Source organism: Esox lucius, chromosome 1 (genome assembly GCF_011004845.1).
Source record: "Esox lucius isolate fEsoLuc1 chromosome 1, fEsoLuc1.pri, whole genome shotgun sequence".
In the NCBI taxonomy this organism is placed as follows: Eukaryota; Metazoa; Chordata; class Actinopteri; order Esociformes; family Esocidae; genus Esox; species Esox lucius.
This window is the reverse complement of record NC_047569.1, coordinates 28270930-28343018: the sequence shown is the minus strand read 5'-3', so window position 1 is coordinate 28343018 and position 72089 is coordinate 28270930. Positions and strand designations below refer to the sequence as shown.

Here is a 72089-nt window from a genome sequence, read left to right as displayed (position 1 = left end):
TTTTCCTTTTTCTGAGGTTTTATAAGTTGCAGAATAGTGACATTATCTTAGACCATTTTCCCACACAGAATCCTTCCAGATATCCATGATACCTTTTCCTGTGATTATTCACTGTCCTCTTCAATTCAAATCACAAGCCTGCAACTGGTATTAAGTTGAGATACAGATGGCCAACTTCTTCTTTTTAATGTATTTTGATGTGCACAAATGCCCTGCTGTTAGAACTCTGTGGCCAAGTGTAAATATCCTGAAAGAGGAAACCAGGTTCTTGGCAATATAATCATTGTATAGCTGTTAAGTGCATGATGGCATAAAACCACAAGATGGGTAAATGGCATTATGAATGTTATCCAGTAACAGGACGTTTTCATTTGGAAGGATTTTGTATGGAAGGATGGTATAATGCCGGTCCCAATTTGTTTGCAAATTCATAAACCATTCAAGAAGCCTCAGCACCTTTATTCTCACATGATTGAACCCTAACATCTTAAAGTTAATAAAACACTTATTTGAACAACTGTATTGGTATAAGTATGCAATTGTATAATTACTATTTATCACTATCAATATTTTCTCATGCCACTGTATGCAGAAACGATTGCTAGTATAACAACTAGTTTTGATATAGGAGGATTTTACACAATGCACTGTTTTAAAAGAAATCTGGCATTGTGTAGTCATACAACATTTAAGGTATAGAGGGTAACTAAAATAACATTTAAGGCTTTATTTTCAAGGGTTATCAGGGAGGACAGGCCATAAATCTACCCTTACAGGAGTTTGCCGTTACCCCAGCTAAACAGATGAGAACATGGACTCAACACAGCATGCTAGACCCATATAAATAATTAAACAATTATATTTCTATGGCTAGACCCATTTAGAGCATGAGTTTGCAACCTGCATTTAAAAAAAGAACTGGACTGAATCCCAGTTCTCCTTTCTAGGTAGTACAGAGAATACACAGTGTTATGGAGCATTTGTAACCAGGTGGGAAGTCAGAATTTTCCACCTGACAAGGAAAAGTCCACTGGCAGTCACGCACAACCTCAGACTTCCACAACATGCTGACCTCTAAGGAAATTAACCCGATAACAGTATTTTCAACAGTTAAATGTAACAAAATATAATTTACAAAAAGCTATGTTTTTAACTGTAATGTTCTTACAAAAAGGATAGCTGTACCTACAGTTAATGGACAGCTTGTTGGCCAACTGGAGGTTCTCAAGGACAGTCAAACCATACTGTTAATCACAACGTGAAATAGTAAATTCCCACCTCCGACATGGTTACAAATGCAGCATTGGGCTAGCTAATGAAAAATCAGCTTACCACAACTGACACATACAGGCAAATACCCACGAGGAATGTATTCACTTGTTTACAGTAGTATAGTGGTGAAACCAGTGTCTTATGAGAAGAAAATAGCCTTTATTCCTCCTCAGGTATGTTCAGCTGTACTTGTCCCCTTGCAAGTGATCAACTCGGTCATTGCACATTAAGACCGTTCCTTTTAAGGTCAGGGGATTGATTCTATTTCACATAGTTAGACATGTAATGTTTTTCCAAAAAAAGTGATTTGTAAATGTTTAGCATACGATTTAGATTTTTTTTGTTCTCAAAATGAAAACCTCACCAGTAAAATTCAAGTAGTGATCATTAAATTAACAAATTACACCAGGCATTTAAAACAAAATCGCACTTCCAGAGCAGTGACTCGGAAGGTATTACCACACCGATGAGAGGACAGGACAAATGGCTGTATCATTCATTACCTTATTGTATATGGGGAAAGACTGAAGTAACAATATACTCAGTCCAAGATGAGGACATGATTCCTATTACCATACAAAAATACCCCTTCAGCAAATCAACAGTCTCATTGGATGTATTGACAACGGGGGGGACGCGTCTACAGTACATGGAATTCTTAGATGCATAATTGTAAATGTAAACATTGGAAAGGAAAGATGACCCCACGTTCAGCCGCAGCATGTGCAGTATTGGGTCAGTAATGTTGCTAAGATGGTTGGTCACAACTAGGGCAAAATTATGGCGCTTATCATCATCAGGACAGGAAGTAGTCCTACTGGGTTCTATACCTAGATCACAAGTGTATCACAGAAAATACTACAAGCAGCAGATCCCCACGTGGTGGTATGAGAAAGTATTACTCATCAATGGAATACAATCTACCTCTGGTCATCTGGCACAAAGGTTTAACATATACCTTTCTTAGGCATCGACAACCCTTTTCAAAACACAGATAAGTCAGCGATTGAACATTCAGAGCAGGAGCCAATAACTGAAGAACATTCAAATGATCCCTTGCCAGGTTTCTTAACACAGGGACACCTGAATGTAACCTTGAATAATTTACCAACCATAACAACTGATGAGGTTAGGACTTGTTTGCTATCTATATCCTAGGTGGTGGGCGTGGATATTTCTACCATTGCCTAGCTCTGGGCCCTGGGCCGGAGCTCTGCCCATGGGGGGTCTGTGCATCTTCCCCATGGCTCCGGGGTTCTGCTGGAATGCCTGGAACTCCCCAGCTAGGTAATCAGACACGTTCTGCTGCATCGGGTTGGTCGGACCCTGACCGGGAGCCCCGGGTCTGGCCCCCGGTCGGTACTGTGCTCCAGGGGCGCTGCAGTCTAGCGAGGCCCCTGACGGGCCCCCCTGGAAAGTCATGGGCAGGTCCTGAGGCCCGACACTGTCACTGTTGGCCCCTGGTAGGACGCTGCCCCACGGAGCCTGTAAGTAGCGCCCGTTGGTGTAGCCAGACATGTTGTTGGCCAGAGGGCCGTTGACCGGGGGTGAGGGGGTCGTCTTGTCTGACAGGTGTTTAAGGGGGAAGGGTTGCGCCTGGGACGCCAGTAGCTCATGGGAGTAGCTGAGGTTCTTGGCAGGAAAGCCAGGCCCAGAGGGGGCTTCTCTCCTGGGGTTCTTGCAGGGGTGGGCTCCTTCTGGCATGCTATGCATGTGAGCCAGCTGGTGCTGGTTCCAGGAGTGCTGCTGCTGAAGCTGCTGGAGCTGATGTTGCTGCTGTAACTGATGTTGCTGCTGTTGAACCTGTTGTAACTGCTGCTGCAGTTGTTGCTGCTTCATGTCAGTATGGAAAGCAGGCGGCATCCTGTTCGCGGCAGCCATGTTGGGCTGTAGGCCACCAGCGCCGGCATGGCCCTGGCCCCCCCCCGGGGCCTTCTCTGCAGGGCCCAGCAGGCAGGAGGGAAGGGGGCCGAGGTTGTGCGGCGTGTTAACCCTGGAGCTGGCATTGATGAGGAGGTTACGGCTGATGGGGCTGGGGTTGGCGATCTGGCCCTCGCACACCGAGGTGGAGCCCATGCCGGCCCGAGCCTGGCAGAACTGGTTGATTTGGTGCACAATGCTGCTCAGGTCGGTGCCTGGCCGGTTATGATGCAGGCCTGCTGCCATGGACAGTGGGATGGTGGAGGTAGATACGGTTACGTTTGGGGGCGCGTCTGCATCAGGCAGCTTCCGGGGGCCATATGGGGGTCCTTGGCCCGGCTGGGGCTGCTGCAGGGCACCGGGGGCAGGGGGAGGGACCGGGCCTGCACCGGAGGGGAGGGGCTGAGACGAGGGAAGGCCCTGGGAGTGCTGCAGGCTAGGGGGCTGAAAGTGTTGCAAACTGGGCGGCTGGGCCTGGGCGACGTCAGGCAGGGGTCGAACGCCCCGGGGTTGAGGCTGCGATATGGGCGCCTGCAGACACTGCGGGTGTTGCAGGGCCTGGGAACGTTGCAGACTAGGTGGAGGATGGGCCTGGGCAACCTCAGCCAGGCGGCGGAGACCTTGGGCCTGTTGCTGCTGCAGTAAGGCTTGTTGGTGGGGAACAGCCTGGTGCTGTAGCGTCGGAGGATGAAGAATGTGCTGCTGTACAGTTTGTGGCCGAGTTTGATTCTGCTGCTGCTGTAAAGTCTGCGTGTGAGGCAAACTCTGCTGACGCTGCAAAATCTGCGGGTGCACCAGATTCTGCTGTTGCCGCTGTAAAATTTGAGTGTGGGCCATGTTCCGTTGTGGTAAAGTTTGAGGGTGAGGCATGCTCAAAGTCAAGGGATGAGCCATGTTTGGCTGCTGCTGTAGAGCCTGCTGCTGTAGAGCCTGCTGTGGGTGTGAGTGGACCTGCTTCTGGGCCAAGGCCTGGGACTGGGTTTGAGATATGCCCTGGAGGTGGGTGACGGGCTGGGGGAGGTTTAAAGTGCTCTGAGCGACATAAGGCCCACTGTGGGGGTTCATGGCTGCTTTGGGGAGCAGACGGGCTCGGCTGCCGTCTGCGTCTTTGAGGACACCTTTACCGGGTGCTGTACGGAGTACGGCCAGAAGGCCTGCTCTGGCGCTGCTGACCTGAGATGGGTACGGGCTGTGGCGCTGGCTAGAAATGGACGTGTCAAGCCCGTTCACTGTGCGGCGGATGTGCTTCCTCTGAGGAACTTTGACGCTGTTAGGAAAGATCTTGATGGTTAGTGGTTTGTTGGCAACTTTTTTAGCATAGGCATCCAATTCCGCTGGGGTTGGATAGTTGGCAGATTTCATCTTCTGTGTAGTTTCCCCTAGGATGCCGACAAGGACATTTAGGAAAGATTTTAGCCAAAGATTTAGCAGACACTTCTCCAGATTGACTAGAGCATACAGTTTCATACTGGCCCTGTGGCAATCAATACCACAACCCTGGTAGTGCAAGTGCCAAACTCTACCAACTGAGGTATACAGAACCTTCTGAAGGTTAAATCGGTTCATTAAAGTGACAGAGCAGGAAATAATTACCCCACCGTGGGAACAGGAAATTTGTGATTTCTACAATTAAATGAGAGATAAATACTTACATTTCTGAAGTCCAGTGTTCATCTGCCTGTGGGAGAGAAGTCGGGTGGTAGGGTCACCTGATGATGCTGGCAGACAGGCCAGCATGTCACTCTTCCACTAATGCAACATGGGAAATGCTCTCCTCACCATGCTGAGACACATACACACACCAATTTGAACATGTAGCCATTAAGCTTACTTTCTTTACATTATTTTGTGACCTTTCTAAAACTTAAAGTCATTAGTCTGTAATCAGCTGTCATCTGTTCCTCCGCCTTCTACTCTAGCACACACCCTGCCCTGCAGCTAGAGACAGCAAGCAGCAGGGTTAAGATGGATACGCCTTTAGTCTTTTTCCAGGGCACAGCAGGACAGACTGCATGGTGGCTAAGTGCTACAGAGCCTCCAGCTGGCTCCTCCAATATCTTTGTGTTCCAAATGACACCATTTTCAAGTGTCCCACAGTTGCACATTGCTGAAGGAAAAACGGTATGATTCAGGATAGAACGTCTGTTCTCCAAGGGGTTTGTGTCATTGTCACTCATTTTCAATACAGAGTATTGCAAAACGGTGTCTTGTTATGTAATGGTTTGACTGTAACCAAAGTAAGCTATATCTGTTAGAATCAAGAATTACCAATGATTTGAGCCTGCCATTTAATATACTACATCAGGTTAGTGTATTCAGCTGACTGGTCCTTCAGCATGGCTGAGATGTAATTGCAAAAATATTATCAGTCTGATGACCAAAACTAATTGCATCATCACTCGGTGAATGTCAGTAACATTACTCATTAATTGAACGTGGCTCTGGCCTGGGTAGGGCTTCACTGATTTCTTTATCTGATATGGCAGAATAAAAAATAAAAAAAGAATGACAAAGAGTATTCTTAAATACAACTAGTATTCGATATTCTTAAATACAGCTAGTGTCATCAAAGAGCAGGAATATTTGTTAATGGTCAACATACTACAAATAAGGACTACTGCTAGGTAGCTAATTGCTACTTTCATATAAACTAGTTTCTGAAAAAGTACAGTATAGACTTAAACACTGTTATTGTAGCTGTAAATTACAAGTACATGACAAGATAATCAGGTAGCTAGCCGGTTAAAATGAAAGTAAGCTAGCCGGTTAAAATGAAAGTAAGTAAACTAGCTACTGGCGAGGATGAATGCTAACCAGCTAGCGGTATACCTCGAGTATAGCACCACAAAGCATTCAAACAGTGATTGAACACTTCTTTGTGCTGCTAACGAGTAATGTTAGCTATCAGCTAGGCTAACCAATCTAAGCTAGTCTTAGCTAGCTACTGTAACAATCACAATTGTCTTCTGGTAGTTTACAAAAAAAATGCAACATGAAACACTGAAAAATTATAATAAGCATAATACTTACTGCAAGTCAAAAGAAATCAAGAGAGGGGCATTTGCGAAAACATCGTTTTTGCGAGATGATCTTACATTGATATTTTGGTTACGTTGGTAGCTCGCTCTTACTGCTATTTGTTCAGTACTGCTTGCTTTCTGCGGCAGCAACTTTGAAAACGCATGCGCAGTAGGATCTCAATAGGACCTCTAATTCTGCATATTTTAGAGGTGCCTACTCAATGCCAGACTAATAATCCAATGATAAAAGATGACAGTGAAGGGACTCCACGTGCAAAGAAAAAAATGTTGCATTGTAATTTTGTACCAGGTAAATTATTCAGTATTTATTGTGTAAATTTCTCATGTACATATCCCATGAGTTATTACATTTCTATCTTTTTTATTAGTCTATTCCCATTTCTTTCTCCATTTTAATCATCGCTGGAGAAGAAAGAAAGCATGTCACTGTGAAAAAAATTGTCAAATTACATATGACTGCAATGTACTTGGATTTTACATGTCATAAATGTTACAACTAGTTTTGATCCTACCATCCCCAGATTGTATTTCAATATATATTCTACATACGGTTACGTCAATTACATATTATTGCAATTAGACAAAAAACACAGATACTTTTTATAATTTAATGTTTAGTAAAGATTACATGCAAAAATTTAACAAAAAATAACCCATTTACATTGACACAAAACTGGCAGCATTTAAGTAAATGCCAGCAGTATCTGACAACAAAATTAATTTCACACAAAATTACAAAAAAATTACAAAAACATTTTCGCATTTTCTCAAGGCTACAGAATCCTTAGTGGTTTGTCTACAAGTGTGCATTTGGTCATGAAGCCACAATATAACATATCTAAATTACTGCTGCTACACAACAACATTTTCACAGTATTTGCAAAGTCTTACAATGACTGTAATGAAGCAAGTGAAGTCTAATGAGGAATAGAACAAAAACAAAACAACTTTAACAGTCCTTCATAGTAGTTGTATTCATTTTTCATTTGATATATAAATAAAACAAACATTATTGTCTACGAAAAGGAAATGATCAAGGATCAATAAAATGCAAACACAATTAAAGTCAACAATGCCAAAAATGTTTTCAATGTAATTTTTTGCTTTCAAAAGCAGCTTAAAAATGAACTTCTTAGACAATTATGCTGTGTTATAGGGATTATAATGCACGGTCAAGAATATTTTATAAGCCAATCACAATTGAGTATAAAAAAAATATATTATGCAAATACGGACAACGGAAATGCTATGGAAACAAGTTACTGTTTTCCAATGAGACTCCCATCCCCCATTTCTACATTCCACTGACCTCTTTAGTGCATCTATGCCATGGTATAAGCACTGATAACTTATTTGTTCTATGATAAAGTCATTGAGCAAATACTAAAACTGTAAATTTTGGTTAAAATCAGTGATATTATGGCATCCACATACTTTAAAATGAACAATCTGCCATTTCTTAGTACCAAGGGCTACTTGTCACCTTTAAGATTACAACCTACCTTTGATACTAAACAAGAAGCAGGCAATTTGTCTATTATCTATACTATGGCCAACAACAATACCAAAAAAAAAAAGCAATATACAATGATTGTAATTATACTTCTTGGAATGAGATCAACAAACATAAACATGGAGGTAATGTGTAACGACAATAGTGTAAAATAATACACCCTTCACAATTATATATCATTAAAAGCAACATAAATTACAAAAGAAAATCAACAGCATTGTTTTCATAGGAGTGATGTCGATCTTTGACACAAGCATATGATAGTCTTCTGTATTGATTTGTGGACCCACCCTGAAGAGCTCTTGTAACATGGCTTAAAATAGACGTATACATCTCCCTCTATATGTATTTGTACAGTGAAGCTAAGACTTTATTTGGCTCTGTACTCCAGCATTTTGGATTAGTAATGAAACCCTCAATTGATGCAACATTACAGAATGTCACCTTTAGATGCATGGTATATTCAGATATCCATGCTTCACTATTTAGAAATCAAATGCACAAAATATATGATCACTGGAGTTAAGGTAAGACTTTTCTGAACACTTCTAAATTATTCCTGAGAATGCCTTAATTAAGAACAAATCATGAATGCATCATGAATAATAATGACTGAGGATCCCTGTCGAAGTCCTCATGGTGACCTCGTACCGCAATCAGGAACAGGAGAGGTTAATATTCCTGGGTATGATCATAATTATTCATTATCCATTCATGATTATCCATAATCATGGTATCTACATCAATGAAACTTGCGTGTTCAGAAAGAGGGGAGTGTATAGTTACTATACATAAATACAAAAATAATAAGAACCAATATTGCGATAAGCCAAACTGATTAAATAACATGAAACAGCATTTAACAGAATAAACAAAACCACTTTAAACCCTATACATATCTTTAAATATAAGTTCCTGTATAATAACAAAAATTACATGGAGCAACGACTAGTGTTTGGCTACAAGTAACTGTATTTTTCAAAACAGAAATCTTTTCCAACACATTGAGTTACTTTGATAACATACCTTCCATTTAAACTTCACAGAAAGTTCTGTATCGGTTCCTTAAACGTACTTCAAGATGTAAGCAAATCACTGTTTGATATAGCCTGACAATCAGGTTTGTATAATAGTAATAATACGTAATTATTGTTGCTTTAAAAGGAAAGTATGTTTGGTAAAACGTGTTACGCAAAACAGTGTTTATAATAAACTAAGAACACGATTTCTTGTTGTGTTGGAGCAATTCCCAGTTATCTAGATTATATTTTGACCAACACAAAGACTAGATACATTATTTGAGGATGGTAAGCAGTGAGCACCAGGTTTCAGATAGCACTTGATACAACATGTCATCTGATTGTGAAAACCCATAACTCATCATGAAGGACAGAAATAAATTAGTTCAATATATATTTAAAAAAGTCAGAGATGGTGACTATAAAGTATTAGATGGGTCAGGTAAGAGTACAACTTCAGAAGAAAATCACTGAGATGATTAAATCTTTACAGGTAACTTTTCACTGATGTGGAATGGTAAGTTAGTGACTAGACAGAGGTATACATGGAAAAGTTCATTTTTGACAGTAATTCAAATCAAAAAGTGACATCTTCACATATTCTAGGTTCATTACACATCAAGTGAAACATTTCAAGTTTTGTTTTTGTTTCAATCTTGATGATTACAGCTTACAGCTCATGGAAATCTAAATATTAGAATAACATTTATAATACAGGAATGTCAACCTGAGAAGAGCTCTAATCAGCTAATTAACTCCAAACACCTGCAAAGGTTTCCTAACTATATTCAATTATGAACTCAATACTTGGTTGGGGCGCCTTTTGCACACATTACTGCATCAATGTGGTGTGGCATGGAGGCAATCAGCCTGTGGCACTGCTGAGGTGTTATGGAAGCCTAGGTTTGCTTTGATAGCGGCCTAAAGCTCATCTCTGTTGTATCAATTTTCTCCTCAGGGTTTAGGTCAGGCTAGTTGGCTGGCCAATAAAGCACAGTAATACCATGAGCAGCAAACCAGTTACCAGTCGTAACTGTGGGCAGGTGCCAAGTCCTGCTTGAAGAGGAAATCAGCATCTCCATAAAGCTTATGAAAATGGAAGCATGACGTGCTCTAAAATCTCCTGGTAGACGGCTGCATTGACTCTAGACTTGATAAAACACAGTGGACCCACACCAGCAGATGACATGGCAACTTCACTGACTGTGGAAACTTCACAGTGGACTTCAAGCAACCTGGACTCTGTGCCTCTACAGTCTTCATCCAGACTCTGGGACATTGATTTCTCTATGAATCATCTGAAGAGAAGACTTTGGACCAATGAGCAACGGTCAAATAATTTTTCTCCTCTGCCCTGGTAAGACGCTCCTGACATCTCTGGTTCAGGAGTGGCTTGACACCAGAAATGTGACACATGTAGCCCATTTCCTGGACACGTCTGTGCGTAGGGGCTCTTGATGCGCTGGCTCCAGTCTTAGTTCACTCCTTGTGAAATCGGCTTTGCTTGACAATCCTCTCAAGGCTGCGGTCATCCCTGTCGCTTGTGCACCTTTTCCTACCACACTATTCCCTTCTAGTCAATTTTCCATGAATATGCTTTGATACAGCACTATGTGAGCAGCCAGCCCTTCAGCAATGACCTTCTTTGGCTTACCCTCTTCGTGGAGGTTGTCAATGTGTGACTTCTGGACAACTGTCAAGTCAGCAGTCTTCCCGACGATTGTGGTTGTGTGTACTGAAGGCTAAGGGAGTTCATTAGCTGATTAGAGCTCTTCACAGGTTCACATTTCTGTATTATAAATTTTTTATTCTAATATTTTGAGATACTGGATTTTTGATTTCCATGAGCTGTAAGCCGTAATCATCAAGTCTGAAACAAAAAAAGGCTTGAAATGTTTCAATTCATGTGTAATGAATCTAGAATATATGAAGGTATCGCTTTCTGATGTGAATAACGAAAAAAAAAAATAGAACTTTCCACAATATTCTACTTTTTTTAGATGTACCTGTATGTGTTAAAAAAAGATTCATGCTGAATGACAATGCATCCTTTGTTAACTACTTATTGTAAAAAGCTTCAGTGATTCAGAAAGTAGTGAAATGAACAGGTACATACAGTATACAAAGGAGCAGCAGTACATGCAGATATTCTGGTCCTGTAGAAATTAAGGCACCAGAGGTTTAAAAAAATCCACTTTATATTCATATATTTCAAAAAATCATTTCAAGTGTATTGAAGGCAGCATAACAGAGTAGAAGGGAGTGATTGTTTTCAGGCCTGAGCATCAGTCATCCTCTGCAGTAGTGGGATCTGTTGAGTAGAAAACAGGAATAGGAACAATTCCATTTAGACTGGAAAGAGTACGCTACAGTAGAATTCAATTATAAAAATATATATTGCATACAATCTTGAAGAAGTCAAGCCAGCTGCAACGATTGGATTCTGTGAAATACTAATTCAAATAACAATGAGGGATTTATTTTGTGTCGGCAACCATACGTAATTCTACAGAGTCTCACATTTTGACTGACCTCTTCACTATAAGCACAGGTGGACTGGTGAACAATGTGCTTCTAAAGCCAAGTCCCTTCTTACCTTTAATAGGTCAATTCCAGTGAGGGCGTTGACTGAGGCAGGAAGTTCTGCCAAGAGGCGGTTCACTTCGCCCGTCACACGGTTGCCCTCCCCACTCAGGATGACAATCTCATTGGTCCTGCCCAGAGGTGCCGCCACCTTGGCTGCAATCTGGGAAAACACACATATTGAAGTTTTTCATGTACTCTCAACACAAAACACCTAGGGCAAGCACTATTCTATTAAATTATGTTCATTTCAGTGTTACAAATAATCTTACAAGTCACTTTAAAATGGTGTAATCTGCCACTTGTAGTATATCACATGTAATTCTGGTTGACTAATATAATGTAGATAGCTACAGGTGAATTAAGTTTTATTGAACACCATCCATTCAGAAAGTCTACAACTGTCTTATTAGTGTGACCAGATCAACTGTTAATTTCTGCTTTTTTAGTATCAATGTTACTACATTAACCTGGGGGCCTACTATGTAAGTATGTGCCTCTACGGTACATCTATACATCACTACCTATCAATATGATTACACACATCTGTTCAGAGGACTCCTTAAGGCTGTAGGCTTTATAAAACAAAAGAAAACAACAAAATATGACTTTTGCATTCTGTATTGTTACCTTGGGCAGGGCCTCCAGGACCAGAGCCGTCTTGGCTGCTTCTCCATACTGCTGGTAGGCCTCAGCCTTCAGCCTCATCTTCTCAGCCTCAGCTTTCCCTATAGCCTCAATGGAGCCAGCTTCTGCCGCTCCTATCTTACGAATCTTTTCTGCCTCTGCCTGGGCTGTCAGAACTTTCTTCATCCTTAAACAAAGTTGTCAAAAGCTCTAGCAAACAAGCCTTGTTTTCTCAAAAGACAAAATCATGATGTAATATTTTCCTGAAGTGTAAATGATGTTACTGTGTAATTATTGTATAATTTTACCAGATCCCTTATTAAATCTCCCTTGAGTGTACTTGCTGCACTGTAGAAGACAATGCTCCTAAAGTTACCAGAAATCAACACTAAAGTATGTACAGCGTGATACGCTCCAGACAAGCACGGGTGCATTGGCCGAGGAGATCCAGGACCCTGGAGAGCGAGCTCTGGGAGACGGCTAGAACAAGCCTGTCCCCAGAGCACGTGAGGGAAGGGCGAGCACTACAGGGAGGATGGAAGGGCAGAGAGGCGGATGGGAGGGCCAGCCCCACCCTTCCAAACCTGGCTCTCATAATGGGTAATCTGGGCAACTTTATAGAGGACAGACAGCAAAAGGAGACTAATAACAGTCTGGAAGACATTAAAGGTCCACCAGAGCCTCACCGCCTGCCAAGCTCGCACCACAACAAATACCCTGTTTTGTGTTCCCGATGGCTTTCTTTCATCCACTGTAGATACATTGTTGTTTAATAAAATCGCCTTCGGGCCTGGATCTGAATCCCCATACTGTGTCCTTGCAGTGCCCCGCTACAACAGTTACTTCTAAGTATCTCTATAATGTGGATAAGATCTCTTATGAATGTAATTAATTATATAAAAGTTCCTACTTCTGCCCCTCAGCCAGCTGCTGCATCTTGTATGCCTCAGCCTCTGCAGGCCTCTTCACAGTGGCAATGAGCTCCTTCTCTGTGCGGTCAATCTCCTTTTCCTCTATGGTGATCTGCTTCTTCCTCTGAACCACCTCAATCTCAATCTCCTCCAGACGGATTTTCTGCTGTTCCTTAGCTGCCTGCAGTTCATAGGCCAGCTGGGCCTCAGCTTTCTTGAGACACAGAAAAGGACCATTGATAATTCGCACAGAATACACCACGCAAATAAGTTTAACCATCTTTCAGTAAATGTAAACTAAATTGAATCTGAGTTGGTGATGTTAAATACACACATTTGCTAATTGGTCCCTGGGTTTAGTCCCTGAGCACTCATTAATGCCCCACTATCTTGCCAGTTACGATAGAGAGCGACATAGTTCCTTTACACAGTTGTGCTCAAAAGTTTGCATACCCTTGGAGAATTGGTAATATATGTACCATTTGTAAAGAAAACACGGGTGAGCAGGCAAAACACGTTTTAAATGTCTTATGGGATTCACATTCAACTGTAGGTCATAACAGAATGGCACAATCACAAAACAAAACACAGCAACATAGAAAAAAAATTAACTGACCCCTGGTTCAAAAGTCTGCATACCCTTAGTTCTTAATATTGTGTAGCATCAATGACAGCATGCAGTCTTTTGTATTAGTTGTCTGTGAGGCCCTGAATTCTTGCAGATGGTATAGCTGCCCATTCGTCTTGGCAAAATGCCTCCAGGTCATGCAAAGTCTTTGGAGAGATCTCAAACGTGTAGTTCATGCAAGACGACCAGAGTGGCTTGATGATATTAAGGTCAGGAGACTGATGGTCACTCCAGAACCTTCAGCTTTTTCTGCTGTAACCACTGGAGGGTCAACTTGGCCTTGTGCTTAGGGTTATTGTCGGGCTGGAAAGTCCAAGAGCGTCCCATGCTCAGCTTTCGTGCAGAACAATGCAAAATGTCTGCCAGTATTTTCTGATAACATGCTGCATTCATCTTGCCATACATTTTCACAAGATTCCCTGTTCCACTGTCTTTTTCCAGAGCAGCCTGTATTTCTCCTGAGGTTACCTGTGGGTTTTTCTTTGTATCCCCAACAATTCTTCTGGAAGTTTTGGCTGTAATCTTTGTCTGCCTGACCTTGGCTTGGTATCAAGAGATCTCCGAATTCTCCACTTAATAACTGACGTGTATTTGCAAGACTTGATACCTTTTTATATCCTTTTCCATGTTTATAAAGCTCCATTCCCTTTTTACGCAGGTCTTTTGACAGTTCTTTCCTGCTCCCCACGGCTCAGTATCTAGCCTGCTCACTGCATCAATGGGAGAGCTAACAAACTCATTGACTATTTATACACAGACACAAATTGCAATTTAACAAGCCACAGGTGTGGAAAAACTCACATTTTCACCTGTGTCACCTTGTGTCTCTAAAACAAGGCCAAACATTCAAGGGTAAACTTTTGATCAGGGCCATTTGGATGTTTTCTGTTATCATTAGGAGCCAAATAACTATGGGATAATAAATGGCTTCATATGATCACAATCCTTAAACAAAAGACAGTTTATTCTTGCATGATCAGGCATATTTTCAAAATCAATGCCAAAATTGGACAATTTCTGCAAGGGTATGCAAACTTATGAGCACAACTGTACCAAAAGACTTTACAGGACTAACAGGATTGTGACAACCAAGTCAGACCACAAGAGCATAGTTTTCGCAAACAGCGTTTGGCTGCCAGTATGATGACAGAGCCTCTTGATCATGTAAGACGTTGGATTTACTGAATTACTAACACATAATGATAATTTAGACTCATTGGACCAATGCCATAGCATAATTATTTAAGACAAAATGTCTACTACTCTGTACCAATTGAACTAACATACAGATGTTTAATATGAAGTTATTGCAGACCTTGGTGTTGACTTCTTGGTTGAAAGCAGCCTTCTGGAGTTCTAGTTCTCGTTTGGAGTCAGCCATTTTGGTGTCAGCTAGGAATTTGACATCCATCATCTCCTTCTTGCACTCTGCTTCCTGGAAGGGGAGAGAGAGAAAGTGGGTGAGACCAAATGAGAAAGAGACAGTAGAGACAAGGTGAGACAAAAACTGTTAAAGGCAACAGTAAACAAGTCACCCCCTAAAAACTACAGAATATTGAAATTCATTATTACATGTGACTACAGAATTTCAGTGGTAAACCACAGACAAGAGGACCAAGAAAATTGCTGATTTTAATTGTAGCCCAATAATCAGGGATGGATTCAGACCTGGGATACTAGCACAAGGCAGAAAAACAACAGTACGGTTTCCCAAGGCTCTGAGATATTGCATGGGTTACCTAGACTAATCCAAACTGGTTTGTCACTGCCACATACTGAGTGGCTTAACTAGACTAATATGAGCAGATGTGTCACCACTCTGTCACAGATCAACACAAACATCCAGTATAGCACTACCAATGATTTATACGAATGTTCTCGCATATACAAAGTTGACAGTAATTGTAACATGTACCAAATTCTGTTCCAATACAAATATCCTTAATAACTGTTTAAAATGAACACAAATTAAAAGACACAGTATGAAGTCTGTCCCGTCTTTTATGAGAAATATTCCATGCGTGAAATATTTCAAAGTGTATTTCTCTGAGATATTGTGAAGAACTTTTTCATCCGAGCATTTCTCCTCTACATCTGGTTACTACTTTGTGAACATTTGAGATCAGCCACACAGACAGCTGATTAAACTGTGGATTTGAACAGTTAACCCTGTGATTAAAGACCAAAATAGAGGAAAAATCAGCTTGGCAGTTGAGAGGCAATTATTTTTGACTGTCAGAAGAGGGACCAATTTACCAGAATTCATGACTTCGGGTGAATTGAGGGGAGGAGGTGCGTGACCTTGCAAAGTTTGCATTATCATTGTGGTGTTCATAAAACCAATCTTGAAGCTGTTTTGTTGTGTTGTGTTTATTGGGGTATCATCCTGGAATATTGGAAAGTCATGATGGATAAGTATTTAAATCACCTGGTCATACAAAATGGCTTCAATCCTTGACCGTTAAACAACCATGCAGGGCAATAAATGGACCCAATGACTCCCACAAGATGCCTGCCCATGTCATTATGGATCTCCCACCATGTTTAACAGGGGGAAGGAAACATTGTAGGTTGATGGCATCCTTTGGCTATCTCAAAACAAATCCATCTAGATACAGGAAATGAGGCGAAAAATGACTCATTTGACTATATTACTTTTTTCCCCATTGCTCAAGAGTCCAGCTTTTGTTCGCCATACACAAAGTTATGAGTCTTGTGGTATTCAAATAGTAGCTCTGCAATAAATTCCAGCTTTGTAAAGATCAAAACAGTTTCTGTTTAAACTGGGTAACAGAGACGCTGATTCAATTCTGGGTGAAGTACTTTTGGGTCATTGAGAAACTACCCTGCTAGGTGTCCATCTATCCCTGTCAGTTGACTTCACCGCTAGTTCCTCTTTGCCGATGCAATTTGTCAGCATTTGCTGCCATGAGTTGAGACTATTCCTCTTGAAACACTGAATCAAATATGTAATACTAATTGGCAATCATCCTAATATACCCTCTGCAGCCGTTTGTAATTGCGATTTAGTAAGTCCTTTTCCACGTAGTGTTTGCGTTTGTTTATATGTACAAAGACAGAACCCTCCCCGTTTCATCGTTCAGGGAAAAACCAGAGAAGAGGATGTAGATGAGAGCTAAATAGGGGTCAAAGATTAGAAGAGTGAACAAGATCAGAAATCAGTACAACCAGAACCGGTCTAGGATTTATAAAGCATCTTGATTTCAATTAAATGTTACCCTTATCCCAGCATCTCTTTCTGCCTCAGCCACACCGATGTCTGCATCCCTCTGGACTGCTGCGGTCTGGGTCTTCCCCAACGAACTCAGGTAGTCCAGTTTATCATAGACATCCTATAACACAGAGTCACACAGCGTACCAATAACAGATGCTAAAACACATCAAAATGTCGACACCCACAATTAACACGATAAACATGCAGTAAAAGTCTGCTATCTTACATTAAAAAAAAACAACATTTAAGTTTTAAGCTCAGAGGGTTTACCAATCTCCTGTGGACACAGTCTATATAATTCATTATGCCAGGCTGATGTGAGAAAACAAGAGGCATAATTCTGGTCAGGATTATCGGACAGAGATTGTGCTAAAACTGAGGGTGATGTTTTCAGCTCCTCCATTATCGACAGTAGTGGACATACCACCAACACTACAGCCTTGTCATTCAATGAACAGGGCACAAACCTCTTTTGCTAATTACTTATTTTAAGTGTGACTGTTGAACTGGCCAAAAGAAAGGAATGGAATGTATACTTCTAAGATCAGAAATAGCTCTGTAAAGATATCTTCAGAAATGTCCACAAGTCAAAGCACTGTTTCCAAGTTGAGTACAAACAAATGTGACATAACATAGCATATGGGGTTGGGCTTTAGTTCTGAAAAACCTGTATTTCAGCAGAGTACAGTAATGAGCATAGAAGGAAAATCAAACAGATGACCAAACTACACAAGATTTTACTTCCGAGATTAAAGGAGCTTTTACCTGGCTAGCTAGCAAGTAGTCTTTTAGCTTGCTAACTAAGACAGGACAGCTAGACTAATAAACACATGCATGTGGTAATTCTGATAGAAAATGCAGGACAGCAGTGATTCTTAATATGTCTCATATCGATCATGATACATCTTTTTAATTCAGTGTGGATCAAATGGCCGCACCAATGAACATTATAAACTACTTTCCATTACTTTTCCAAAACTTTAAGGATTTTATTATTTTCCAAAATGTACCCAGTTTTGGGAAACAATTTCCAAATTCCATTGCTTTTTCAGGACTTTAATGACCATACTCAACTGGCAGACAAAACCTAAAGTAGTATAGAAAGCCTCTTTAAATAGAGTGGGGATAAGATACTTCTTATGAAGCATAAGGTACTTTGCTTCTGCATGGGGGAGATAAACCATGCTTAGCACTTTTAAAGAGTCACCTCCAAATCATTGGATTAACACAAATTCCAAAAAGGAAACAAACATTTCATCACTGAAATAATAATATATCAAAATAACATAGGACGCTAAATATATCTCAAACAGCAGCAGACAACAACAAATCAAATGATCTCCACACTTCATGGAGCCACCAAACGACTTACTTTGATGGTAAAACTTAGGATCTCAATGCCCATCCTGCCCACGTCGGGGGCAGCCACCTCCCTCACGAGCTGAGCAAACTTGTCCCTGTCCTGATAAATCTGCTCCACTGTCAGTGTGCCTGTGGAGAGGAGAGAGCAAATATTTGTCAGTCTCTTAACAACACTGGATATAGCCTACTTTAGAAGATTATGCTGTCTTACATGGCAATCAAATAACCGCCGAAACGCATAGGAATTCACACAAATCAAATGCATTCTTACCTACCCATGGGGAGATAAAGTTGTCATAATCATCACCATGAAACATGACAGAAGCTCAGAATTGAGGCAAGTGAAAAAGTATGTCCCCTGAGATTGTACGTTGCTACCAGTTACGTATTAAAATCAACATAAATGCACTTTCACACCGCTTCAATAGCTGGTGTGGCCCTGTTCGTCTGAAAAACCATGTGTGTGACGCTAAGGTCAGGCCGCTGATTTATATCGGCTAATGGAGAACAAAGCCAACAATAACTTGAAATAAACAGATGATTTTAATTGACTTTGGATTCTCCTCACCTAGAATTGAGCGTAAATGTCCTTCCAAGGTTTGCAAAACTACTCCTTTGATTTCGGGGACAGATTTGCCCAAAAACTGCTCACAAGCAATTGCCAGAAGATCATGATCTGTCATTACTTTGATCTGGAGAAAAGATGGGACAGGGGATTAAAAGGACACATCTTGGTCTGTTAACATTTGCATATGAATCACTGATGCTTTATATTATACTACAATTGTAGTATAATTATTTGACATATTTTAGATACTCTAAGCAGAACCTGTCCTGTGACATTGATGTGAACACAGAAGAAACTGACCGTAATCAATAAGAAATAGCGAAATAATGAGTTATAAAATCAATAATAAAAACATGTATAATAATTTTTAAAAGATCTGAACAGACATATTACAATAAAAACTATTAATTGTAAAAAAAAAATAATCTTACTGACAACATATTTCTTAAGACAAACAATGGAGGTAAAGTACATAACAGAAGGATGGTGCTGACTAGTCTTTCTACTTTTGGAAAAGACTAGTCAACTCAAAAGAACAGTTCAAAATGCCTGAGAAGAGGAGCTACAATAAGACAGTAGACACAATCGAGAGGTTGATTTTCTTTACCTGTGCCACCCCAGTGACAGTGATGGCAACCCCCTCTGCAGTCTCAACGTCCTCACACTTGGGTTGTAGTGTCATAATCTCTAGCGTAATCCTATATGAGCAAGACAAGAATTTTAGACAGAACCAAGCATAGAAAACAACTGCTCTTCAACTAGGGATGTGACAAAATTGGAATTTCAGAACACTGAATACGTTTATTCAAATATTTGGGTAGTACTAAAAACAAGCAATGGTCAAAAAGCCTTTACATCTGATGTAGAAGCATGAAACGATTAGGGTATAACCTGCAGGAAGTATAAAGGCTATATCATTGTGTAATAAGCGTTCCAATACATTTCTAATATATTACAATAGCGGTCAATGCTATTACTTTTATAGCAATTTGTCATATCCTGCAAACGCAGAAACACACGCTTCTCTCTCTTCGGTTATAATTTTGACAATATTTATTTTAGCACACATCAGTCTACATATACATAATATTTTGTTTCTTCAGTTTTCAAGTAGTCAAGTTTCTGCCAAAATATAATAAATGCAAATGCTGCTAAAATCGTTACCCATCAAAATCATATTCCTGAATGCCAATCCTAAAACCATTCCATATTATTTAGTAGAAATCCCACTTCCACAACCAGTTGCAAATAATCCCAGAATCCGTCTTTTATGGGGAATGTAGGATTTAGTCTTAGAATTGCTTTAGCTAGAGTGACTAGCACAGCTTTCTCAATCGAGACCCGTTTAAAAGCGGCAGTATAAATTCTAGGACAACACAAAGATTTTCTGATGCTCTTCCAGACTTCCCCCTCCAAACCAAGGAAGACAGTAAATAAACCTTTTAACACTATTATTGGATTTTAACATTGCGATTATACGGGTGCACCACATAAAATGTAACGCGTACCAAGAAGCTTGCTCCCCGCTGCACAGATTGTACTATAGAAAATTAGAGCGGAAATGGCGCTCCTCCAAGTTCCAAGTATTTAGACAAGCTTGCAAAGACAAGAAGATTCGAACGCGGGACATTTGTAGCAGGTCCGTATCTCTAACCACTACGCAATTTAATAACAAGTAGACAGTCAGTCATTCACTCACTCAGTAAGAGACATTCGCTCTTCTTGGCCGGCTTCGCTTACGTGGTCCGGCAATAAGCATAGTCCTCAAAAACGTTTGCTCAGGGAAGGCACTGACATGCCCGGTCCTGTAACCACAGGGACACCTGGGGGGTATTCTATCAACACCGCTAATGAAATCCTCGCTTAATTGAAAAAGCCCGGTTTGAATGAACGCCAACTTCCACTTTGGGCTCAAGCAGTTCCATTAACACAATTTAGCCGTGTCTTAAAGCAGTCCAAAATAAGCGATCATCGAAATGCAGATACAATATCGCAAAAAAGAAGCGAAAACTAGAGTGGTGACCTTCTGAACAGCGGAACAAACCATGCCGATGGGACTTTATTAAGAATTTATAGGAGTCATCACCAAAAAGGGCAATACTGCCGCAATTGACAAGTCAAGGGAGATAGCTTGGCAAAACATTTCTGACATTAAATGCCTAAGTCATACTAGCCTACTTATTTTTTATTTAATTTTTTATAAATGAACATTCAGATCACTAGATAAGAAAGACTATATTATCAGGCTAGATGATACCATATTTATGATCAATCTAAATGAATTAGGCTAACTTATGTGAACTGACATAACTACAATGCATTTACTGTTAATTAGCCTGATTCGGTGAGGATTGAAGCCTTTCTGACCTAGTAACCCTTGGCCTATATTCATTCTCCGTGACTACATTTCAACAGGGGCCAACTGAATAGCCAAAAAGAATGTGGCAACAGCTTTGGTATTAGATATTAGGCAACTTCCATCACAGATCATCGGACAGCATAGAGGCTGACCAATGATGTGCCACATTCTGCCTGGCAGAGCCTTCATTTTAAATTGATCAGCATGACTAAGAGTTGATGCAGTGGTGTCTTTCAAAACGTAAATTCCAGTTCCAAATTATCTCAACATTGCTCACATTCCAGAAGAATATTTTTTATTCTGGGTGTGACTGTGTGAGTTTTAAAATCTGGTTTTACATAGGCCTTCTGCAGCTACATGTTAGTGCTATGACTTTGTTAGGTAAGGAATTTTATTCTGATCTGTGCTGATAAGGTAAAGTGAAACATTATCTCTGTACAGTAGTTACTACATTGTGTGAGGCAGACATTGAAATTGACATTTCTGTGAACAACTCCCAGGGTAATGGGATTTAAAACCAAAGAAGTGTTGACATCCAAACTTATCCGATCTATTTTCACAGATGTGCACATTTCATCCAAATCCAATTGCTACTATTCTGTCTGACAGTTTGTCGACAGATGCCCCCAGGAGATGCCCCTACGTTTATTCTATGGAAAGATTTCCAACTGACATAGTCTGCATCCACAGGTTCAGATGAGGACTGGCATGCACATGGGTATAGTCTATTGTGCCTCTAACATTGGGGAAGCCTGAAAAAAAGAGGATTACGTTAATAGAGGTTTGTCAGCCTGTTACATTTATTTTAACGGTCACATACCTGCAATTGAATAAAATGCCTCCTTGATTCTGTGTTTCAAGACGACCAGGGAAAGTGATGAAAATATTCAGGTACTGCTTTAGAGCAAGGCATACTCTTATTTCCTGGCAAGCAGTTGCCTTCGTAAGACCTTTTGCACCACCAACACTGTACAAGAATGTCCAACATGCAAATGAACACAGAGCTATGCAGACAGACTGAACAGTGGTCAAGGCATGGCTACGTTGGGTGTGCTTCCTTGTGTGTGGTTCCAGCAGACTGCACAGGTAAACTACGCTTGGCCTACTGAACCTGCACCTCTCCCACAGATACTCATCAGGGAAGCCCAGTGGAGAACGTTGGTCTCTGAAGACCCTTGGGGCTGGTAGCATAAACGCTTTGTGTAAAATCTGAGAATCTTCATCCACAGGGTTTTTGAGGAATGGACATGCCATATTTGTTTGCAACTGGCTGGTCTTTAGATGCACTGCTTATATAGTATGATTAGTATGCCTCAAACCATTGTATGCGGAAATTAGTAAGCCAAAAATTATGCATTCATGCATGCTTTTTGGGGTAATGTAGACAACACTTGCGCAGTGAAAGAGGAGGGATTTTTCATAATTCGCCTGTCTTTTCACTGGATGAAAAAGTCAGTTATCGCCACCTATATTGATAGTTACTGCATCAACGTCAAATGTTGTTGTGCCCTGAAATGAAATAGCTTTGGCAGTGTGAAGTTTGTCTTCAGTCTCGCTAGCAATTGCTCAGTTCTCATGACTATTCCAAAGCAGTAAGATACTAGTATTACTGACTTATAAGCAATTAAAAACGGCCAATACAGTTCATAGTTACCGTCTGTGGTGGAAAACGTAATAAATGTTAGTCAGTTTAACACCATGCTTAATGGTGTCTAGCAAAATAATTAAACTTGGCGTTATGTTAATGCACAACAAAATGTAATGTTGAGACAATGTAGGTCCCAATACTGGCATACTAGCTTACAATATACTAAACAGTACGTACTTCATCATCATCCGCGAAGTACATACTGTACTTGTAGTATTTGAGATTCAGTCATAGTCTAGGCCTTTGTCAATTTACTAAAAAGAAAAAGCTGTTTACCAGCAACTTAATGCCTTCTTGAAAACAAATATTAATCATGAAATGCTTCAGTCAGGTTTCAGACCCCATCATAGCCCTAAGACTGCTCTTGGGAAAGTGGTTAATGACCTTTTAATGGCATCAGACAAAGGTCTTGCATCCATCCTATTTCTTCTAGGTCTTAGTGCCGCTTCTGATCATGCAAAAACAATGATTTAGCCAAAAGGTTTGTGTACTCTTATAATCTTCACACAGCACAGCCAGAAGAGGACAGGCCACCCCTCAGATTCGGGTGCCTCTTTAGGTTTCTTTCTAATTTTAAACCCTAAAAAATGAGTTCTCCGGCCTACTGTGAATTAACTCTTGTTGCTTGCTCTTTTAGACTGGGTGTCTGTAAAACTGCTGTTGTGAGAAGGGCTTTACAAAATACATTTGATTGATTTTCAATAGCTCAATCATAGAAAATACAATAAAATTAATGGAAATCAAATTGTACAACACAAAAGATTATTTGGTAGCTTTTATAAAGATTACAGGAGAGCACCATAATCTATTGCAGAAAATGCGAAGAATTCAACCAAATGACACAAAGACAACAGAATGAATGCTGTAGTTTAAGAATACAACTACGTGTCCTTTGACAATTTTAATTTGAAAGAAACAGAAATCATTAACAGAATGATGGTCAATTTGCTAAACACGGCACAGAAAAGTATTGCATGCAACTGTACACATACCCACATGCGTGCACACCTACAGTGGATTTGTTACAACAATAAAAAGGATTTAATCTGATCAACACAACAAAATAAAAATTGTCCAAGTAAAAAAATAAATCAGCAAATTGCTCTAAATGAATTTGAAATATAAAATCACAAATATTTATTGCATTAGTATTCACCCCCTGTAGTCGATATTTGGTGGAGGCAACTGTGGCAGCAGTAGAGCCATAAGTCTATCTGAAAATGTCTTACCAATATTGTACAACTGAACACAGCAATCTTTGCAATATTGCCCAAGCTGTGTTAGGTTGGATAGGGTCCTTTGGTGAACAGCACATTTCAGCTCTTTCCACATTCTCAACTGGATTGAGGTCCAGGCAATTCCAGGCCTTTGTTTTTAAGCCACCATAGCATTACTTTGGCTGTATGTTGATCATTGCCCAGTTGGAACTTTAGTTGTCTCCCAAGTCCTAGGTCTCTTGCAGACTTCAGCAGGTGCTTCCCAGATTTCTCTGTACTTTGCTGCAATCCACTTTGTCATACATCTTCACATGATTTGCAGGCCATGACACAGAGAAGCAAACCCAGGCCAAACATAGCACCTAGAGTTGAGGCTAAAAGGCTCTATTTTACATTAGACCATTGTGTCTTACACTTGGTCTCAGTCTCCCACATGCCTTCTGGTGAACTCTAGCTGAGATCTGACGCGAGTGCTTTCTAAATATGGCTTCCTTTTTTCCTCTTTCCCACAAAGGCCACTATTGTGAAGCATCTGGCCTAATGTTGCAGTATGAACAGTGTCTCTCAGCTCAGCCATGGAAATGTTCTTATATCCTACCCATGCTTAGTGTTGTTGAATAACCTTATTCCGGATTGGCTTTGAACGTTTCTTTGCATTTTTGTTAGGAACTTTACTAACCAACTGTGGGACCTCCCAGAGACCGTTGTATTTAACATAAATCATTTGAAACATTGTACACAGGAGAACCTGATTCGACTGATTAAGTGACGATTGCACCACAGCTCATTCACACGTTGCATAACAAAGGGGGTGAAGTCACGCAATCAATTCTTTTCAGCTAAATACAGTACCACTAAAAAGTTTGGGGTCACTAAGAAATATCCTTGTTTTTGAAGAAAAGCACTTTTTTTTATGCATTAAAATAACATCATATTGTTCAGAAATGCAACTTCTGGAAGCTTCCAGAAAGAATTGCAAAGAAAAAGTCATATCTCAGACTGGACAATAAAAAAGATTAAGATGGGCAAAAGAACACAGACACTGGAAGAACTCTGCCTAGGAGGCCAGCATCCCAGTGTCACCTCTTCACCGTTGACACTGCTTTTTACTGGGTACTATGTAACAAAGCTGCCAGTTGAAGACCTGGCATCTGTTTCTCACATTAGACACTCAAATGGATTCCTCCTTTTGGTCAGTTGTACACCGGACTTCCCACACCTCTTTCTATCTTGGTTAGAGTCAGTTTGCGCAGTTCAATGAAGGGAGTACTACACATTGTTGTATGAGATCTTCAGTTTCTTGCCAATTTCTTGCATGGAATAGCCTTATGTGTTTCAGAACATTTTGAGCCTATAATAAAACCCAGAAATGCTGATGCTGAAGATACTGAACTAGTCTAAAGGACAGTTTTATGGCTTCTTTAAATCAGCACAACAGTTTTTTAGCAGTGCTAACAATCACAAAAGGGTTCCTAATGATGAATTAGCCTTTTAAAATAATAAACTTGGATTAGCAAACACAACATGCAATTGGAACACAGGACTGATGGTTGGTGATAACGGGCCTCTGTACGCCTATGTAGATATTCCATTGAAAATCAGCCATTTCCAGCCACAATAGTAATTTACAACAATGTCTATACTGTATTTCTGATCATTTTGATGTTAATGGAACGTAAAAATGTGCTTTTCTTTCAACAACAAGGATATATTAAAATTAACCCAATTTTCTAAACAGTAGTGTACATGTCTATAGACATGATAGATGAAGATAATTCTATAGCATGCCACACCAAGACCGTCACCAATGGTCTCACCTTTGTATATCAGTAATGAGCCACCAGGCCCAGGCCCAGCCCCCAACCATGTAGGTCTTTTCATCTGAACCGCAACAGGCACCTGAGAAAGCAAACAGACAAGGTGTGAGTCAGTGTCACAATATCTCCATTGGGGAAAGACTCAATCATTCATCAGCATTAATTATTGATGCTCAGTTGACACTGTTGTTAGTCGTTATCCTAACAATTATTTTCTAAATACATGTAGTAGTCTAGGTGCTCTGCAGACTACATTGTTACCATTAGGCAACACAACACCTAACAATTCTGCCCAAGGCTATGATAATGCCTGTAATCCGTTACCACCACAAATATTGCAATAAGATTGTCGATTAGATAAAAGTAATCCAAACAGTAAATCTAAACTAAAAACATAGAAAGGAGGCATGTACAAATCAATTACAAAACCTGTACAAAGGCACACAAATAAGTAACTAAACCACCCTAGTTTAATATTTTCTATATTCCACATGACCTCATGCTTAAAACACACAAATTCAACTGAATGCAAAAAAAATATGAAAATGAACAAGTCAGGCTTTGTTGGGATGACTCGGCCACAACATTTGGATCATTGTTCTATTAAAAGATCTGTGTTTGGTTCAGCTTTTTGACAGATGGACTCACATTCTCCAGGACAACATGGAATTCATGGTTGACAGTGACGGCAAGTTGGCCAAGTCCTTATGCAGCCCCAAACCATAATGCCACTGCCTCCATGCTTTATGGTTAGCATGAGTTTCTTCTCTTCAAATGGCAGTATTTCTGTTTTGCCAGACATATGGTATCTGGCATTGCGGCCAATGAACTCCAACTTTGACTCATGTGTGCCCAGCACACATTGTTACAGTATTTTTGGTCTTCACCCAGGCAAACATGAGCCATGTCTTGATCTTTCGAGAGCAGAGGGTTTTTCCTACCTGAAGTCCCACGTAATCAAAATAATTTTTGTAATTCCATCTAGACAGTAGAACCTCGGATTCAGGAGGAACAGTGTGGTTTTCGTCCAGGCCGTGGAACACTGGACCAGCTCTATACCCTCTACAGGGTAATGGAGGGTTCATGGGAGTTTGCCCAACGAGTCCACATGTGTTTTGTGGATTTGGAGAAGGCATTCGACTGTGTCCCTCGCGGCATCCTGTGGAGAGTGCTTCGGGAATATGGGGTCCTGGGTCCTTTGCTAAGGGCTGTCAGGTCCCTGTACGACCGAAGCAGGAGCTTGGTCCGCATTGCCGGCAGTAAGTCAGACTTGTTCCCTGTGCATGTTGGACTCCGGCAGGGCTGCCCTTTGTCACCGGTTCTGTTCGTAATTTTTATGGACAGAATTTCTAGGCGCAGCCAGGGGCCGGAGGGTGTCAGGTTTGGGGACCACACGATTTCGTCTCTGCTCTTTGCGGATGATGTTGTCGTGTTGGCCCCTTCAAGCCAGGACCTTCAGCATGCACTTGGACGGTTTGCAGCAGAGTGTGAAGCGGTGGGGATGAAAATCAGTACCTCCAAATCCGAGGCCATGGTCCTCAGTCGGAAAAGGGTGGCTTGCCCACTTCAGGTTGGTGGAGAGTGCCTGCCTCAAGTGGAGGAGTTTAAGTATCTATGGGTCCTGTTCACGAGTGAGGGAAGGATGGAACGGGAGATTGACAGACGGATCGGTGCAGCTTCTGCAGTAATGCGGTCGATGTATCGGTCTGTCGTGGTGAAGAAAGAGTTGAGCCGCAAGGCGAAGCTCTCGATTTACCAGTCAATCTACGTTCCTACTCTCACCTATGGTCATGAGCTTTGGGTCATGACCGAAAGGACAAGATCCCGGATACAGGCGGCCGAAATGAGCTTTCTCCGCAGGGTGGCTGGGCGATCCCTTAGAGATAGGGTGAGAAGCTCGGTCACCCGGGAGGAGCTCAGAGTAGAGCCGCTGCTCCTCCACATCGAGAGGGGTCAGCTGAGGTGGCTTGGGCATCTGTTTCGGATGCCTCCGGAACGCCTTCCTGGGAAGGTGTTCCGGTCCCGTCCCACCGGGAGGAGACCCCGGGGAAGACCTAGGACACGCTGGAGGGACTATGTCTCCCGGCTGGCCTGGGAACGCCTCGGTGTCCCCCCGGAAGAGCTGGAGGAAGTGTCTGGGGAGAGGGAAGTCTGGGCATCCCTGCTTAGACTGCTGCCCCCGCCCCGGATAAGCGGAAGATGATGCGATGCGATGCTAGACCGTTGGCACATGCTTTTTTGACATGGTGGGATCAAACATTTTCTTCATTTGTAGACTATCCGTCAGATAGATAGAGATGACTTTTTAACCACTCCCAGACACGAGCATCAATATATCTTCTGCTGAGTGCCTCGGATAGGTCTTTCGACCTTGGCATGATGCCTTACCACACACCCATATGGTTACAAACAAACAAGACCAAGAGCAACGGAGGGCCATGTCTGTCAATAATACATTTTTTGCTACGCATTTAAACGCTCATTCATTGAGTGGTATTTCTCCCATATGAAACAGGCTTGCAGATACAGACCTGGAAGCTGAAAGTCTTAACCATGCTGTTGTGTGTCTACCAGTTTGCCTACCGGTTGAACCGGTCAAAAGAGGACGCCATCTCCACAGCTTCACACTCTGCCCTGACCCACCTGGACAAAACCAACACCTATGTGAGAATGCTATTCATAGACTTTAGCTCAGGATTCAACATGGTCTTCCCTTCTAGGCTGGTCAACAAACTTCTTGACCTAGGGATCAGCACCTCTCTCTGCAACGGGACTCTGGACTTCCTAACCAACAGACTCCCGTCTGTCAGGTTAGACAACATCACCTTGATACTGAACACTGGTGTTCCATAAGGCTGCGTAGTGAGCACCCACCTGTAATCCCTCTTTCCCCATGACTGCATTCCTAAACACAGCTCCAACACCATCGTCAGGTACGCAGATGACACCACGGTGGTAGAGCTGACCAGTGACAATGACGAGACAGCCTACAGAGAGTAGGTCAAGTGCCAAGCCTCATGGGGCGCTGATAACAACTTGACCCATAATGCAAGGAAAACCAAGGAGCTCATTGTGGATTACAGGAAATGGCTGCAGTCACGCCCCAGTTCTCATCAATGGTAATGGAGAGCATTCTAATTAACTGCGCCACAGTGTGGTTTGGTGGTTGTTTTCGCACTAGCAGGCTCAGGAACAGTTTCTTTCCATTTACCGTAATCCTGCTGAATTCTGTCACCCAACACAAATCATACCCACCCTTTGTACTACTGGACTTTATCACTGTCTTACAAAGTCTGATAAGTAAGTTTTTAGTTGTCTACAGGTACATATCATTCCTGCGATTCCTGTATTTCATTTGCACATGCCGGCTTGCACATTTAGAACTGCCACTGTACTTGCATTTTCAAATGTTACATTCACGTCTACCTCCGGAACCTCATTGCTGCTATCCCTGCATTTCAGTTGCACATGTTACTCTTCAATTTGCCTCGACTGCAAATTCAGAATGCCATTGAGAACAGCCACTTGTACCCGCACAACTATTTATCCCACTTGCACATACATTACACTTTATACATGTAAATGTTCTTCCCTCCTCTATTTGCACTTCGGGTTAGACGCAAACTGCATTTCGTTGTAATGTACTTGTTCAATAACAAAGTTGAATCTAATAAAATCTATGTGGGGGGGAATATCTCTGTGCCATTAGCTAGCTTAAAGCAGATGCAATTGCAGCATGAACTCTGACATTGAAAAACCATGCATTTGAACAAAACCATGTAAATAGACAAGAAATCTCAAAGTAGTTCTTGCAAAGTGAGTATTTCCCGGTGGCCTATATTGCGCAGTCTGCAGCTACCACTGTTGGGCGTCATTGCATACAATTGGGGAATACATAGCTTCCAAAACAAAACAAAAAATATATGTTTTGTTTTATGTGAATAATAATGAGCCTTGATCACTGGAGTAGGTACTCCATGAAAACAGTTGAATGACGTTACATGTCCGACAGACCACCATCATTTACATTTTTAGGGAACCGAAAAACACTCAATTTCATTTTGAGCTACAAGCGCGTACTACTGCCCCAAGCGGCAGAACAAAACATACCATAGCGTTGTATGGTAATGGTGGAATTTACACTTACAGGCATAATGTAATTTTTTTAGATTCCTGCCGCGTATACGTACGCTATATGAGCAATTGGGCTGTTGTGCATTTGAAGTTCACCAATTTCTACCACTTCCGCCAAACCGATCCCACATACAACTTAAAGTATATGATAAATCCAACGCATGAAAGACAAGCGCGGCGTTGGACAAAAATATAAAGGTACTTCCGGTCTACCAGCGTGCATTGACCGTAGCTTAATATGTAAAAAGCATCATGTGAAGGACGACTCAAATTCTGAAACGGATCGTACGCAACGCATAGTCGCGCTGTTTTAGTGAAGTGGGTAGCGGCCTTAATAGAACAGCAAAATATTTCTTCATGGACAATATATTAGTTGAAGTTTGTTTTTTGTGTTAATTAATCTACCAATATCTATCAAAATACAGTCTTATTAACTACATACAGTTGCTAGTGATACATTAAGGAAAGCAGTTGGTCCTACAGTAAACGACAGTTTACCGTGTAGGTTTTGCTACATTACATTAGCTCCCTAGTAAGCTAGCTAGCTAAGATGGCAAAAAGGGGGAACACCTACCAGAAACAACCAAGGCTTCATTTGGTCCAACTGTAAGGCAACTACCCATTTTCTTCCAGTGAAATGTTGTTAGAAATATATTTAAAACCGCTCCGTATTTTGTTATTGTTTGTGGTAAAATGTATCTCAAATCGTTTAAAAACAATAACGACTCACAGCGTCTTTGCCACCTTTCTATTAAATCTCATGCAAGCCCCCGCCCCAAATGAAGACGATGACGTAGCCTCAAATATGTCAACACAACAAGCCCTGCCTTCTATCGAGTTCTGCTTTATCAGTTAGAGATTTATACTGGAACTTAAAATTACAATGGGAAGACAATCGACTTCTTTCGAAAATGTATATAGTTGAATGGAATCATTTTATTTAGAAAAATTTGCCTTGGCATTATATGTAGATAATCTCGACCGGCATGTAGCTGCTAGGTCATTCAGAATGTTTATTAGTCTAAATCGGAATTTGGATCCATTTAAATCGAATTCAGTGCCACATTCGCTTTGAAAACAAGCTCGAAAGTTGCAGATAGAAATTCCATGAACAGAATGGACGTGTTTGCTCAATTCTACAAATACAACTCGAGCTTAGACAACACATCAATCTGCATTCAAACCACCCGATATACAAGAAAGCAAAAAGGCACGAGGTGGTCTGGTATATGACCAACATTTCAATGCTAAGAACTGCATCCTGCATCTTACCTAATAAGACGTTTGCCTAGATGTATAGGCCGTAATGATTGGCTTATTGCCATGGTATATATATATAATAACATTCTAATGTCTTTATAGGGAATCATCAGTATCTTCTAAATGTAGAAGACATTTTGCTCTCATAATGTTGGCTTTGGGCTGCCAAGTTGTAGTAACGGTAGTAGACTAATTCATGAAATTGGCTCTACAATAAACAACTGAAGTTGAGACTGCTGCCTATATTGTGTGCCACCCTGTGGTCAAAAACTGTAATAGCGCTTTATTAGTTGCCAATAGCATAGTACCCTTTAACTCAATTCTGGACATTGAAGCCAGTTCCACTTCCTTTTTTCTTTGCACCCGTCTAATCAGGGACATATTTAGATCTGGGATACCTGGGGAGTGCAATTACTGATGAGGTAGAACAGAAAAGCAGCATAGGGTAAGAGTAGAGAACCCTTCTCCGACTGCCTTTTAATTCAACTCTGCACCTTGAAAACTGTTCCACGTTGTTATTTCATCCCTAGTGGTTATAGCATATGCCCAGTACCTGAAAGATGCTAGATGATTAATATGTCTTTAAGCAAAGCAGTTAACACTAACTGTTCCTGTAAATCGACCAGCCTAAGTGATTATGAAAATATTATTGTGGTGTATGCTAACAATGTCTTGGTCAAAAAGGTGGGACATTCTGTGCACAATTTGAGTGTGTGCATAAGCTAGCTAGCTATTTATAAAAAGAAAATAGCTAGATAGGTGATCTTGTTTATCATACTCTAATTTCCAGCCAGCAGCTAAATGTAAATGGTCGCCCACACTGTGCAATTTATTAACAATACAAACATAATTTAGTTTTTATTTGGGGGCGCACTAGACTTTGACTGGAAAACAGAGTTGAATACTGTAGCATTCCCGGCTGAACAGATGCAATTCACTCTCAGGAACTGATGTTTATAAAATGATTTAATTTCCATAAAACACCGTAAGAGCTGTATGAACGAAACAGACAAACTTCAGACATACTTCCATGTAAATACTCATAAACATACAAACCACAGAATGCACCTGTGCAATCTAATTAGCCTACACCATAACTAATAAAATCACATTCTAATATAATAATTGTTTTACTGTACTGTAGCAAGCCTGAATAATATTAATTGGTTTTAATTACAACAATCTCCCTTATGTGCAATGTGAACTAAATTAATTACACAAACTATGCATAACAACATTAGCAAATGAAATTGTCATCGCTAGTAATCAAAACCTATGCTAACGACACACTAAACGTTAGTAAACAGCTTTTGAGTAAATTGATAAACAAACACTTAAGTTTCTCAAAGTTTACCACAACAAATAAAGTTAAATCTGTACCTTGTGCCCTTCATCAGCCAGGAGCTAAGAGTTAGAAATAATCCTTTTCTACATTTGCACAGCGTGTAACAACATTAATTTCTCCTCTCCTCAGGTATAGTTAATTAGGACACTTCACGTAGAGAAAACGCGCCTGCGTACACACTACTCCGCTGCACTTTCAAAGATTTCAAAATAAAGGTGTGAGAAGTAGGAAATCTAAACACTCTTGTAAAATAAATAAGAATACAGTGTCCACATTAATTATTCAATGAAAATTATTAGTCAACCAAAATATAAACAAATAAAAGGTTATTTGGTAACATTTGATTCAAATTCAGTTTAATGGCCATTTACAAATATTTTTTATTTTATTTTACCAGGGGATGTCCCATTGAGATAATCAAATCTCTTTTACAAGGGAGCCCTGGGGCAACAATTACACAAATTACACAGAATCACAGAAACAGTCACAACAACAAAATTGATTTACAAAACATACAAAATTATTAAAAATAACATAAAGGGGTTATTTAAAACATGCGCATTGTTCAGATTTGGATTGCTTAAGTAATTGTTTAAAATGTTCAAGTGGGATAAAAACAGAAAGCTTCAAAACTTTTTTGAGCAAATTCCAACACCAAGGAGCAACATAACTAAAAGCAGTCTTACCAAATTCAGTTGTTACACGTGGGATATTTAGCGTCAGAATGTTATTGGAGCGGAGATTGTAAATGGAATGTTTCCTGGTTAACAAACTAATAAGATAGCTGGGTAAAATACCATTGATAGCTTTATAAATAAAAATGTGCCAATGGAACCATCTACGCAGACCTAAAGAGCTAAAACCAGTCGCCTCTTAAAGATGACAGTGATGAGTGCGTGTCTTGGCATTAGTAATAAACCGTAATGCACCATGGTAGACTGTGTCAAGTGCATGCAGCATGGTTGAGGCAGCATGCATATAAATAACATCCCCATAGTCCAAGACTGGTAAGAAAGTGGCACTGATCAATTTCTTCCTAGCTTGAAGAGTAAAACAGGATTTATTTCTAAAATTAAAGCAGAGCTTTACTCTCAGCTTTCTCACTAATTTATCAATATGAACTTTGAAGGTTAGCTTTTCATCAATCCACAGACCAAGATATTTATAAGATGAAACATTTTCAACACACTTCCCATCCAGTGTGGAAATGGCTAGGGCGGTTGATATGGGTACTATGCAAGGCTTTGTGAACTGCATCACCTTTGTTTTACCAGCATTTAATACCAGTCTAAGTTCAATGAAGGCAGCCTGTAATAAATTAAAGGACTGCTGTAGTGATTTATAAGCTTGAGCTAGGGTGGGTGCAGAACAATATAGTACTGTGTCGTCTGCATAGAGGTGTATTTTGCCATTATCTGCTACAGAGGCGATAGTGTTTATGTAAATAGTAAACAGGACCGGACCAAAAATAGACCCTTGAGGGACACCTTGCCGGACCCCCAGTGGGGCAGAACTATGCCCATCAACAACTACAGTTTGTGTTCTGTTGGCGAGATAGTTTCTGAACCAATCAACTGCCTTAGTCCCCAAGCCAATGTCCCGGAGCCTCTTGAGCAGGATACAGTGATCAACTGTGTCAAAGGCTTTTGACAAGTCAATAAACAGGGCAGCACAGCTCATCTTATGATCGAGGTCACAGATGATGTCATCAAGCACCTTAGTAGCTGCTGTAATGGTACTATGCTTGGCCCTAAAGCCTGACTGTTCTGGGCAAAGTATGTTATGATTTTGTAGGAAGCCTTTAAGTTGGGTATTTACTAAAGACTCTAGGACCTTTGCAAGTACAGACAATTTAGAGATTGGGCGGTAATTATCGAGAATTATCTTTTGACAGAGATACATCAAACGAGAAAGTTTGACTATTGCCAGAGAATAGCATCAGCAGACCATTTGTTGAGGGAGTGTAGACGTTATGAGGGAAATCATTTAAAAAGATGTCTGAGGGAAACAGGAATTCAGTTTAAAGTGTCTACTGAGTCTGAAGAGCAAGTATCACACTATTTACTCTATTTCTTGGAGAGACTAGACTGGCATGTTGGATTTTGGTAATGTACCACTATTGTTGGATTCCAACTACTGTAAAATCTCACTGAAGAAAAGCTATTGGCAAGAGAGGAATAAGAGGGTTATGCTGTACCTCTAAAAACCTCAAAGTTGGACTGGCGGCATCCCAAGACATTAAAGATACAGTCAGTGACTTCTGTGATTGACAAAATCACTTTTTATCCTCCCATTTTGATCTAAATGTGCATAACCTCTACATAGAACCACTATAATACCTCCATAAGCCATGAAATTGCAAGTTTGAAAGCGAGTGGTTATGATGAACTAGGGCTCAAATTTGCATATGCATGACACAGTACACAGTATGAAGGGACCCTTTTTGGCCCAAGAGCACCACTTTTACCAACAGTGGCCATAAATTGCAGTATGCATCTAAGTATTTTCCTCAAACTCTTGCTGTTTTTGTTAATTAAATAGCCTTCCATTTCCCTGAACATTGGTACAGTGTCATGAACACATTTACAGGAGGTCCTGAGGTCCTACTGTGCATTCAGACCCATTCATTTTTTCCAGATGTTTTACATTACAGCCTTATTTTAAATAGATTTTTGATGTTTAGAAAAATTGAAAACAAAAATATCACAAGTATTCAGACTAGGGGTGAAACGATACGTGTATTTGTATTGAACCGTTCGGTACAAGGTCCATGGTTCGGTACGCACTGTGAACCGAACAATACATTAATCATGTATTATAGCTAGGAAATAGACCAATGGTGTATGAATTTACCTGCGAGAAATATCCACATAGTAAATAGTAAAAATAACGTTGTTTTTCGTCTCGTAGCTATAGCTATGCCCCACACATTAGTTCACTCCACTGGGAAGCGCTAAGAGACTGTCATAGCAGCCATTAGCTTATGAATTAGCAGGTAGCTAAATGCAAAAGAGCATCAAGCGCTGACGAGCCAGAACTATAAGACTCCCCAGTATCACTCAGGTCTGCGGTCTGGGAACATTTCGGTTTCCCTGTAAACGGGGATTGCCAACAAGTGGTGGATATAACTTCTATGACATATAGGCTCTGTTCATTGAATATATTTTAATCGATTAGCAATACCAGTAACGTGACTAATTTACTGTTATACACAGAAAAAAATACAAATAAATGCCTTCTCACATACATTTTTATTTATTTTTTACTTTGAATTAACATGTGTCAAGTGGTCATATTTTTTTTAAGGCACTCCTATGTGACCTAATATTGATAGGCTACATGCTGGGCTATGCCCCCATGTGTCACACTAGTGTAGTGGTGGAGAGGAACCAGGCGCAGGCAGAGTGGCATTTGATGTAATATTTAACAGAAATAAACAAAGGACTTTAAACAAACTGGAAGAAAACAAAGGGTTAAACAAAACAACACTCAGCACTGGTGTGCAACATACAGGGACAAGCAACAATGACTGACAAGTGAGGGAAGCAGAGGAGCATCATCTAAACACAATGACTGAATTGGAACCTGGTGTGATTGATGTTTGGAGACAAGACACAAAACAAGTCCGGGATGTGTTCGAGGAGGGAAAGAAACCGGGAAAATCTGGAAATGACGGAGCTGTCCATCACCTCACGGTCACACCTAGTTGTTCTGTTTTAAATGACTATTTTATTTCATTTTATAAGGCAGGCACTGCTGTTTTTTGTTGTCCCTGTTTCCATATGCTCATGGTAATTCAAGCTACCCATGTTTACTATTATAATAAGTGGTAAATCTAAATATAAATTACATATTTCTCAGGCATTTATTTTGTAGACACCACTTACCATATTGTACTGAACTGTGAGTTTGGTGAATCATTTCACCATTAATTCAGACGGTTTGCTATAACCCTCAAAGATATACTCAGGTGCTTCCTGTTGACATTCATAGCTCAGAGATAGGATTGTGTTAAGACACAGATCTGGGGAAGGGTGCCAAAGAATACGTCTAGTATTGAAGGTCCGCAAACAACACGTACAGTTGCCTCCATCTCCATCATTCTTAAATTGAAGATGTTTGGAATCAGCTACACTCTTCCCAGAGCTAACTGCCTGGCCAAACTGAGCGACTGGGGGAGAATGGCCTTGGTCAGGTGACCAAGAAACTAATGGTCACTCTGATAGAGCTCCAGAGTTCCTGGATGGAAGTGAGAGACACTTCTAGAAAATCATTTCTGCAACAGTCCACCAATCAGGCCCTTGATGGTTCCGTGGCCAGACAGAAGCCATTCCTCAGTAAAAGACACATGACAGTCCACTAAGCACACTGACAATGACCTTAAGCACCCAGCCAAGACAACCAAGGGGTGGCTTTGGGACCAGTTTGTGAATGTTCTAGAGTGTCTAACTCAGAGTCCCGAAGAAGTCACTAACATTTCTCCGGAGAGACTTGAAAATGTATGTAAAGTGACAAGCCCCACCCAGCCTTACAGAGTTTGAGAAGATCTGCTGAGGAGAATGGGGGAAACTGCCCAAATGCAAGTGTGCCAAGCTTAATACCTAAGACACTAGGCTGTAATCGCTGCCAAAGGTGATCCAACAAAGGATTAAGTAAAGGAGTTGGAATATGTATGTAAATGTGGTATCTGTCTACTAACATTATTTTGATCAATATGGGCTGTTGCATGGATTGATAAAGAATTAAAAAGATTATCATTTAGAATAAGGCTGTAATGTAACAAAATGTGGAAAACATGAAAAAGTCTGAATACTTTCTGAGTGCACTATGTGTACAATGCCAGAGGCTTTGATTCCCACAGGGGATCTAGGAGGAAAAATAAATATGAAAAAGTATACACTCGCTACTACTATAAGTCTCTCTTGATTGGAGTGACTGCTAAATTAAAAAAAAGAAGTAAAGATAATCAGATTATTCATTTTAAATATATTCATAGACTCTATTTAACACCTAAGAAGAATTTTTAGCATGAATCTTGCTCCCACTCCAAATTGTCCTACTCATTAAATCAGTTAGGTACATTCCTTCATATGTTGTGAGAATGTCCTACAGTTTCTGTTTCTGGGAGAAAGTCACACATTTTATTTCAAGATGGTTGAATAAAAATGCCTTGCATCTTTTATGTTACTTAATGATGACAATACCTTAAGTCTTACAATGGACCAGAGAAGACTACTTTTAGAAGGCAGTTCTGCTGCAAAAAATTTTGGCTCTTAGATGGCAATCACCACACACTCTCCCATTTAATCAATGGATACAGTATCTTTTTGAGGTTGTATCACTGGAATTATCAACAGCAAGAACGAATTGTGCTATTCAAGGAACAACTAAGGCTTGGACAATGATTTTGAATCTATAAAGAAAACTATTAGTTAAAGCTTGAAATGTAGGAACAAATATAAATAGCCCAAACAGTTGCAAGATAAATAAAATTGTATACCTTTAATATAATATATACATTTTTACCTTACCATATTGCATTTATATATATATATATATTTTTTGGGGGGGGATTTTATTATTATTATTATTATTTTTTTATTTTTTTTCATTTGGGGATTGGTAGTTAGTGTACATAGCTAATTTCCTTTAACATACAGACATGTTTGCCTTCTGTATATGTGTACATATGTATGTATAGATATGTGTGTGTGTGTGTGTGTGTGTATTTATGTATGTGTTTATGTGTGAGTGCGTGGGTAGGTACATCATTATCAGAAGAAATATTGGTACAGTTCGGGCCAGAAATAATTGGACACTGACACAAGTTAATGTTATTTTGGATGTTTACCAAAATATATTCAAGTTACAGTTAAATAATGAATATGGTCTTACATTTATTTTCAAGGGACCAAAAGTAACTGGACAATTGACTCAAAAGCGATTTCATGGACAGGTGTGGGCTATTCTTTTGTTATTTCTTCATCAATTAAGCAGGAAAAAGGTCTGGAGTTTATTCCAGGCATGGCATTTGCATTTGGAAGCTGTTGCTGTGAATAAACAGCATGCGGTCAAAAGAGCTCTCAATGCGAGTGAAACAGGTCTTACTTAGGCTGCAAAAAAATATTCCATCAGAGCGATAGTGGGAACATTAGGAGTGGCAAAATGAAACAGTTTGGTACATTCTGAGAAAGAAAGTATGCACGGGTGAGCTCTGCAATACAAAAAGACCTGGATGTCCACAGAAGACAACAGTGGTGGATTATCGTAGGATCCTTTCCATGGTAAAGAAAAACCCCTTCACAACCTCCAGACAAGTAAAGAACACTCTCCAGGAGGTAGGCATATCATTTTCCAAGAATACCATGAAGAGAAAACTTCATTAAGGTGCAAACCATTCATAAGCCTCCAAAATAGAAAGGCCAGATTAAGCTTGACCAAAATACATCTAAAAAAGCCAGGCCAGTTCTGGAACAGCATTCTTTGGACAGATGAAACTAAGATCAACCAAGAAGGCAAAAGAAGTGGAATATTCTGCAATGGCCAAGTCAATCACCTGATGCATTTCTTTTGCTGAAGACAAAACATTTTACCATTTACCCCTAATTGACATCTACTTAAGTTTGAAGATGAGAGAACATTGTTTTCACTTTGGAACATATAATTTTGTATTGCAAGACAGGACATTCACACCAGGAAGGTGTGTAATAACATCAATACTTTACTTTTTAGTGTCTCTAAATGTGCCGATTAACCATACAAAATCCTCCCTAGAAATTTTCCACAGCGACAGGGACACCATTCCGCCTTCCTTTAGGAAATAAGTGTGTGTGTAATCCTGGTGATAGCAGCAAGCCATCATTTCAGGGTTACACTTGATAATTGGTGCCATTGCACAACTGGGTTTTAAAGTAATGAACTTGGCTTGATCTCGTTCTTTGTCTGTTTCTCTGGAGTCGCCCCAAAATTGTGACAAATAAAACAATCTTGCTCCTATCTGACATCACCCTCTGTGAGAGGCTGGCCTGAACACTGCACAGCTAAGTCACATTCACAGGGATGTGGGCTTTAACAAACAGGAGATCAAAGCCAGATCCAGTTCTGCTTCTCCTTACCGCTCTCAAGAGCACTGATTATTTTAATACCTCGTCTGGAGGACATATGTTCAAAGAGAGAGGAGAAGTTTGGGATTTATATGGAGCATGCAAGTAAGCTGTCGCTGATGCCAGGCATTTTCTGAATCCCCCCAGTCTGCTGGCTGGCAGATTAGCTATAGACGGGGATTAGGTTCGGGAAAATGACTCTAACCACTTTATAGACTTAATTAGCTGGAATATTTCACATTATTTACACACATGTCTTAGACTACTGACATCAACACTAGGCTGCTCTGATATCTCCTTTTCGGGTTAGTTCCATTAACTACAATGCAGTTCATCCCACTCCAGACCTGCACAGGTAGCTTTTTAGTGTAAAAAACAGTTGACTACTGAGAAGCATAAGCATGAGATTAGAATAATGCATTAGTTGTAAGACTGATTCAAATGATGACCAACACATGTCCCTATAAAGATATGTTGTGCAGTATGTTTGTACTGACATGGGTAGATGTCAGAATCTCAGGACAGCTAGTCAATGGGAGACAATTTTTATAGGGTATTGAAAAATTATGAACCCATATCCACACCCTAACCTTAACCTCAATGACCTAACTAAACTTAAACTAATTTGTCAAATGTTACTATCACCACACACCCACACACACACATACACACACACACACACACACACACACCATACACCATACACAAAAACATATACACACACCATTCACAAGCACAGCTCTAGAAGCATGTTAAGGAGTGGTGGCTGAGCTTCTGCTCAGTGACAGAGAAAATGACAGGATAGCGTCGTGATCAATTTCAGATGCAGTGATTCCGTGTTCTACTGAGTGTATGTTTTGGTGAGAGGAAAAGATCCCAGAGCAATGCTGCAGAAATAAGTTCTCTTTCATTAAGGCACTTTGGTACAGTATGTGACATTTGGGGTCCACATGGTCACCAGCGTCACAACCTGAATAAGAAATTCAGTCATGTCTTTCAAGTCTCATTTCAACACTTCTCCACCACATTTTATTTTTTTACTTGGGTATCTCCCACTGGCCATTGTCGCAGGAGTCAGTCATGGTGAAGTCAACTACATTTCTGACTGCTCAATGTGTTGACTGATGCGCATGCGCAGTATTGTTATGGATGATACGTGGGTCTACAAATCATGGGGGATAATAATGTAATCTCTGTCAGTGGCTGATGGGGAAATGTGTACTCTTTCCTCCAGACATACAGTGTACGTTTTGTCATGTTAAGAGCCTATGACAGCTGATAAAGCTGGTTCTCCCTGTTCCCCAAAAGAGGCAAGAGTTCCATTGTAGGCAACGGCCCTAAATCAGCATCTAGCAAGAATGAATTTTTTTGGCCGTTGAACAGATGGTGTGTTTCTACTACTGTTTGCACATTTTTCAACATCAGTACTGGATGCTAACAAGGTGTTGGCTTAATAAATGTGTCATTCCTAATGTGCTGCCATTTGGGCTATAACGTTTTTGAATTTTCTTTCTCATATATTATGTTTTTTTGTATTCGTTCAGAAAATGTTCATGACTTTCAGAAACTGCTTGTTGTTCAAACTCCTTCAAATGAGGCACTTAAATCCTTCAAATGAGAACCGGACATATTTTCATGGACATACACTTAAGTATCTGAAAACGTTGTATGTATTCATATAGATTTACATACATTTATTTCAAACACATTAAATGTCCCTTATTCTACCACATCTTTATGGCACAGAGTCGAAGGACAACCACAAGATTTATTAAGGAAACCGAGGTGGGTATAGAACTGGAAAACGTCAGGAACAAGGCAGGCATGCTAAAAACTCAGACTAATGGCAGGCAAGACACATACACAAAAAGATTGAATGACTCAACCAAGGTTTGGACAGAAATGGGCAAACTAAATATGGTGCTAATGACGGCTAAACAAAAAACAATCAGAACAAAAGGACAGGCTAGGTTTAAGAACAATGGGAAAAAAACGAACAGAACAAGCTACATTCAACAACAAAACCTAACAAAACAGAACCTCACACTATGATTATTGAGTAAAATGGGTAATATAATTAGAACCAGCACATTATTTGCATCCTATTGTCCCTAATAATTGTGGATAACAACATAGTTTTGACAGCATTTCTATGCATTTGGTTGAATAATTCAATCTCACCACAACACACGTGTTAAAATGTATTAATAATAAATACAATAATCATGAGAAACATTTGAGATTTTTATTTCTGTAATTTTTAACTAAGAATTGTAAAAGTGTACTTTAAACAATGTACATTTGTAACCGCTGGCGTAGTTACAGCCTAGGATCTAACTAAAACACATTGTGAACTGCTTTTGCGAGTGACTACTGAAAGAGTGAAGAGTAAATAGTGATGTAGAGAATTTGTTTTTATTGTAAGATCAGGCATCGTCAACCGAAGGGATAAGGTCGGTTCTAGGCCAGTTCAGGTCTCTAAGAATACCATGCTTTGTAAAAAGACTTGCTAATTGAAATGTTCTATTTGATGTTTGACACACATTACTGTATGTGGACATTTAACAGAGATACCATTGTGATCTAAGCAATACTACTGTGAACATTAATCATGGCAGAAGACTACAGCTGTGTACTTTCCAAGCACATAAATGATAATGATATTGTTCTTGAGGATACAAAGATGGACAAAAAGGTGTAATGTCCCAGGGAAATGTATTAAAATTTACTGTGGAAAAGAGGAATCTGGAACTTGACAACTAATGCACAACAATCCAAAAACAAACCGTTAGCAGTGTTCTGGCAGCTTGGTAGATTAGTAGGGGTTTAATAGGTGGCAGGAGCGATAATGTTTTCTCAGAGTCTTTTAGGGCAGACACAAGACATAAACATTGGTGATAATCTTCTCCCCTTTTGAGCCCCATGCTGATGGGCTAAAACAAGGGGCAGGTGTGGAGAGGTGGAGTAGGCCCTACCAGCTGCTTTGGAAATGTTCCAGACCTTCTCCATGTTCCCCTGGTCCCCTGGCCTGGAAAATTCCTACTCTCCCATTGTACACTCTCCATGGTCCTGAACCCCCATGGGCAGCGTGCACTTGCTCCTCGTGGGGCGAGATGCTGATAGGACTGACGCATTACACAACCCCTTCCAAATGTCGAGCCCCATTCTCGGTGAAGAGTGGATCTGGAAGAGTTCGTCGAAAAGGTCACTTTCATGAGTATTTCTTCCTTCTCAGTTCATCTCAGTGTTGCCCTGGCTTCTGAACCCGGTAGTTCACTGGCCCCAGTCCATTCCACGACAGTGTTAGGTGGTGGGGCCCTGACCTGCTTGACCAGCAGGATGGTTACTCACTGAAGTTCAGGATGGCCTCAACACATCTCGCAGAGGCACGTCTGCCCCACGGCCTTCCTCTGCTTGACCTTCCTCTGCAGACGAACACGTCCATTGTCACCTGGTTAACAATCTGCTCTGGGTAGAAGAGGTTGGGCTGGAGACACCACCTATTAGCCAACATAGCTGGGCTATCTAAGAGCGGGCTGGTGCCCCTAGTGAATGGCGCCAGCTATCAGATGTATTATCCAAAGTCTTGGGATTGAATCAGATGGTGGCCTGCACCATCTAGGGACCGTAAAATGCCTCAAAGTGTGTTGAGTATATCCCAGTTTAGTTCACCTAGTAACACATGCTTTTCAATCAATTTTCCTGAGATGGATTCTGAGATGGCAAGAATGTTGTGTTTGACTGTATGTGCTGATGCAGTCAGCTCATCTCTTTTAGGAAGGAGGCATTTAAATATATAAATCTTAGGCCTTTGGGATTGCCGAAGTAGCATTCTGAAAGACGGAATAGGTAAGAGAGGAATCGCAGGGGTTGGGGCTCAACGCATATTACCAGAAACCAATAACAATAATAAAATAATAATAAGTGGTAAAGAGAAAAATGCTACAACAAATTGAATAGAGATTACAGACAGTCAGATTGTATGCAATGAGACCATTCAAAGCGTAGATGCCAATGCGCACCATGATCATTCCTAGCAGCAAACAGCTATAATAATAACAGCCTAGCTTTGGGATGAGAGGCTTATAATGTCTGTAGAACCTCCAGGGAATAGTTTGACGAATGCTCTCGGGAGGAATCACTGGTAGGTTCTGGCACCAGTTTGGTGCAGAAACAGTGGAGAGACCAGGGCAGAAAGCACTGGGAGAAAGCAGTAGCTTATGAGGGCAGATGAAGAGGGATTTGCCAGCACTTCGGAAAACCGATGAAAATGCTGGTATTGAACCCCCCCAGGAACTAGATCAAAGGAAGAATCTGTAACTATTTGGGAAGACCAGGGAAAAATCTAATCAGAGATGACAAACATGTCAGCAAAGTAAATGCAAAGAATGAGTGATTGTCCAGGAGATTGGGTTGCAAATCCAGTAGGTAAAAGAATGATGGTTATAATGCAGGGGTAGGAAATTAATTAAACTCATACTCACCTAAAGGATTATTAGGAACACCGTACTAATACTGTGTTTGACCCCCTTTTGCCTTCAGAACTGCCTTAATTCTACGTGGCATTGATTCAACAAGGTGCTGAAAGCATTCTTTAGAAATGTTGGCCCATATTGATAGGATAGCATCTTGCAGTTGATGGAGATTTGTGGGATGCACATCAAGGGCACGAAGCTCCTGTTCCACCACATCCCAAAGATGCTCCATTGGGTTGAGATCTGGTGACTGTGGGGGCCATTTCAGTACAGTGAACTCATTGTCATGTTCAAGAAACCAATTTGAAATGATTCGAGCTTTGTGACATGGTGCATTATCCTGCTGGAAGTAGCCATCAGAGGATGGGTACATGGAGGTCATAAAGGGATGGACATGATCAGAAACAATGCTCAGGTAGGCCGTGGCATTTAAACGATACCCAATTGGCACCAAGGGGCCTAAAGTGTGCCAAGAAAACATCCCCCACACCATTACACCACCACCACCAGCCTGCACAGTGGTAACAAGGCATGATGGATCCATGTTCTCATTCTGTTTACGCCAAATTCTGACTCTACCATCTGAATGTCTCAACAGAAATCGAGAATCATCAGACCAGGCAACATTCTTCCAGTCTTCAACTGTCCAATTTTGGTGAGCTCGTGCAAATTGTAGCCTCTTTTCCTATTTGTAGTGGAGATTAATGTGGTACCCGGTGGGGTCTTCTGCTGTTGTAGCCCATCCGCCTCAAGGTTGTGCATGTTGTGGCTTCACAAATGCTTTGCTGCATACTTTGGTTGTAACGAGTGGTTATTTCAGTCAAAGTTGCTCTTCTATCAGCTTGAATCAGTCGGCCCATTCTCCTCTGACCTCTAGCATCAACAAGGCATTTTCGCCCACAGGACTGCCACATATTGGATGTTATTTCTTTTTCACACCATTCTTTGTAAACCCTGGAAATGGTTGTGCATGAAAATCCCAGTAACTGAGCAGATGGTGAAATATTCAGACCGGCCCGTCTGGCACCAACAACCGTGCCACGCTCAAAATTGCTTAAATCACCTTTCTTTCCCTTTCTGAAATTCAGTTTGGAGTTCAGGAGATTGTCTGGACCAGGACCACACCCCTAAATGCATTGAAGCAACTGCCATGTGATTGGTTGATTAGATAATTGCATTAATGAGAAATTGAACGGGTGTTCCTAATAATCCTTTAGGTGAGTGTATGTAAATGTACTTAGGTGAGTATAGATACATTCTTTGCAAATGATTAAAGTACATTTAAAGAAGAGTTTTACTGGATGGGTTCCAAGGAAGTGGTATGAAACACAGATTTACACAGTATTTACACAGTATTTAAATGGCAAAAACAAGAAACAGGACTCTTAAAAAAGTGCAGTCTAATTGGTTTGGAGGCATTTGCTTGTAACTTTATAATATGTTTCTGTTACAAATTCATTCATACCATTAATTCCTGTGATGAGTATTTTGCATTTAAACTAATATTCCCCCCCACATATCCAAAAACCATACTCAATGCATTTTCAGTTTTCAGTTTTTTTCTATAAAAAAGAATAGAAAAACAGAACAATCATGGTTATCTGCAACTCCCTTTTAATGGAATTCTAAAATAAGCTCAAGCTTTTTTCACCATGATGGGTAAAACTGTGAATGGTAAAAAAAAATACAGCACATCACAAATCTCTCCTTTATGGTAGACTAGCATGAAGGAAACCCTCGTTTAATCTTTTTTGAATTACCCAGGCATCTGGCAAAATGTTTTGAGATTGAACAAAACTGTTAACTTTTTGTCCAAATGCAAAGCTTTATGGCACAAATCTAACACGGCACATCATCACGCAAAGAACATCAGGCCCACCCCGAAGCACTATGGTGGCACTATGTTATGGGTATGTTTCTTATTACTTCAGCATGACAACAACCAAAACCACACAGCAAAAGCTATGCTAGAGTGGTTATGGAACAATAAGGTAAATGCTCTTATGTAGACCACTCAGAGCCTGGTCTACATAAGATCCTTTTCAAAATGTGTGGCACAACTAAAAGACTGTATGTCCAACTACTCAATGAGAAGTGCATAAACCTTTAAGAAATTGGAAGCTGCAATATTCTTTCACAAGCAAAATTGGCAACCGGTAAAATGCATGTATCATAGAAAAAAACGACATTACAGCTAGGCCCATAGCCATGGGCATGCTACATCAAACAGCATAGCAAAATACAGGATAACAGTTAACTGCAAAATACTAGCCTGTAGCAAACATTAGCAAGGCAAATACACTTCAATACATTCTCGAAAACAGTTATCTTATCTTATGAGAAGGACCTCAATTCAAGTTATTTCTAGTGAATTTAATGTTTTCCATATAATATAGTAAGTCTGAAAATGTTTCATTGGGAAGGTGTAAAGCGTTTGAATCAAAATCGCTTTTGCATTTGAGGCAGACTCTGGAGTGAATACATCCACTGACAGGCAACACATCGCCCTTTACTGCGATGTGCCAGGGTCAATAACCCCATAAACCCATGACAGCCATATTGTTTCAGAGAGCAACCACAGCCTGATGGCATAGATGGAGAATGACCGTGGCAGCGACTACACCCACCATCCAATTTCAGTATTATTATTCATTTTGTTAATTTCTATTTTCATTTTCTATAATAACCTTACTCATTAATGGATTGACACCGATTTCCTAACTTTCAGATGATTAATCAGGTTATTCTACACAATCTGTTGACACGGGGGTGTGACAAGATTGTGAGCAAATCCTCTCTACTCAGTCAGTAAATATGGAGTAGGCCGATGTCTCTCTCATACCCAGTAAATATTTGTTGTCACTTTCTTTTCATCACATTCCTCAGGATTTCACTCTCTATATACAATACAGTTCAAAATTTGGGGTCATTTAGAAATGTCCTTGTTATCCATGAAAACATACCTTAAATGAGTTTGAATAAGCAATAGAGCAAAATGAATAGGAAATATAATCATTGACAAGGTTAGAAATAATGATATTTCATTTAAATAATAATTGTGTCCTTCAAACTTTGCTTTCATCAAAGAATCCCCCATTTGCAACAATTACAGCCTTGTAGACCTTTGGCATTCTAGTTGTTTGTTGATGTAATCCGAAGAGATTTCACCCCATACTTCCTGAAGCACCTCCCAGAAGTTGGATTGGCTTGATGAGCTCTTCTTACGTAACATACGGTCAAGCTGCTCCCACAACAGCTCAATACGTTATCTTCTTCAAGATACCTTTTACCCTATACAAATGTCCCACTTCACAACCACCAAAGCACCCCCAGACCATCACATTGCCGCCACCATGCTTGACAGATGGCATCAAGCACTCCTCCAGCATCTTTTCATTTGGTTTGTGTCTCATGAATGTTCTTCTTTGTGATCCAAACACCACTAATTTATATGTATCTGTCCATAACAGTTCTGGGGTAGAAATATCGTTGATGTGGCAGAAAAACAGGTTTTGTGCCATTGAGCAAAGCACTTAACCCAAATTGTTATAGCAAGTCGCTCTGGGTAAGAGCGGCTACTAATTGACTAGTATGTACATTTGAATGCACCATAAATGATAGGGGTTAACTAATCCTCAACTGCCTGAATCCACAAACTGCTTTTTACTACACTGTTTGATCATCTACTCTACCCCACTAACCAGGTTTATATCAAAATAATCTGTTCCTGGGAATTTCCACTCCGTGTTTTCCTGCACACCCTTATAAAGCGCCATGGAACCCATATAGGACGAATTAAATGAATTACCGTAAAAATACCAGACAAAATAAACAAGAAAACGGGGAGAATAAGGCTAGAGTGGAGAAAACGATTTGCGTTATATGCAATAGCAAGAATGTAAAACAGACATCCTCTGATTTCATTCACATTTCTATGCTGCATTTGAAGGGTTTTCATCTGGGAAGCTACGTCTGCGGACAGTTATATTTTATCCTGGCTGGCTGTGCTGCAGTCTCTGCGTGCGATGCACCGCTCATACCACCTCACAGTTATATTTTTTTTCTACATGTGGAGGATCGACGCTGTACAGAGAATGCTTAAGCATGGGATATGCGTTTGATGTGGGCAGTATTTATCTGCTATGATTTAAAAGATCCGCGGAAGACAGGCAGAGGCTCGGTGGTAACGCATTCAGTTCTCCGCATCATAGCACTTCTGCTGAAAGAAAGACTTGAAAAAGCTCTTTAAATATTTAAGAATACGGACTCTTGAAAGCTGAGGATATGCTACTGCTTTGTCTAACATTTTCTACGCATGATATTCTATCCAGACATGCATTTTATACAGAGAAGAAAGGATGAGAGCATATGTCCAGGCTCCAAAATTACCCCGAAGGAAAACGCAGCCTAAAAATGCTCTAATGCGAAATGGTACGCTAAGTGATTCAAGCAAAATAGTGATATCTTGTAATTAGTCTACGTTACTGTAAACAATATGAACGACAAACTTATAAAATATATCACATAAAATATGTTTCAGTTTAGTTTCTTTGTTAGACGTCCAGCAGATAGAAACCGTAAATGCGCACACTGAAGTTCAATTTGATTGTAATTAATGGTTTGTAGCACCTGGCTTTATAGGTGGAAGCTCGCTTATGTTTTCATCAACACATAACTACCTTGAACCTTGCGGATAGCAACGCGGATGACTGAATTAGTCCTGAATCTATCCCACAATACCGTTATTTGGATCACGGACATCAAAGAATTTAATGGCTTTTGTGTTCAGAAGATGGAGAGTGTTATTGGTGCTGAACGTGATTGCGGTTGCGGGGTTCATGACTTTTTGGACCAAGTGCACCCACACCCGTATAACAAAAGCCGTCGATCAGGACGATGTGAAACGACAGTCACGCTCTAACGGCACGGCTCAAGGTTCCAGCATCAGTCATGAAGTATTACTGAGGAGACTCGGGTCACTGGAGGACGTGGTCTACAGACAGCTCAATGGTATGACTTTCCAACAACCTGGTCTCAGGGGAATACGTAACATAGTTTACATATATCTGACAGGAAAAATCGTATAACGTATTAAGTTACTTTAGGATACTTTACAATGTGGTACAAAAACGTATAATCCTTCAAATTTGAAAAAGAGGGATCATTTGTTCTAAAACGTATAATATATTTACAAAAATGTATATGTTGCTAATTAGGGTTATGGTTATGGTTATGTAACTCCGGTTAAGGCTAGACATTGCGGTACTGGGATAAAGTTTAAGGTTAGGTTTGGGTTAAGGTTAGAAAAAGGTTACTGTTTAAGTCAGATATCACACTACTGGGATTTATGTAAGGTTTAAGTTTAGAATAAAATTACCTCCATGGATTTGAACTTGCAACCAACCCATTCTACAACATCCTTCCAAACAGCAACACTATTTAACTCTTTAACCAAACAAAAACATACTTGGGATAATATAAATATTTTAATGTGTTTGACACTGTCCTAATAAATGTTTTTTTACTTTGCATTCCATGATAGGGGAGCACAATTGTCGAAAGCCGTTCTGTAGGACAAGCTGGACTTGAGAACATGTTTGATAATTGCAGGTTTTAAGTTTGTTTTTGAGGTAGGATATTATGGAAGTTTCTGCAGTACAACCTTATATAGAAACATTTACAAATGTTTCTAGCCCTTCTGGAAGTCAGGGAGTCCCAGGCAATTGAACTGTATAAAAGACAATGACTGTATAAGTGTGACAGTTTTCCCCATTAGTAAAACACAATTCTACACGATAGACTGCATCCAAAGGTATCAATACCGATCAATACACACATATAACACATCACAATAGACAAGCACTGGCATAAAAGGGTCCAGGACAATTTTTGTGCTGAGATCACAGTAATGATTTGTGTCTTTAAAAATGTTGATCTTAAGATTTTTCATCAATTCTGCAATTAGTGTTCTACAGTTTTTCACAATTGCTGTTAAAATAAAACCTGTTCACTAAACAAATATACACAAAACCATTTATCTAACCAACAAGCACTACCCACTTGTTTTCAAAACTCTTCCATTCACACCTTTTTGCAAAACACTACACACATTGCTTTTAGTAAAGTGAAATTGTCATAATGTTGTAGCAATCACTATCATTCAACAACACAACTTCAATTCTAACAATTTCCACAATATTTCTTGGTGTAAACACTAACAAGCACAATGTTGTCAACAAGAACTGAGGATGTTGGCATTAATTAAAAAGTGTGACAGGTAAGCTTGTCTCTGTTTTGGATCAATGAATGAAAACATCAGAGAAAGAGGTAGATGAAGAATTGGATTAGGTGGACAAGAGAGAAGATGAGAAAAAAATAACAATTATTTCTAATGAGATTTGTGACATTGTACTTGAACATGTTCTTCAACATGTTATGACAATCAAGGAAGTTGCACTGAGGACACAGCCAGACCTGAGCTGATTCGCTATTCCATCAATTGTCTGGACTTTAAATGGGTGAAAATAGGTTAGTTACTGCATTCTCTCTAGACAAAATGTACAGTCTGTCATATCATTCAAAATACAGAACTCATAGGGTGAGTTCGGCAACACATTTTGGATAATAATTCATTAATACGTCTTTATAATAGTGTTTTCAATTCCACTCACCAGTATGCAGTGGGTATTCAGCAGTGTCATTGCATTTGATGCTTTTGTGACTGTCTTTTGAGGGAAAAGTTAATTTATATGCCAGATGATATGGTTTTGAGTATAGTGTTAACTTTTGTGTGAGACGTCTGGGGTTTTGTCAATTTGGTTTGACATTTTTAAAAAGTATTTATATTTTTGGTAAAATGTAGTACTGGTAGTGGTAGCAATTGTGCAAAACTGTAAAAGTGAGTATCATCTAACCAAATCCCTAGGATTTTGTAGGTTGGACCAAGTTCTGTAACAGAACCATAGAAGATAGTAACTTTGACATCAGCCAATGCAAGATTTAGGGACCTTGAAAATAGCATATACTGTACTTAGTTTTACTTTTAGCACCAGACTAATGTTTGTAAGTGAATTTTGTAGCAGGTGAAAATAGGACTGCAGATGGTTTTGTTGCATACAGTGCTGTGTCATCAGCATAAAAGGAAATCTACAGTTTTTCAGAGTCACAAATATAATTTATTGACAAACTGATCAATGAAGGACCCAGAATTGAACCTTGTGGAACTCCTTTTTGAACTGCAAACAATAAATATTTAATCTCATGTGGAATAATAGCCTGGGATCTATCACTGAGATTATTCTGAATGTGATACCTTTGCCTTGGCTTCATAGAGCTTTATACAAAAGTTGTGTGCAACGCATGTGGAACAGTGTGCCGTTTTGGACATGCCCTACAACCTTTTGTAATTCTATAATAAAATGTGTTATAGCCTAGTGACTTTCTCTTGACTGTGTGAACTCCAGGTCTGTCAAAGTCCCTGGGTCTGATTGAGGGCTTTGGGGGACGAGGTAATGGGGGACTCGCCGCCACACTAGCCCCATCAGAGGAGGCCGATGCCAAAGTCCTAAGGGAGAAGTATGGATACAATGCTTACCTCAGCAAAAAGATATCACTGGACCGGTCCATACCAGACTACCGGCCAAGCAAGTAAGTTTCTCACACCCATTTCTCTATATAGTACACACACTTTGGCTTTTAGTGACACAGGACTGTGTCGAAACATCACATTTTGGTTTGTAAATGGCAAGTTGCATCCTGAAAGCATTAGTTTGTGAGTGCATGCAAAATGTATCTGTTGCTTGATACCCCTCTCTGGTTCTCAGCCAAATAATTATTTGAATCTTAAATGATAAACATGCCATTTTATGTTACTCTGGTTCTTATACTGCTACTGGGTTTTTGCCCCGATTGGAGATTCCTAAGGATGACAGCTAGGACAGCAGATGTTTAAGTTTTGATCCTACTTAGTAATGCATTTAGAAAGGCAATGTTACTAAAACCACCCAACCCTAAAATATTGTAACCTAATCCCTATACTTGTGAAAACGTTTTTGGGATCACAATTGATTTCTATTCAAAGTGCTATCTTTTTAGAACCCTAACCTTAACCACTAAAACCCCATTTTAATCCCAATCTTAACACCAAGTCTAAAAAAGCAATTTAGTAGGCCGGTAAAATGTCCTCACTATTCAGGATTTGCAGTTCACTGCACTCATGAGGTTACCTGGTCCGCAGAAATATAGTAGTACATGTGCATGTTCAAACAAAGTTGCTATTCTGTAACACCAGCCTTCTTATTAACAGTGTCTTTAGGTTTTACATTTCATTATAAATGAATATATATCAATATAATTATGCATGAAGTGCAACAATGCTTTGTTTCTCATGACTGGAATTCCAGCAGTAGTAGATTTCTGGAGCAGGTCATGACATCCTCTTTGTGACTAATGACAAACATAAGGGCATGTACAGCTAGGTGATAGGCCTATCTGGTTTGTAGGCCTATCCCAAACCAGATAGGTTTGGGATAGGCCACATCCCAGTCATTAAAATACTGTTTATAAAAGTCTGGTGTCAGAATGGTGTTTTATTTTTGACAGACTTGAGTAGTTGTCATAACCAGTCATAAAAACGCTATATATGTCATAATATTCCCGAAATGTATGTCATTACAGTGTCGTGACCATGTTATGACAGGATTAGACATGTTTTGTCAGCTGACATAACATGTTATGATGGAGCTTTGACCATGTTATGACACTACACTTCAAGTAAAGTGTAACAGAATATTTTGTATAAACACACATATTATCTGTTTATACACTTAATCTGCCGATTTTCTAGAAAAGGGACTTAAAAAAAAGTATTTCCATTCCCAAATACTGTGATGGTTGGCTGATGACACTCAGGCAGCCCTCATTTGAAACACAATGTTGAGAACACCCTCGGCCCAGCTCTGCTCTGCTGTACCACCTGCTGTGATACACCCGTATGCAGCTGCAGGCAACAGGAATAAGTACACTCACTCACTGCTGCACACACACACTCACACAGATACACAGACACCTTACGAGATGAGGGATCCACACCCTCATGTCATCGCATTTCTGATTTAAGATCAAAGAGGACCATGATGCAGGCCGGGTTTGATGCCACTTTGCTTGGTAACAGAGTACAATGGTTTCTCTGGTATATTTTTGTGCGTATGTTTTTGGATGGTAACCGTATCTAGCTACTTACCAGAATGGGAACCTTGTTTCTTGGATGTCTTACTTTATGCCCTGTAGCAGAAAAAACTAGGAGTTAGAGCTCTAAAACTGATTAACATTTAATGTGCCATCTCTCTAGTGCAATTAAAAACAAAATCTGCAATACTTCACATTTTGCCATGAGGCAGAAAGATTTAGCAATTTGAAAACTAACGTCATCCAGTTCTACTAATTTTGCCATGGGGTGTGAAAGATTTAGCAATTTTAAAACTAACGTCATCCAATTTTACTAATTTTGCCATGGGGTGAGAAAGGGTTTACATTTTTAAGTGAAGTTCCTGCAACTCACCAGTTTCCTTTGATTTAATCATGAGATATCTGTGTGAGCGTGTCTATCCAAATCACTGGGCTCTCCAGGTTGTCTGAACTTAAAAGCCCACTGGAGTCTTTCTGATTTTATAAATATATATTAATCACTGTCCAAAACAAGTCATAATAAAATGTATACATGATCCTTAACACTTTTCTGGGTCCAGGATCCAGGTCCGCTTGTTATGCTCCCAGCCCTCCCTCTCAAACTACCACCAGCTCAAAAGCTTGCAGGTAGTATTCCACGTCATCATGGGATGTGAGCTTGGTGAGCAGTAAGGGGGCGGTCTGTCATCAATGTCCGGGTTTGGGCTGATGAGGGGAGCCCCCGCCCTCCCACTGGGCATCCAGGTTTCTATGGATTTCGAGTGACTTGTCTACTGGCCTGTCAGCTGCTGTTGCTGGATGGCCATTTGGGTCAGCTTAAAGAAGACTTCTTCCATCTCGATGAGTGTCCACAACAGCACGCTCTTCATTCAGTCCATCAGCGGTGTTCTGCCCACATTCTCCGCCAGTTTTACAGGAAGTAGTGTTGAGCAATGCCTGAGAATGTTCATTACCAATAACAGGAACATAGCAAAATTCAAAAACAAACTGAGAAATGATCTTCCATCTAGTAGTCACTAACAGAATGAGACAGTTACAGGACAGCTGCATCACAGTACACAAATGGTGGTTCGCGAATAAGAAAGTCCAGAACAGGAATGTCCATCTCAGGCACTCGGAAGTTGCAGCGTTACCAATTACACAAGCCTCTGTCTGAGGTACCAACACGGAGCACCTGCTTTCGCAGCAACAATGCTATTACTGCCCTCGGTACGGGATCGGCAGAAGTCAAGACATACAACACAACCAAACCTCCAAAGTTTGTATATTGTCACCACATCACCATTGCGAGGGTCCACTTAGAGACTATACACATGCCACTGGTCGGCAAAATCTGCCCCATCTTTCTATGGATACAATGCACGTGGTATGTTATCAAACCGTTCGGTACGCTCCCCACGGTTCTATACGTACATGTGAACCAGAGTTATATGCCGGTCATTCTCTTATCACCAAAACATGCTTATTGCGCTGCAGACAACATGGACATTGTAGATTCAGATTCATAGAACCAGACGGGTAGCTTGTGAACAGGTAAGGCAGGCAACTGCTTGGGGGGCCTCCAGGCCGTTGGGGGCCTCCTGTGGGCTGAGAAACTTTACTCCACTGCAATGTCTCAAAATGTGGCAATCGCAGGGACACCAGTTTGACTGAAGTACCCTCTGTTGTTAGAGCAGTAAGCCAACTGCTATCAATAATGTTAATGGCTTTACTTCGCAGGACTGCTGTCGGCGATACAACCAAACAAATCTGAGAAATGCCGGGTGTTTGTTGGAGGCTTTTCGCAGTGTTTTTGTTGTTTATGTGTTTCTCACACTTCATATGGGATTTTACTCATTTAATTCCCATGAATGTGCCAAGTTTGAAAAACACAGCGTTTTTTATTCTTTCCCTTTAAGAGGTTTCAACTACAAAGCAAAGTTGCTATTGTCCAACAAACTTTAATTCAATTTATACTGTCCCATGTTACTTGCGGGAAGTTTAACAGCCAATTTCCAGTACAGTTTTGCTCATAAGTTTGCATACCCTGGCAGAAATTGTACAATTTTGGCATTGATTTTGAAAATATGACTGACAAAAAAGCTTATCTAAGGATAGCGATCATATGAAACTATTTATTATCACATAGTTATTTGGCTCCTTTTTAAATCATAATGATAACAGAAATCACCCAAATGGCCCTGATCAGAAGTCTACATACCCTTGAATATTTGGCCTTGTTACAGACACACAAGGTGGCACACACAGGTGAAAATAGCAATTAAAGGTACATTTCCCACACCTGTGACTTTTTACATTGTGTATAAATAGTCAATGAGTTTGTAAGCTCTCATGTGGATGCACTGAGCAGGCCAGAAACTGAGCCATGGGGAGCAGAAAATAACTGTCAAAAGACCTGCGTAACAAGGTAATGGCACTTTATAAAGTTGGAAAAGGATATAAAAAGATATGGAAAGCATTGCAAATGCCAGTCACTACTGTAACAATCACTTATAAATACGTGGAAAATTCTCTTGATACCAAGCCAAGGTCAGGTAGACGAAGAAAGATTTCAGCCAAAAATGCCAGAAGAGTTGTTCGGGATACAAAGAAAAATACACAGGTCACCTCAGGAGAAATACAGGCTGCTCTGGAAAAAGACGGTGTGGTTGTTTCAGGGAGCACAATACGACGATACTTGAACAAAAATTAGCTGAATGGTCAAGTTGCCAGAAAGAAGCCTTTACTGCGCCAATGTCACAAAAAAGCCCAGTTACAATATGCCTCACAACACCTTGACACACCTCACAGCTTCTGGGACACTGTAATTTGGAGGAGACCAAAATAGAGCTTTATGGTCACAACCATAAGTGCTATGTTTGGAGAGGGGTCAACAAGACCTATAGTGAACAGAATACCATCCCCACTGTGAAGCATGGTGGTGGCTCACTGATTTGTTGGGGTGTGTGAGCTCTAAAGGCACATGGAATATTGTGAAAACCGATGGCTATATGAATGCAGCATGTTATCAGAAAAATACTGGCAGAGAATTTGCATTATTTTGCATGAAAGCTGCGCATGGGACACACTTGGACTTTCCAGCAGGACAATGACCCTAAGCACAAGGCCAAGTTGACCCTCCAGTGGTTACAGCAGAAAAAGGTGAAGGTTCTGGAGTGGCCATCACAGTCTCATTTCTCACATTCTCACATTTTTCACTGTATAGAGACCGTCAAAATATATAGTTATATACAGTGAGGCAGAATAAACATTTACAGATGTTTAAATTTAGAACAATCCATACTAAGATCGGCATAAACCAACAGATGTTGTCAAAGTAGTTTTGATAAAATAGGTATGTTTGGCCAGTTGAAGGATAATTTGTATGTATCAATTTGTAGTTTTACTTTTCTATGTCTAGGTCTGTAGTAGGTGTAGGGTGCCAGTATTTGATGATGCATTCTTGTCAAAGCTACAAAGTAGCTAGAAAACACTCAAAACAACTCTGGTAATGAGCTACAGGGCCCTTCATAATTTTGAATGTAATATGTTTTTCTTTCAGCTGTATACTCAAAGTGTATATTTGAAATCAAACAATTACTATGTGTTCAAAGTTTTTCAGCAATAAGATTTTGTCCATTTGGTCACATCCTTTGCATGCAATAATGATACCAAGGTTCCAGTCCCCATACTGTACTGTACATTTACATTTGTAATCAATCAGCTTTTTTAGTACAGAGCAACATTTTACAAGATACCTGATTGGAGCAGTTAACGAAGGATTGTTCAACAACTTCAGTGACCTCTATAGGTCTTGTTTGGCTCAGGTGGTAAAGCATTGTGCTTGCAACACAAGCTGTAGGTTTAATCTTCGATGGGGACCGATTGGCTAATCAGATGGTCTAGATAAGTCTGCCCCCTCTTACTTACTAATTAGTACTTTTTTCTAATTTCTATATTTTTCTGAACATTTTTCTCTTACCAAAAATATAGAATGCAATAATGCCTTAAATTGGCAGAATTAGCATCAGATGTCCACAGTAAAAATGCATGAATTTCTACCACAGACAGGCAGCTATTGGTAGCAGAATCTGATGTCTTCTCACACGTGAGATTATTTGTGAGCTTTAGAACTAACCAATGTTCATATATAGGTTTCCAAGTTGATTGCTGCCACATAAGATGCATTTTCTTCAAATGTCTTCTGTATGTTATGATTGTAAGACAATATCCCAGATGATGAGCTGATGTTTGTTGGCAGAGTTAAACTCTAGAACCAAATGTCTACCTGTTTCCCAGAATCAATCATTTTGCCCAGCATGCGCACCCACACGTGCACAGGCACGCGCACAGGCACGCGCACACACACACACACACACACACACACACACAAACCATCTTCCAAGCCTCGCACAGTGGGAGAGAGAAATAGCAGGCCTATTTTTACTGCAGCTTTTGTTATAACAAGAGCCAACCTTAATGAGAGGAAGTGAGGAAAGCTGTGCCTGGCTTAGTCCTTATAGATCCAAATGGCTTCCTTTGCTGCTCTACATCCCTCATCAGCATCATGTTATTGAGTTTTTAATAACTCTTCGATATGTATCCTTGCTTCTCATCTCTTTCCATCTTCTAGGCCTGTCTTGAAGTTTGTTTTAGCTCAAGAGCATGTTGGTAGGAGCATTTGCGTTGTGAGGCAAATGCATTTTTCATTCAACCACTTCCTACTCACAATCATAGGAATTTTTGTTTCCTGTAAGGATAAAAGGATAGTGAGCTCAAATTTTCTATGGAATCTTGTTTATTTTCTTTCTTTAAAAATGTCTTTGATTTAAGCTTATTGTCATTATAAACATTATCTATATTTTCTTTTCAGTTTTTGTCCAATGTGTTCAGTTGGTGGCCATGGTGTGGCACCACGGTGCTGGTTGCTCACAGTGAATGTCTGCAGAATGGCATATACTTTTAATTCTTTTTTTTGTATACAGTGTGCAATGTATATAGTGTACAACAGCGTGGAGTTTCTAAAAGATTCCTCTGGGGAAGACTTGGTATAATAATAATAATAATACATTTTATTTTTATAGCGCTTTTCTTGGACTCAAAGTCAAGTATGATATCTACTACCCTAACACATTGTTTTAACAGAAGTATAACATGGTCCATCAAGCAATTTCATTTTCTATTTTAGGTGACATTAGGGTGGAACAGAGAACATCTGTCTTCATGAGAGTGATACCAGTAATTTAAGGGGTCACAATAGCTGATAGCTCAAACCATTCAAAAGCTACGGTCAAATTTGTGTGGGCTAATCTGGGTGTTTATAGGTGTAACTCCATTTCAATGAAGGAAGTGTCAATGTAATCAGTGGGACTTTTTCATGACGGATATGCTATGAACCGTTAGGCATTTGACTCCGGGTTTTGAGAAATGCTGCAGTAGCCTAAACTGCAGAAGTCATTGTAAGGGGACAGATTTTTTGTATTTTCTTCATATTTCTTTGTGTACATTGGTCCTGTAAGGCAGTGGTTCCCAACCGGGGGTACTTGGCCTCTCCACAGGGGGTACTTGAAAACACCCATTACACCATAGGCTTAGTAGTGAAAATAAAATGAGGGGGTACTTCAGGAGTACTCCAAGCAGTGCACAGTCGTTTGGGGGGTACAGTAACTGAAAAAGGTTTGGGGGCTCTGTTGTAAAGGTTTGGGGGCTCTGTTGTACAGGTTTGGGAGCTCTGTTGTAAAGGTTTGGGGGCTCTGTTGTAAAGGTTTGGGGGCTCTGTTGTAAAGGTTTGGGGGCTCTGTTGTAAAGGAATCGGTTGCATGCTGGTGATTTGACACACAATTAAAACGTTATTCACACAAAGTGGTTTATTAGACAATTGATTGTTTCCAAATAGGGACATATGTACTACAGTACCTCCTGTGTCAGGTTGACTGGACTCAAGTCCCATTATTCCTTGTGTTCTTCTACAATGGTTTCCAGCATATTCATATCATATTAAAAAAATATAAAAACATGAGTCTGCAATCCTGTTGTCTGAGTTAGTTAACTCTTGAAGTCCCTGTAGTCTCTAGTGACCTAGATAAATCAACTTTTAGTTTCATTTTTGGAATAACCTGCACATTTACATGCATTTGTATTCCCTGCTGTGGTGTGGGCAACGTCAGCACTCTACTGTAGTACTAAGTGAATTTTTATCAGAATTCCAGTCATTTTGATGTTAAGGATTTACTTGTGATATGTATTGAATTTGAAGAGTTGTCAGTTCAGTTGTAGGCTGCTACATTTTTGTTTGTTTGTTTGGGGCTGTCGGGGAGTAATATGTTATCATGCTTGCTAAATAAATAGGCCACCAGAGAAAAGTGGAGAGGGCGCCCGGTTTGTGTAAACTGTGATTTCCTTGAGTCAAATTGGTCAAGACATGCACAGAGCCAGCAGCCAGTATTTGATGTAAAGGACAGAGAAATTGGGTGCAAGGTCACAAATTATGAAGCAAATCAGTCTAAAAACAGCACTTAGCACCTTGTTAATGTGTTGGTCAAAATATTTTACTAAACTAAATCAAATTCCACATCAGATTGAATATTACCGTGAAAAAGCTAACCACAGTGAAAAGCTAGGCCTAGACTATACCACTAGTTGTCCATTGCATTGGATTACAGTGATACAGATAACAAGCAAATTAAATAACAGAAATTTGACTGACAACTTTGTGGATATATATTTATAAGCACCAGTACCAGTACCTTCATCAACTTGCTCTTAGACACAAATTATGATAGAAATCCAACATCTGAGTTAAAATAGTTAACAGAAAAAACATCCTTATTCAGGAAATGTGTTTTCCACAAGACATGTATGGTATGATAATTGTCATCCCTACATTTAATACTGTGTGCAACCTCCTGCATGTTCTGTAATGTTTGCTGATGTGGAAGATCAAATAACAAAGGATCTGAGACCCTTTATCTACAACCCTGTTTTCCAAAAAGTTGGGATGCAGTGTAAAATGTAAAGGAAAAACAGAATGCAATGATGTGCAAATCATTTAAACCCTATATTCAATAGAAAATAGTACAAAGACAACATATCAAATGTTGAAACTGAAATGTTTTATTGTTCCTTGAAAAATATATGCCCACTTTGAATTTGATGCCAGCAACACGTTTTAAAAAAGCTGGGACTGGGGCTACAAAAGACTAGAAATGTTTCATAATTCGTTGAGAAAAAATAGCATTTCTCAGTTTCAACATTTGATATGTTGTCTATGTACTATTTTAAATTAAATATAGGGATTAAATGACTTGCACATCATTGAATTCTCTTTTTATTTGCATTTTACAATGTCCCAAATATTTTGGGAAATGGGGTTGTATGAATCTTCCTTTCCAGCTCACCCCTTATGGGACTGGGATGGCAGTTGCCAAACTTTGGTCTTGTGGTCAAGGCAAGTAATTTTTCTGTGGATCTGGAGGAATACATTGGATCAGTGTCCTGCTGGCAGATCCACTGGCTGCTCAGTTTGAGCCTCCTGGCAGACGCAGACAGATTTTGAATGTTACTTGAAAGAGTACCTGATGCCATGAATTCTAACCAGGCTCCCAAGGCATTTGAAAGCAAAATAGCCCCACAACATTACATACCCACCACTATACTTGACAATGGGGATTAGGTTATTTTCATTATGACCATCCCTGTTTTTACACCAAACGCACATCTGGTGTTTCTGGACAAAACTTTCTCTCAGTGTTGGGGTGTCAAATGTGTTTAATAATGTTTTTCAACAAATAACAACAGCACCAACACAGCATCAAACAACAAACAATAATGCGTGAAGAGCAGTGGGTGAACAACAGAATATCTACACTAGACAGTGATGGGGAACAGGTGCGTCCTCGGGGTGCTGTTGCCACCCCTCTCCTGCCGGGGGTTAGTACACTGGCGAGGTGGAGCGCTGGATAGGAAGAGGAGCCACTGCGCCACGCGGAGCAGACGTTACAATTTGGACACATATCCATATTAGGATGTTTGACCTATAATCCAACCACATTGTTTGATGAGAAATGTATTAAAACGGAAATGCAGTTTCCTAATGCTGAAAAAGTTAAGACACTCTACCCTTACTATAATGTAAAAGCAAAGAAAAAAATCAAAAGACCTATCTGAGGCCCTTAGAAGAAAATATTATTGATGCCCTTGTGCCTAGGAGGGGTTACAAATCCATTTCCAGACAGATGAGTCAAAGATGGAGTTGTTTAGCTGCAATGCATGTTTGGCAAAATGCTGCCTTTGAACAGAAGGGTCTGATACAAACTGCAAAACACGGAGGTGGTGGCATTATGGTTTGTGGCTGCTTTTGACTGGCTAACTTTCCTCTTTGAGTCAACCATGAGTTCCATATTGTACCAGAAAATCTTAACAGATCCGAGTTGATCTTGCAACAGGACAGTGATCCAAAACACACATGCAAAGCCACAACAGAATTGCTCAAAAATAAGAAATGGAGGGTCATGGAATGGTTGAGTTTAAGCCCAAATCTCAATCATATCAAAATTATGTAGGGGAATTGAAGCGGGCCGTGCATGCGTGAAAGCTCTGGGGTCTATAAAATCAGAAATGGTAGATGGGCTTTTCTGTAGTAGCACACACAACGAACCGGGCTCCAAAAATATTAATGCGCTCCGATCTGTGGTGAAAAAAAAAGTCAAGAACCACGGGTAGAGTGAATGGTCTGTTTTCAGGTAGTTGTGGTCATTAACTATTATTAGGACTGTCCTCTGGCAGTTCCTGGTTAGAGGTCTTGGATGACAGGAAGCTTGGCCTGGGTGACAAAATGAACTGTTAGTACCACCCCCTCACGATCATGCACCAGTGCAGTTTCCACACCAACATGTGATACAGCCTGTCAAAATGGATGCCAGCTCTACAGTTGGATATGATGAAAATGGGTGGTAAAAGAAAAAAAAAAAGGAATATTACAAATGCTGCCATGCCAATGTTTTTCTGGTGCTGTGGTATAGGATGGTTCAAATACAGTGTTACTGAATATTAAATGGACTACGATTAGCCTTACCTGTTATGTATCATAAGAACATATGGAGTCTGTGATGTTATGACATTAGTTATGACAGCAAATTGTGTGGTTGTGTCTTTCTAGGTGTAAAAAGGCCAGCTTCCCCAGGGATCTTCCAAACATCTCCCTCATCTTCATCTTTGTCAACGAAGCGTTGTCAGTGATTCTCCGCTCAGTTCACTCAGCTGTCAATCATACTCCAGCACACCTCCTTAAAGATATTATCTTGGTGGATGACTGCAGCGATGACGGTGAGGGTGAATACACACATGTGCACACACACACACACACACACACGCACAGCTGAAAGTTTATTTTGTCAAAAAGTAAAATTGGTGAGGAAAATACGTTTATACATGTATAGTATACATTTTGTTTATGGAAGTTGTACTCAGCGCTAAGATAATGTGAAGCAGCAAAAGAAGATGTCTGTCTTTTTACTGAGGCATGTCGTTGTGATAGTGCCAATGTTGACACGAGAATGACAAAGACTGTATGGCACCGTTGGGAGTTGTGGGGATTGTGGGTTATTATGTGTGATACATCAGATCACCCCCGGCCCAGTTTTATATGAAACAGATGAGTCTTGACATGGAGATCTGGCATTTACAAAATGACACTGTATACACAGATAACTGCCTCAATAATAACACATAAATCAATCTAGATATTTGCATTGGAACAACATTAGGCACATGTTGAAAACTGTCAACACTTTACAGTGCATACAGTGGATGTCAAAGGTTTACACAGACCTTTACGAAGATGTCGTTTTTGTTTATGTAAAGGATGACATTAAGACACTGTCAGGGCTTCGAGGTCCAATAGCAGCTGAGTTGCTGGACCAGCCTGTCTTGTAGTCACTGTAGTCTCATGTGCTCCTGGTGCCACACAACGTAGTCAGGGCTGAGCAACGGTGGCACGGCCTGTTGTGGTGTCATATCGAGACCTGTGCGTGTATGAATTTCCTCATGGTTTTGTGTGGGAGGACGAGGCATTTGGAGAGGTCATGGTGGTGTCAGACTGTTAGAAAGCACTGGAAATCTCAGAGTCAGTGCAGTGGCCTGCTTGCACCCGTTATTGTGTTACTGTGATTTTGCTCAGTTGTATTTGGTTGTGTCCCAGAGCAACTGAAAGGGCCGTTGGAGGATTACGTAAACAAACGCTACCCTGGCCTGGTAAAGATCGTAAGGAACCAGAAGCGAGAGGGACTCATCCGTGCCCGCATCGAGGGGTGGAAGGCAGCCAGTGGCGAGGTGACAGGCTTCTTCGACGCCCACGTTGAGTTCACACCCTCCTGGTGAGTGTGTTTGTGAGTGAATTGTTTGAGGGGCTTCCACAAACTTTGACCTAATGAGGGGGATTTACTTATTTAATTGCATAGTGCTACTAGCCATAGGGCATATCTGCATGACTAAACGAGTAAGTGGACGGCCTTTAATCAACTGTAACCACATTCGAGCATCCTGATGACCTTGTTAAACTTGGCTATATCAAGTAGGTCACAGTTCCAGTAATAACACTGTAGAGTTGAATAGAGTCCAAACGTTCACAGCACAAGTACCCACTACAGAGATCTGCTTCTCCATGTGGAGTCACAAGTTACAAACCCAACTTGGGAAAAACAGTGGGACTGACTCGGAGGCTTAAAGAGAGACAGCAGGGAAATGGAGAGCAGAGATGTTAAGAAACCTCCATAACCATCTGTGTCCACGTGCCAGGGCTGAGCCCGTTCTGACCAGGATCAAAGAGGACCACAAGAGGATCATCCTGCCCTCCATCGATAACATCAAGCATGAGACATTTGAGGTGGAGCGATATGAAAACTCTGGCCATGGCTACAACTGGGAGCTGTGGTGCATGTACATTAACCCTCCCAAACAGTGGTGGGATGAAGGGGATACCTCTGCACCTATTAGGTAGGCCAACACTCACGTGCACATTCACAAGTACGCTCACGTGCACATTCACTCACTTAGAGCAACTAAAAAAAAGACATTTGAGAATCCTATTTTCAAATCAAGGAAAGAATATACCCCATTTTTCCTCCTTCAGAACTCCTGCGATGATTGGTTGCTCCTTTGTGGTGAATCGGGAGTACTTTGGGCACCTGGGCCTTCTAGACTCTGGCATGGATGTCTACGGAGGAGAGAACATCGAACTGGGGATCAAAGTTTGTGTGGCACCAAAGAAAAGAAAAACATTTGACTGTGTCAATAGTGAATTCTGTATTCATTATTATTTAATTTTTTACCCATGTCTGCTACTATGAAATGGTTTGCAAATATGTTTTAATTCTATAGAGCAGAGCTAATCATTTAATCGGGTTTGAAAGTGATTATCTACATTTGTCTTTTCTTTTTATACTACTTCCCTACCTGCACTACCAGGTCTGGCTGTGTGGGGGCAGTATGGAGGTGCTGCCATGCTCCAGAGTGGCACACATTGCCAGAATGAAGAAGCCCTACCACAGCAACATAGCCTCCAGCACACGCCGTAATGCCCTGCGTGTGGCTGAGGTCTGGATGGACCAGTACAAGTCCCATGTCTACCTGGCCTGGAACATCCCAATGGAGGTGAGCTGACAGTTCGGGTTTTCATAGTTTGAGCAATTACCTTGAACTAATTTGGTTTTAGAGCAAATCTCAGCACAGAAACAGCTCTAACCAAAATAGGAAATGATTAAAGACTTAGCATGGATGCAAACAAAGTCTCAGTCCTAGTCCTCTTGACCTGAGTGCAGCATTCAAACACCACTGATCACAATATTCTTTTAGATTCTCTTGAAAACTGGGTTGGTCTCTCAGAAAGTGCCCTCAGCTGGTTTCAATCTTACGTTACAGGCAGAAGATTCAATGTCAGTCTTGGTGATCATGTATCTGAGGAACATGACACACTATACGGTGTTGCACAAGGAAGTTGTCTGGCCCGACTACTTTTTTCACTATACATGCTTCCATTGGGCAATGCCATTAGAGAACATAACGTCCATTTCCACAGCTACGCTGATGACACACAGTTATACATTTCTGTAGTGCCAGATGACAGACGGATTAAACTCCCTCTCTAGGTGTCTGATTGCCATAAATAATTGGATGAGTGCAAATTTCTTAAAACGGAAATCCTGTTAGTTGGCCCCAAAATCAAAAGGGAGAAAATCAGTATGAGACTTGGTAACCTGACTCTCCTGTAGTAAAGAGCCTGTCATCATAGGCTCTGATCTAAGATTTAAATCTCATCTGAACAAAGTGATCAAAACTGCTTATTTTCTCCATAGAAATATTGCCAAAGTAAGATCCTTCAAATCCTATCCCTCTTCATAGGTCTTCCAAGAAAGTCTTTAGAGAGGCTTAAACCCATCCAGAACATCACCCCAGTTCTGGAATCATTACATTGGCTCCCAGCTCCCCACAATATTGATTCTAAGGTCCTCCTGCTTGCTTATAAACCTCATAATGGCCTAGGACCAGCCTATCTTACAGACTCTCTACAACCCTATGTTCCACTAAGTGCCCTCAGATCTTCAACTGCTAATCTGTTAAGGGCACAATACCCCACTCATAGAAAAATTGGAGATGCAGCCTTTTCTAACTATGCACCAAAGATGTGGAACACACTACCCAACAATATCAGGAAAGTGTCATGAATGAACATATTCAAATATATATATATTTTTTTAACTTTAGGCTTCAATGAACCCCTTCACTAGATATATCTGACACTGCATCTGTTTTATTCCCTAAGTGCCTTAAGTAAAGGGTTATAAGCATTTTTTCTGTGACTTTTATTTCTGTAAACATTTTTTTTATCTCTTTGTCTTTATTGATGTATATCACTTTGAGCTGCATTCTTTATTATTTATATAAATAAAGGTTATTATTATTTTGAATGGAGGTGAGCTGACAATTTGGGTTTTCGTAGTTAGAGCTTCTTTGAGCAATTACGTTGAAACTAATTCAAGGACTCCCGCATGACATTGTACTAAAGTCACTGCCTCATATTTCAGCTAGATCCTTGCGACGAGGGTTCTAATCCTGGTCATAGTATTCACACTGTGTCCCTGGAGTCCTGCATAGGACTGTACTAATTGGCTCAGTACCGCCTGGGGTTGGTGGGATGAATGTCAGTCAGGGTCGCCTTGCAGTGTTTCGTTGCGCTCCGGTGACTACGCTATAGTGTCATCCTGTCAGGACAGTGCTACTTTTATCTTCCAATTACCTATGCTCTTTGTCACCTCGTTTTTTTGTAGTTTGTGGTTCAAAAACGGGAGAATTCTTACAACCATGTAATACATCAATAGATGCGAACTGTAAATAGAACAAGCATTTATGAACACTGGTGGATGTACATACTGTATCCAGTTATAATAAACAGGTCTGCATAATACGGAATTCAGGACAATAACTGCCACATGTTTGATTACTAAAGTATGTTATATACGTAGACATAATGCCAGAGAGGGAGAAGCCTGGGGTGGGTTTTATAGCACTCCCTGTGGCCTAGAGGCTGGATCGCCTCGATCATCATCATTAGACGAGAGTACAACTGAAAGATGGCTTCTACTGGAGACTTCCATAGTACGTACAATTGCCGCCCGCAAATGTAGGTAGTAAGAAATCCTATATAAATCCCTACAGCAATTAAACACACAGTCAGTTTTGCCTGTCTAAATTCCACGTTTCCCTACCTATTATTATTTTTGGTTGTAATTAATCTCTTGGTTTTACTAACTACGATATTTACACCATCACTTTCATTGCAAAAGTTACACACCATCTATGTAATTCCTAAACGGACGTCCTATCTCGTTCAGAGTTTTCACCAGAGCCGTATGGGGTGTTATTTAGGACACACTGTAATCGCCCACTTCCTGTTCCAGAACCATGGGATAGACTACGGGGACATCTCTCAGAGAGTAGCGCTGAGGAAGTCTCTGCAATGTAAGAACTTTGAGTGGTACCTGGACAATGTCTATCCAGAGATGAGAAGGTACAACAACACACTCTTTTACGGGGAGGTGAGTCAACGACTACAAGACACAGTTTTACCAAACACTCAGGAAATCTTAAAGCTGTTAGCAGCTAAATGTGTTTCATCCTAATAAGAAAATGTCACGCTCATTTCTCCTCACAACATCTCTTTCTTGACACCCTCTCCCTCTGTAGATCCGTAATAGTAAGGCCACACATCTGTGTATGGACCAGGGAGAGAAGGTGAACCACACTGCCACCCTGCACCCCTGTCATGGAATGGGTCCTCAGGTAACCTACCACCTCGTTTCCAAAAAGGTTGAGTAAAATGTAAAAACAAAACAGAATTCAATGATGGGCAAATCATTTAAAACCTATATTCAATAGGAAATAGAACAAAGACAACATATTAAATGTTGTAACCAAGACATTTCATTGTTTCTTGAAAAATGTATACCCACATTTAATTTGATGTCTGTGAACACAGTAAGTGGCTGCATCCACAAATGTGGCTGCTAGTTAAAACTCAACCATGCAAAGAAGAAACCATATATAAACAAGATCCAGAACCGCTGATGCCTTCTTTGGGCCTGAGCTCATTAAAGATGGACCAAGGTGAAGTGGAAAACTTTCCTGTGGTCTAACAAATCAAAAATTGAAATAATTTTTGTGAATCATGGACGCCATGTCCTATGGACTTAAGAGGAGAGGGACCATCTGGCTTCATATTGGCGCACAATTCAAAGGACAGTATCAGTGATGGTATGGGGCTGCATTTGTTCACATGGCATGGTTGACTTGCACATCTGTGAAGGCACCATTAATGCTGAACAATATACACATAAACGCAAACACTTTTGTTTTTGCCCCCATTTGTCATGAGCTGAACTCAAAGATCTAAGACTTTCTCTATGTACACAAAAGGCCTATTTCTCTCAAATATTGTTCACAAATCAGTCTAGAGAGAAATAGGCCTTTTGTGAACATAGAGAAAGTCTTAGATCTTTGAGTTCAGCTCATGATAAATGGGGGCAAAAACAAAAGTGTTGCATTTTATAATTTTGTTCAGTGTATATAGGTTTTGGAGCAACATATGATGCCATCCAGATAACTTTTTTTTCAGGGAAGGGTTAGCAAGACAATGCCAAACCACATTCTGCAATCAAGCAAGATTGGGAATACATTTCACTTTCAAAACTACAGCAGCTGGTCTCCTCAGTTCCCAAACACTTACAGAGTATTGTTTAAAGAAGAGGTGATGTAACACAGTGGTAAACACGCACCAGTCCCAACGTTTTTGAAACATGTTGCTGGCATCAAATTCAAAATGGGCATGTATTTTTCAACATTTGAAATGTTCTTTGTACTATTTTCATTTAAATATAATTATAAATGATTTGCACGTCATTGCATTCTGTTTTTATTTGCATTTTACACAGCGTCACAACTTCTTTGGAAACAGTATTATAATAAGTCTATCTCCCAATTGGCATTATCTTCACTATATAATGCTCTACGAGTCATACTGTGATTGGTTGATTCTACTGTCATTCCAAAATGCAGCTCTAATACATTTGAATGGCTGATGCATTCTGTACAGATTCTGAAGTCCTAGCCTGGGCCAATTCTTGCTGCCTGAGCTGCCTAGAGACCACCAAAGAACTTCTGATTGGATATTCTTTTTTGTCTTTGGTATTAACCCTTCTCTTACCATACAAACATAGAAAATTGAATCAGAAGACCATTGCAATAATTAAAAATGCTAAATAAAAAAAGGACAAAATAATAAAAAAAGTTAATATCATAAAAAAATCCTTGTTTATTTATTTTTGTTCAGCATAAGCAATGTGGACATACAAATGTATATGGAAACACTATGAGATTGTAGCCCTTTGCTCCTGTACATACAAACATAGAAAATAACTTAATCTACAGTCAAAATGTACATTATGCAGACAAAATAATTTGAGTGACTTCTGATCATATCACAGATAATTAAAATTGATTGAAACCTCTAGCATTAGTCTCCAACAAATAACTTTTCCCCCCTGTTTTGCGTTTCCTCCCAGTTGGGTCGGTACACCAAGGGGGGACAGTTTTTCCTAGGTGCTCTAGGCAGTACCGGGGAAGAAACGCGTTGCCTGATGGACGACCAGTTCTCCAATTTCCCTCAGCTCCTCAACTGTGACAAAGTTTCAAACACCAGGCTTACTCTGTGGCACTTCTCTCAGGTCAGAATCACTTTAAACATAATTTTGGCTCTTTTTAACAATGACTGGTAGATATCTTATTTCTTGAAATACCCTGTTGTGCGTTTTAAGGCTGACATGCCATACCTGGTAGATCTGTAATAACACTGTAATTACACTACATTTTAATGCTCTGTGAAGGCTGCATTAGTAATAACACTGTAAAGAGGATCTGGGAAACAGAAATGTAAAACGACTGCTGACAATAATCTGAGTGAATATAAAAACAAAATCTCAAAGTAGTGTTGATCTAGGGTCAGATCCCCCAAACAGGATCTTACATCAGCATTTTTACTCTAAACAATGTATGATTGCTATCAGGTTAAGTGCTTTAGTTGAGAAAATGTCCAACTTTGTTTTCCAGAATGACTCAATCATAAACAGAGCCACGGGCCGCTGTCTGGAGGTGATACAGGCCAACGTTTACTTCGGACACGCCTTGGTGCTCCAAACCTGCTCCGGACAGAGGTGGAACATCAAAAACACAGTGAAGCAGTAGCCACAGCATGAAACACAATTCTTCTTTGGCCAAGATATAGTCATTGTACTGAATTGTATCAGATGTCATACTATATTATTCAGTTGGTGTTATCAGTTGGACTTTTCCAAGATTGTCTTCCAATAAATTGCTAGTCTTCTGATTTAAAATACATTTGTGTATGCAATTAACTATTATACCATGGAGTGACTTGAAGTTGAAACGACATAAACACATCACAGCCTTTCCTACAACATATTTATTCAACTTAGTTAGATATAACACAGGGCAGGATGCCTTCCCCCTCAGGATCAATGTCGAATTGCTGACACAAAAAATAAAGGTTCTGGCTATAAAGGGACATGAATGGCAGTTGACAGATGTTTTTTATATATAATAAAATGTCATTCTGCTCAGCTAGCGGGATAAGATGTCTCCTCCCCTGGGGGGATGTCTCCTCCCCTGGGGGGTTAAGATGTCTCCTCCCCTGGGGAGATAAGATGTCTCCTCCCCTGGGGGGATAGGATGTCTCCTCCCCTGGGGGGATAAGATGTCTCCTCCCCTGGGGGGATAAGATGTCTCCTCCCCTGGCGGGATGAGGTCTACCCTAGCGGGATAAGATGTCTCATCCCCTGGGGGGGTAAGTTGACCCCTATTCTTCCCACTGGAAGTTGATCCCATGGGGTTTCATAGGTTCCCTATTTTTAACTCACCTGCTCATGAATACAGTTTTAGTTTTTCCTTACACTCCATTATGTAGAGTTGAACAACTCATTATCATTTGAGTAAATCAGGACTTTAAATTCCAGAAGTCTTTAGACCAAATGGGTTTAATTTGTTTGTAATACTGTAGGTAATTTGTTACCAACAAAATGTAAAGTGAAAATTCACTTTAAATAATGTAATGGAAGTATATTTAGGAGTATATAGGAGTATATTTTAAGTATACTAAAAGTATGAAATAAGTGAGTGTAACACACTTCCATATACTTATTCTATAAAAAATAACACTAATTAAATACTATTTAGGGTACTAAAGTACACTAAAGCCTCAGAAGCCCAGAAAGCCTGGTACCAATGATGCCTGCTGAATAAGAATTTTGGCTGTTGATCACTCATCACTCATCAAGGCAGAACACACAACATGGCAGAAATGTTTTTGGCATTGGATAAATCATGCCATTTAATTCACCAAAGTTTCTAGCAACATAACAACAAACAAAGTATCTTAAGTTCTGTGTTATTTGCTCAGAAAGACTCTGGTGTCGTATTCTACAGTTAACTAGGACTTTTTAACATCAGTGATCAAAAATAAAAAATATGACTTGGCACCTTTGTAAGGATTACCCCATGGAGCAGGTCTATTTACAGCTGGAAGTCTTACCAACCGGAGGCGTCGAAGAAGATGAAGGAGAAGCGAAGTCATAGGCTCAGAAGGCTGCATTGACCACAATGACCTGTTCTACATGCACATCACAAGGCGTGAAGAAGGTGCAAAAGCGAATCTCAACCTTAGACAGCTGAAGAAAATGTTTTCCCATACACACACACATTAATTCTGGCATATGGAATTTAGTAAATGTTTTAATTGCTCCTTTTTGTTAGGGTCTTCACAATGCCTGCTTAACCTGTCTCGTAAAGAACCTGTCACTTTTCTACCCTGTGACACACACACATACATCCATGCTGCTGCACTATATAACAGTGATCACTTTTTAGTTGTTTATAATCTGTTTACCTGATTTAAAAATTGCTATTGTATTTTTACAAATGTAATTCATACTTTTCAGAGCCTTCTCTGTCTTGTTTCATATTTTAGTTACTGTATTTCACTAACCGCTTCATTTAGGAGCACAAGCATCTTGCCCCAATTCTTTACATCTGCTATAATGTACACAACTGTCATATCTATGTTTTAAAAATATGCCTCCATCTTGTAGTCTTATGCCTTCCCAATAGCAATCTGAAGACAAGAAAATTATTATTTATTGCATAACTGCATTCTATCGACTATTGTACAGATTTCTATATATACAAATACAATATACAGTCTGTTGTTAATATTACAAATTCAACCTGTCCTTCATGTCTGTGGGGTGGCAAACACCTGGACAACA

General features: G+C 40.2%; 3 protein-coding genes across 4 annotated transcripts in view; 1 reads left to right on the top strand and 2 right to left on the bottom strand.

The window, feature by feature from the left end:
* The window catches only part of fam222bb (family with sequence similarity 222 member Bb), a 7102-nt gene extending 738 nt beyond the window's left edge, over positions 1–6364 (bottom strand). The window contains exons 1-3 of the mRNA XM_010871187.5: positions 6223–6364; positions 4845–4975; positions 1–4571 (exon numbers count right to left, since the gene is read on the bottom strand). The exon at positions 1–4571 is cut by the window's left edge and continues 738 nt beyond it. Coding sequence (XP_010869489.4) covers positions 2416–4571; positions 4845–4929 — 2241 coding nt within the window. The 5' untranslated portion in view covers positions 4930–4975; positions 6223–6364 and the 3' untranslated portion in view covers positions 1–2415. The remainder of the gene's footprint in view (positions 4572–4844; positions 4976–6222) is intronic.
* A 4324-nt stretch (positions 6365–10688) lies between these two features.
* flot2b (flotillin 2b) lies at positions 10689–30622 on the bottom strand. 2 transcript variants are annotated; one of them, XM_010871208.4, is made up of 11 exons: positions 30429–30622; positions 25721–25802; positions 19287–19377; positions 18680–18803; positions 18122–18240; positions 16754–16867; positions 14830–14949; positions 12886–13100; positions 11979–12162; positions 11362–11511; positions 10689–11076 (listed from the first exon to the last, which is right to left on the bottom strand). In XM_010871208.4, the coding sequence occupies exons 1-11, from the start codon at positions 30475–30477 to the stop codon at positions 11038–11040; spliced, it is 1287 nt and encodes a 428-aa protein (XP_010869510.1). In that variant the 5' UTR covers positions 30478–30622; the 3' UTR covers positions 10689–11037. The 2 variants fall into 2 exon arrangements, with proteins under 2 accessions (XP_010869510.1, XP_019906490.1); XM_020050931.2 differs by lacking the exons at positions 25721–25802; positions 30429–30622 and adding an exon at positions 20379–20904.
* A 17178-nt stretch (positions 30623–47800) lies between these two features.
* Positions 47801–70144, top strand: galnt17 (polypeptide N-acetylgalactosaminyltransferase 17). The gene is made up of 11 exons (XM_010901923.4): positions 47801–49047; positions 51501–51684; positions 62360–62526; positions 63401–63575; positions 63997–64194; positions 64331–64448; positions 64666–64851; positions 67155–67292; positions 67441–67536; positions 69315–69476; positions 69859–70144. Exons 1-11 carry the CDS (start codon positions 48810–48812, stop codon positions 69991–69993), a joined length of 1797 nt encoding a protein of 598 aa, XP_010900225.1. The 5' UTR covers positions 47801–48809; the 3' UTR covers positions 69994–70144.
* Positions 70145–72089: the final 1945 nt, after the last annotated feature.

Excerpts from the sequence above, each read along its gene's own strand:
- galnt17 (XM_010901923.4), top strand. The coding sequence starts at position 48,810 with ATGGCTTTTGTGTTCAGAAGATGGAGAGTGTTATTGGTGCTGAACGTG. Across the intron at positions 51,685-62,359 it reads CCAGACTACCGGCCAAGCAA|GTGTAAAAAGGCCAGCTTCC; the intron begins GTAAGTTTCTCA and ends GTGTCTTTCTAG. Across the intron at positions 62,527-63,400 it reads GGATGACTGCAGCGATGACG|AGCAACTGAAAGGGCCGTTG; the intron begins GTGAGGGTGAAT and ends GTTGTGTCCCAG.
- flot2b (XM_010871208.4), bottom strand. The coding sequence starts at position 30,477 with ATGGGTAGTTGCCTTACAGTTGGACCAAATGAAGCCTTGGTTGTTTCT. Across the intron at positions 19,378-25,720 it reads CTCATTACTGATATACAAAG|GATTACGCTAGAGATTATGA; the intron begins GTGAGACCATTG and ends TTGCTCATATAG. Across the intron at positions 14,950-16,753 it reads AAAGAGATGCTGGGATAAGG|GAAGCAGAGTGCAAGAAGGA; the intron begins GTAACATTTAAT and ends CTCCCCTTCCAG.